The 71,908-nt window shown below is 42.5% G+C and overlaps 6 protein-coding genes, 1 long non-coding RNA gene and 1 pseudogene across 8 annotated transcripts in view; 7 read left to right on the top strand and 1 right to left on the bottom strand.

The window, feature by feature from the left end:
- Window positions 1-61, top strand: part of LOC123418977 — a 1,504-nt gene extending 1,443 nt beyond the window's left edge. Inside the window, exon 3 of the mRNA XM_045107099.1 lies at window positions 1-61. This exon is cut by the window's left edge and continues 469 nt beyond it. The gene's annotated coding sequence lies outside the window, so the exon portion shown is untranslated.
- A 13,077-nt stretch (window positions 62-13,138) lies between these two features.
- Window positions 13,139-14,648, top strand: LOC123418978. Its single transcript, XM_045107100.1, has 3 exons — window positions 13,139-13,202; window positions 13,387-14,031; window positions 14,113-14,648. Exons 1-3 carry the CDS (start codon window positions 13,197-13,199, stop codon window positions 14,368-14,370), a joined length of 909 nt encoding a protein of 302 aa, XP_044963035.1. The 5' UTR covers window positions 13,139-13,196; the 3' UTR covers window positions 14,371-14,648.
- Window positions 14,649-32,825: 18,177 nt separating this feature from the next.
- On the top strand, window positions 32,826-34,312 carry LOC123418982. Its single transcript, XM_045107105.1, has 3 exons — window positions 32,826-32,872; window positions 33,057-33,701; window positions 33,783-34,312. Exons 1-3 carry the CDS (start codon window positions 32,867-32,869, stop codon window positions 34,038-34,040), a joined length of 909 nt encoding a protein of 302 aa, XP_044963040.1. The 5' UTR covers window positions 32,826-32,866; the 3' UTR covers window positions 34,041-34,312.
- A 1,891-nt stretch (window positions 34,313-36,203) lies between these two features.
- On the top strand, window positions 36,204-41,810 carry LOC123418973. Its single transcript, XM_045107097.1, has 2 exons — window positions 36,204-36,415; window positions 39,881-41,810. The coding sequence occupies exons 1-2, from the start codon at window positions 36,204-36,206 to the stop codon at window positions 41,808-41,810; spliced, it is 2,142 nt and encodes a 713-aa protein (XP_044963032.1).
- Window positions 41,811-45,712: 3,902 nt separating this feature from the next.
- Window positions 45,713-47,091, top strand: LOC123418972 (protein trichome birefringence-like 8). The gene is made up of 3 exons (XM_045107096.1): window positions 45,713-46,014; window positions 46,093-46,482; window positions 46,572-47,091. Exons 1-3 carry the CDS (start codon window positions 45,713-45,715, stop codon window positions 47,089-47,091), a joined length of 1,212 nt encoding a protein of 403 aa, XP_044963031.1.
- Window positions 47,092-47,641: 550 nt separating this feature from the next.
- On the bottom strand, window positions 47,642-50,055 carry LOC123418971 (rust resistance kinase Lr10-like). Its single transcript, XM_045107095.1, has 3 exons — window positions 49,248-50,055; window positions 48,941-48,964; window positions 47,642-48,771 (listed from the first exon to the last, which is right to left on the bottom strand). The coding sequence occupies exons 1-3, from the start codon at window positions 50,053-50,055 to the stop codon at window positions 47,699-47,701; spliced, it is 1,905 nt and encodes a 634-aa protein (XP_044963030.1). The 3' UTR covers window positions 47,642-47,698.
- A 666-nt stretch (window positions 50,056-50,721) lies between these two features.
- Window positions 50,722-55,166, top strand: LOC123418970 (annotated as a pseudogene). The gene is made up of 3 exons (XR_006618102.1): window positions 50,722-51,515; window positions 53,531-53,712; window positions 53,850-55,166. The product of XR_006618102.1 is annotated as an LEAF RUST 10 DISEASE-RESISTANCE LOCUS RECEPTOR-LIKE PROTEIN KINASE-like 2.3 (transcript).
- A 7,429-nt stretch (window positions 55,167-62,595) lies between these two features.
- On the top strand, window positions 62,596-63,651 carry LOC123418974. Its single transcript, XR_006618103.1, has 3 exons — window positions 62,596-62,704; window positions 62,813-62,887; window positions 63,597-63,651. It is a non-coding gene; the product is annotated as an uncharacterized LOC123418974 (long non-coding RNA).
- The last annotated feature ends 8,257 nt before the right edge of the window (window positions 63,652-71,908 follow it).

Raw genomic sequence — 71,908 nt, 5'->3', positions numbered from 1 at the left:
TTTGTGTATGTGCATGTAATAATGTGCGCCCATGGCTTGCAATAAAGTTGTACCACCCGTTTCCTTACACACATGTATCTGCTCCGTTGCTTTTACATCCTAAAGTTTTAGCACGGTATCAACATATCAACATTACACTCCCCCACTCCAAGGACCTAAAACTTCCCCGTAACGTTTATGTTATGCACATGGAAAAGAATGTAGGCGAGGCTCTTTTTAGCAACATCATCAACATCCCTCATAAGAAAATGGATAGTGTTAAGACAGATGAAAAGGACGTACACAATAATAATATTGAACCACAGACTGATAGTGATGCCAAGCCTACACCTAAAGTAATTGTTACAAATAATTTGTCACGATAATTTACAAGTAATCTTCTCTGAGCTCCATACACATATGTTTTCAATTGGCTTTTGTAGACTTTACTATATCTGCAATATTATCCCTTGTTATCAATAATAAGAAACGAATTACACCCTCCCATCACACACGGATGTAGCATTCCGTGTGCGTTGTGACATGCACGTCGGTTACACAACAACTTTAAAGCCGTTACCGAATTCTGCAGCCGTGTTCCTTGTATAGAATATCGCACACGATTTTTTTCATGACTAATCGTGTGCGAAATATCGCACACGGTTATTTCAACTTATCCGTCTTCGTAGTTTGACCATATCGTTCACGCCTTCACAATATCATTAACAAGGATCACCTCATGTTCCCGCCATTATATTGTTCTGTCTTCCTGCCTCCTTTTTCCGCCGTTCCGCCACCTTCCCGCTTCTTCTTCCCGCCGTTTCGCTGCTTTCCCGCCTCTCCACTCTTGCCTATTTGTACGAGTGCCGCCGCCAGAGCCGTGCGCTACGTCGCTACAAGTCCAAAAAGTCGATGAGATACCAAATTCTGAGTCCATTCCCTCACCGGCGGAGGCAACGCCCCCACCCCCCCCCCCCCCCCAATAAGATGGTCCAGCATAGGCCAGCAGGATCCCCAACTGCTTACCACATGCTAATGCCAAGCGCGACTCCTCGGTCATTGCCGTCCCCCCGGCTCGTCATCCAATTCGGTCGAGGACACTGATTCGGCCACATCCGATTCATCGTGGACACTGTGTCTTAGTGATTATGAAGCTGACGATCGGAGGCTTGAGGAGACGTACCATTTGGTTCAGAAGTCTTCGGAGACTCCTCCAAGGCTGGAGGAGGAGCGCCGCCGCAAGGTGGGGCACAAGGGTGCCACTGCCCCACCATCCAAGCATCATAAGACCATCACCAAGAAGTGCAGCGCCTACGATGATGTTGCCGAGGCCTCGGGTACGGGCCAACCATACGCCGCCAACAATGCCGACACCCAGTGCCACGACGACGTCATCTCTTCTGATGAGCGGTTGAATTACTTAATTATTAGTCCGTCTGTTCCAAATTATCTGTCGATTTTGGAGTATCTTGTATATATATGTTTCATGCTACTTGACTATAGCTGTTCGTAGGAAAACGGAGACGTCGAACTTCCAAAAACGGTGATTCGTCCATGGACAGGCTAGATGCTATACATTTAATTTGGACTTTCTTTGCGAGGTTTTTGCTGCCAAGAGAACACAATATTTTCACCGTGAAGAGATTTGCTGAAGGAAAAAAAATTATGAGGTGCTGAACATTTTGTAACATGGCACTGGAGGCTTTTACGTTCTTGTAAGAAAAAAAAGTCTTAGTGGCGATCTTGTCTTTCAAATGTTGAAAATCAATCCTTATGACACCTAGGGCTTAATCCACTTACATCAGCGGTGTAAGCTAATATGATCGCGAGGAACTGGTAACAATGATTTTTGAGATTGGTATCTCTATTCCTAATTGGGGAGTTGGTAGCTACCGCTCCCGGCTTATCTTCGTTCTTTTTTTTATCCCACCTCTGACTCCATCCCCCCCCCCCCACAAAACCGATGGAGAAAAAAAGAACAGGATGAAACCTAAGCACGTCCTTCGCCGTCGCACCCCAATCACCACCTCTTTCCTTCCCTGCCTCCCCTTCCTACCGCCGCTCCTCCGCTTCGGCCCGGCCATCCAGGTGCTGCCGCGCCCCCACCAACCCCGTCGCCATGGCCTCACGCATCGCCCCGTCCCGCCCGACGCCGACGCCGACATGTCCTGCATGGCCGAGCGAGATCGAGGCTGGTCGCCGGTCATGTTCTCCTCATGTGCAACCTCCTCAATAAAGCATCCAACACATGGTGGGATGTATTTTTAGCGTTTAAAAAACGTGCACTATCCTTTCTCATGCAACATATTTTCACCGCTGATTTGTGACCTCTCAATGAACATGAGGAGACCATATGCTAGCCAGAACAGAGTATATTTCAAAACAATATTTCTTTATGTACTATCTGATGAAATTTTATTTTCAAAGACGTTCATTCATATTTTTGATGACCTCTTCATTCATGTCAATAGTAGTTACTTTGACAGAACAAATATGGTCTTGAGTACTTTTCAGAAAGGCAATACCCTCTGCCCGGAAGATTTGGGACAATATACAACATGTTCTTTGTCCATATCTGCTTGAAGAAAATATATAACGTGATATGTCACATACTTTCTTGTTAAGTTACAAGAATATTTGCAGGCTGCCATCCAATTTGCTACATATTTTTATTTATTTTGCACTGTTATTTTTGTAGTGTGATATAAAAAAGAAGGAATGTACATTGTAGGGGGTTTGCTACGCGCTACATATATCTTACTCACTAGCAGTTAGTCAGCTTATATTCCTGTAATGCGAAATGGCACAATCATCTCATGCCATTTCAGGGGAGCAGTAGACGTAGCATCTATGCTATGATCTGTAGCAGAACATTTATCAGTTCGATAAATATGCACTTCCAAAGTTCCTCGCAAGAGCATAGTTTTAGTGCCACAAGTATTATCTCCTGACCATACTTGAGAATTTCCTTTGGTCAGATTGAAGGCCTCATTCTTAGCTCAAACATGATGCTCTACTGAAAGTAGAAGAACATGACAAGCTGGGGTCGGCACAATCTCCTGCAAGACCACACCAAGGTTCATTACCTGAAGAAGACCGGCGTAGTAATCGATTGTGTAGATAACCGCAGTGAAGGAGATTCTGAGTCATCAACGTAGTACGGACACGCTGCACATGATGTCATTGTAGTACGGAGCGGCTATGACTGTAAGTGATGGTGGAGGTGTATATGTCAAATGATCTATTATGTAGGCATTTTCTTTAGGTGTGGTGTTTTATTTTAACCAAATGATGCTTGTTGTATAAGTTTCTGTCGGTAATGATTTGCGGTGTTGATCCTGTAGTGCGATTTGTTCCAGATGGCTCGATTGGAGTATTCAATTTTAACGAAGTTGTAGAGCAAATTGCATGAGCAAGCGGTTTTGCTTCATGAGTTAATAAAGGACACGGTAACAATGGCACATGAGACATCTGATCTTCCTTATTGGTTCGCGGGCATCCTAGGCGGTGCAAACCTCGGCCTCTTTGATGCCGGTGGTATATCAACATGAATACTAGGGGTGGTGATTAGGAAGGAGAGCGGGATAGCTAGTGGGGGACTCCTCCTTGGCGATGCATGAGGAATTAGGGTGTGAAGGAAATAGGAAGCCATGACGAAGGTGAGATGGGTGTCATCCGATTTTAAAGAAGAGGGCTCCAATGAGAATTGTCCTGCTATGGAGGGAAACCGAGGGACAAGGGGAGAATTCGGCATGAAAATGGAAGAGCGCGTCATGGGGTGACGTTTTTGAGTCGGGATCGCATGTTTGGAGATAACATTGTGGATAGTCTGGACAACCACATTCTCGCTAACACATGGACTCTATTTGAGGGAGCCCGGAGTTTGTAGACAGTGTGCCTGTTTGATGTCTGAACACGCTCGAACGTATGAGTGAGAAATAAACCTCGACCTTGAAGATGACCTTATTTATTTATTTTTTAATTTATTTACATCCATTGTAGCCCGTAGCAACGCACGTGCGTTCTAATAGTAATCTATAAATGGTCACTTTTACTTGAGAACCAAAAAATAGGTCATATGATTTGGACAGAAGTGGGTCAGTCACAAACGGGTACTCTCTCACCCCACCAAGCTAAGGCTTCCCTAGCGCCGCCGCCCCTGTCCCCCTCTCCTCTCACGTCTGACAGTCTCGTCGGCGACAAGAGGGGTGGCACGGTGACCCCGTACAACCCTGCATGCGTAGTGCACAATTCATTGACATAACACTCATGGAAGTCCTTCTGCATAAATATTACATCCCTCAGAGTAGTACAACAGAAATATTGCGGTCCACTAATATTACAGAACGCTTAATATTACAAGCCAAAAGTGCATAAACTGTTCAACCTCTTCCTCAGACATCTAATAAAGATCAAACGGTACGTACTCAACTTGAGATAGTTGACCTAACACTTGTAAAAGCTAACTGAGAAACATGATAGCCCAACAATTTAGATACTAGAGCTGCTCGACTAGGTTACCTTGTAATACTAGTCTACTCTCACTTTCAGTTACTCCTCTGATTCATCTTCTCTATTGTCATCAGTTCCGTATGCGATGATGTAGTCGACTCCTTCTACTCCTGCGCATAGATCTGGCGCTTTGTACTAGAATTCCTGGGGCCTTCGGTGCTCTGATCGTTGACATCATTGTTGACCTCCTCAAAATCTAAGCAAAGGGTCAATGGATGGGTTGAGTAACGAGGGTCACACAACAAGTTTAGTCAGCCCTCACGGGTTTGAGAATCAGTTAAGGTTCCTTTTCCACCGCGAACATAGTTTCTTTCGGGAACACGGATGTAACTGTCACAATTTGATACACTCTGCAGAGGTGCGCCACCTTTCCCAAAAGTAGCATTACCCCTGATACAAGTTTCACACTCCAGAGTGTGGTTTGTCATGTCTGAGATTCTTGGATACATTCCGAGTATTCTTCAACCCCACACATTCGCCCTTGTCGTGACAGATCAGATCCCTGGCCTACGTGGGCCCCAATCCATCTTTGTCACCCCACCCGAGACATCACTACCTTCGTCGGACCCGTCGGGGAAAGTTCACGGCGTTCCCACGCACGTTGGTTGTATCAATGACCCAACCAGGCAGCGTATCCGGGAATATGTTATAAGGAAGAAGATACTTATGACCCTTCCGGCCCATACCAGAACCTTTGGTTGACGCGTAAATACGGCGCTCTATAAGCCGTGGAACAATTGTTATTAGTCCTAACTTTCCGGTAGGATGTGACCTCCACCACAACAATCAGTCTGTCGTTTCACCAACCAATCAATCAAGCAGAAATAAAATAAAGTTTTTAAAAGTACTGTAGTAAAATACTTTAGTTGATATGCAAGAATGAACTTTCCTTGAGACTGAGATAAAGTGAAGTCTAAATCTTTGAGTGACCCGCGAACTTCGGGTTCTGAAAATCAGCATCATTGTCTGATACGACAATGTTTAATATCCAAATTCATACTATTATGCATATAATGAGATGTCCTTTTTTAATCCCCAAAATTTGAGTTAAAAGTGTTTTTGAGAATTTTTCCTAAGTAAATGTGTATTATTAGGGTTTCATAAACATTTATAATGAGGAATAAACTTGTTATGATTTGAAATTCAAGTAGTTCATATAATTGACCTTTATAAAAAGTTTCCCATATATTTTCCTCAAGAAATTAATTTTAATAAAAATAATTTCAAGTCATTTCCACTTAAGGATCTTTGAATTTTTCATTGAAAGAAAAGTTTTCTTTAAGCACAAAACAAAAGTTATATTAAAATTGCTCATAAATTTAGGAGTGTGTAGCATATTTTTATTTATTTTTGGGTGTGTAGAATTTTGTGAGCAAATCATTGAAGTTTGAACGTTATTTGAATTTAACTAGATTTATCAAATTACCCTTCTGCCCTTCTGACAGTGGGTCCATCCACTTAAGTGGGCTGGTTCGGGTCAACCGACCCTGCCCCATCAGTCAGTCTCTCTCTCTCTCTCTCTATCTATCTATCTCTCTCTCTCTCTCCCTCCCTCCCTCCCCCTCTCTCTCTCATGCGCTCCCTCAGATCAGCCTAGACGAACCGGAGCAGGTTCTGCCAGGACCCCTACTAGCATCCCGTCCTACCAACGACTCTTGGCTTGATAGCAGGAGATGAGTTTGCAAGGCGGCTGAGGCTCTGGTCCTCCATCTGTTGCGCCGACGAGTCTCCTCGCCGACAAGATGCATTGCTCGTCTTCTTCGCCCGTGGGAGCGCCGCCGCTGCAACCCTAGTGCGACAAGTTAGATCCAGCCGGGACGGTCCCCCGCTCCACAGGACCCGTGACCTCGGACGCCGCCGGGCCTCTTGTGATAGCCTCAGACGGGACGGTAAAAAGAACCCATCTAAAAAATTGTCCTCATATAGGAAAAACGGCCAAAACTATCAAAGTCCGCAGGCGAACCGGCGAAACCACCCTACCTATCAAAGGCGTGCCTGGCTGCATGAATGGGCATAGCTAGAAGAGAAGGGATTGGATGGGCTTCTTGGGTGCATGCGTCCAACCATGGGGCGCGCGTGCATGGTGATCGATTGACTAGGTCCAATATGAAGAGACCCAGCCGATTGACTGGTCTGGGTGCAGCGTGCATACACATAAGCGCGAGCAAGGAACAAGGGTTGCTGGCTCGTTGCCGTGCCCGTCTATTTATACGATAATTGATAGGATTTTTTAATATATATGGACACATAAAATATATTATACTTGTACAAACATAACCTTATATTAGTCAATAAATATTGAAATTCACATATATACTAAGATAAAAAAGGAAGGTGAGTTTGGTGCATATGTTCACGTGCCTCTCTACCAACAGGCCACCATGTTCCACAACATAGAAGAATTACGCGAGTTTGGTGCACCTAGACACTTCTTGTATGCAGTGTATCATAGTCACCTAGTTAGGATTTTATAATATATATGGGCACATAAAATATATTATACTTGTACAAATATAACCTTATATTAGTCAATAAATATTGAAAGTCGCATATATACTAAGATAAAAAAAAAGTAAGGTTAACATACACAAATTGGCTTGGAATGACAACATACACATCCATGTATTCAGTAAATAAAACCAATCCATAGTGCCAAGACAAATAATAAGCCATGGCAAAAACGAACATGCAACATGGGATATGAATTGTCATTATAGATTGTATACATGGTGCATTAATGAAATGTTCACGTGCCTCTCTACCAACAGGCCACCATGTTCCGCAACATAGAAGAATTACGCGAGTTTGGTGCACCTAGACACTTCTTGTATGCAGTGTATCATAGTCACGGAGAAGAGTGCTAACAAGGATTTCAATTAATTAGGAAATCAAGTAACTGCTATACTAAATACCATAAATGGGATGCCCTTAGGTAAATTGGGTAGAATAACAAAAATATGATTACATAAGCATAAATGAACATTTTTATTATCAGTGGAACACTTACTGCTGCTTCATTTCGTATTCTCAAATATGATTATTTGTCGGGTTATCCAAGATTACGGACCGCTGCAATCAAGCGAAGCATGTGCAAATGGCACTTGTCCCCGGCTATGCGACGTGAGGTTTGGGTCACACCCCTCTCACTAGTAGGCAGCGCCAGCCGGAGGGAATCTGGCGTCGACCCGAGCGATTCCCTCCCGTGCATCATCGTGGAGATTTAAGAGGACAACCAAATCGTCGTCCATGATTTCTTTTGTTTTTCATATATCTTGCAAGGGTGTATGACATAAATGGCTCGCCACTCGCTTGCTATAGATATTTGTGACGTGCATTGTACGGTCACGCCGCTAGAATTGGTTTTATCAGTGGCGTGCGCAAACGAAAGCACACAACTAATAACTTGTTATCAGTAGCGTGTGATCCCACACACCACCAGTAGCCATTACCTGTCGCATAATCAGTGGCGGTTCTAAATCAGGCCACTAAGGGCCAAATTGCCAGGCCACTGCTAAGATATTTCCTACTAGTGCGGGTGGCCCACTGCAATCATCAGGATAAGAATAAACATGTCATTCAAAGTTGAAACTTAAGAGATAAACATACATGCATTGGCCCCTTCGCAATCTGGTTTTGACACTCGCCTCATGTGCTTGCACCGGAACTTCCGTCGGACAATATATGAAGTTTGCCATCCCTCGAGACACTGCATTCCCAAGCTTATGCTAGTGTCGCTGGTGATCATGTCACTACTAGAAAAACGGCTATAGCTAATATGGACATTAATGGCGCATCATGTATGTGATGCGCCACTGCTATATTGCAGTGGCGCATCACATATAGGTGCACCATTATTTGCCATATTACTAATGACGCACCTGTTGTGCGGTGCTCATTACTAGTTTTTGTCCTCGTCCCACACCCTTCCCAGACTTAGCAGTGGTGAACCAGGGGAAAGTGCGCCGTTACTAGTTTTAACTAGTAATGGCGCACCACACCTACGGTGCGCCACTACTAACAATCTTTGCTCTTATTACATGCAAAATGCCACCGACCCGACCCCAGGCTCCTCCCGCACTCGACCCGGCCCCAGGCTCCTCACGCACTCGACCAGGCTCCTCTCTCTCCTCTGTCGCTCGCTGCTTCTAGGGTTCGCCCCCCACCGCCGTCGCCGCGGCCGCCGAGGCCATCTCAGGCGATCTTTCCCTCGGCCCAAACCCGACTCCTCCTCCCTCTCCACGGGCTCCACCCCTCCCTCGGCCCGATCCCAACGCCTCCTTCCTCCCCACGGGTCCATCCCTCCCTCGCCGCGAGCTCCTGGCCCGGTCCGGCCCCTCCGGCGACCCACTCCGGCGAACGGCGCCCCACCCTCATCCCCCCTCCCCATGGCCCGGCTCTGATTTTTTGGAAGTGGTTTTCTCCTGTGAGCAGCTCCTCTGATTTGCTATGATGTGTTCTATAGATGTATTGATTGTATTGTGATGAAATGGCAGACAAAATTTTCATATAGATGTATTGATAGTATTGTGTTGATATGGCAGAAATAATTTTATTATAGGTGTGTTCATATGGCAGAAATGTAAATATAGTTTGTACTACTAGTTACACACATGGATGGTGGATAGATGGATGTATGCTGACGGTAGGTAGTACTCCGTATATGATTTGCTTGATGGATGGATTAGTGGTGCTAGTTGCTTGCTAGATGGATGGATGAATGGTGCAACTACGTAGAATTATTAGTCTAAGTTACTATCTCTATAGTAGACAGTAATATTTTCACCTAAAGTTTTTCCAAAGGTTATTCAATCCATCTAAAGTAATATATGTGGATAGGAGATAGTAGTAGTGTTTATCAGTAATTTTGGTATGAGGGTCTACCAATGCATCTAGGGGTTAAGAGACTTATAATGTTGCTATATCCGAGTGGCCTATGTTTTGGTATAAGAAATTTTGCCATATGGTTAGGCATGAGATGTTGTTCATAATATTCTCTATTTTACAGCATCTCTTGTACTTGTTCATTGTTGCTATATCCGAGTGGCCTATATTTTGTCAGAATGTTGATTCATTTCCGTTTCGGCAAATTTCAGACGCTCCATATGTCCACTTTTTAGTAAATGTCAATGCCCAAATTTTCTCTATTTTAGGAAATGTCCGACGACGAAGAGGAATTCGTTATGTGCGAATACAACCAAGATAAGCACGGCCTTTGCGACACGCCTTACCTAGTTGATGATAGGCGCTTCAGCATCATGCTGGATGAGGACTTCAAAGTGGATACAGTAAGTCACAATGACAAGTCTTTATTCGTAATTAAGCATGACTTCTTTTGCTTCAACTTATAATTTTTATTTTTTACTATTCTACTAGCGTATCCCCTGCGATGCAAGACATTATGTGTTGGATAAAATTGGTTTCAGTACTGAAATAAATATGGAGGTAAAGATAGTTCACTTGAGGACCGAGCATGGTTATACTTTTGCCGTAAAATTGTACAATGTAGACACCTACTCCTTTTTTGAATGCAAAACTTGGGTAGCACTATGCAAGGCTTATGCATTTGAGCCTAATATGCTTATCACCTTTGATATTCGTCCGGAAGATGAAATTGAAGGTAATATCGTCGATGTGCGTACGCCTCCAGTTCTACCATTATGTGAATTTCTCGAGCACATTTATTAAGTAATTTATATTGTTTATTTAAAAATAGTTGACAACTTATTTCCATTGATATCTTATTTTCATTCTTCAAAAAATGAATGGAAAATGGTAGGCAGAACCTATTACTACAATGATGAAGCAGAATTAACTTGTAAGGTGAAACATCTTCTTGTCGCATTTATCAATAATTTTGAGAATTACAATACCTATCAGCAAACTCCCCAACATTATGGTCAATATGTGCCAGTAGTGCACGTGGTGAACTACGGTAACATGCATGGAGATTGCATGGTAAGATTTTCTACTATTACGACATCCATGCATATTTTGCATAAATTCTTGTAAAACTAAACTACATTGCTAGCTACAAAGCTAATACTATGTTTTTCAACAGAAAATCCCGCAAGATTGTGTGCCTCATCTGATGTTACCAAGAGGTCGCGTTGATGTTATGATGATACGACCAGCACGGCCAGGTCGGCCTATGTATCTGCATCACTCCTGTCCATACCGGATTTCTAAAACCGATGAAGTCATGACAATCAAAGATTGGAAAAAATGTATGGTCAATCGTAGAGAGCTACTCGGAAGCAACATTGTGCATAGGCCAAGAATTGGAGACAAGATCATCTCCATTCTCCATAATGGAGAGTCAGGGTCTATCTTGTTTTATGATATTCTACCTAAGCAGAGGAGTAGGTCCTAGGTACAATGTGTTATTATGTGCTACGATTTGTTAGAGTTGATGATGATGATGAGGAGGAGTTGTGATTATGACTAGTGACCAACTTTTGTTATATGATGTCTCATTGACGAAAATGATATTAAATAGTATTGGCGGTAATGACTATGATGATTATTAGCTATTTCCGAGATGATGTGATGATGTGCTACAATGTGTTAGAGTTGACGATGATGATGAGGAGGAGTTGTGGTTATGACTAGTGACCAACTTTTGTTATATGATGTCTCATTGACTATGATGATTACTTCTACATCACTATGTATCGCTATTTTCGAGATGATGTCATGATATTTTATGAAACTATTGTATAGAATATGTATAACTTACTTCTACATCACTTATATATGTATCACTATGATGAATTGTATTCGGAGACTAATCTTTTATTGTATTCGATAAATCTGTTGTTTATATGTTGTGCTGTTTATATTCTGTGTTGTAATGTATTTTGTAACCTGTGCAAATATCAGAAAAGCAAAAAAAATAATTCCTAATATTCATAGTAGTGGCGCACCATATTGCATTTTAGTGGCCCACATAAATAAATACCTCAGTGGCGCATTATCTAAAAATACGTCATTAGTAACCCACAGCAGTGGCGCACTTGTGGGCCTAGTAATGGCACACCAGGTGATGCGCCACTGTTATGTATATTAACAGAGACGCACCATGCATGCGCCATTACTATTTATTAGTAGTGGCGTGATAATAGTGGCGCACCAATAGTGCGCCATAAGTATCCAAAACATGTGCGCCACTAACAGCCTTTTTTCTAGTAGTGTGTTCTGCGAGGGCTGCGATTCCTCAATATGTGTCCGGCAACCTGGACCAGCATTTCGAAAATGAGAGGCAACGATAACTTCCGCGAACAGTGAGCCCATCTCGCTAACATCAACCAAGCGTAAATCATCATGCTGATGGAGAAACATGATGGCTTCCACCATATCGCTTCGCATGGAGAAGAAGAAACTTGACTGAGAATATGCAAAACCTAAGAACAAGGCCATGGGAATGTATTTGACTCTCTTTTAGACCAGCAATAAATTCGAATAGTAGAGGCACCATGATCAATTAATCCAGCTGTAGCTAGCTTCATAGGCTAAGTAAACGGGAATGCACGTGACTCATTTTGCAACCAACAACTAAGGCCTTCCGTAATGGGAGTATCTTAGCGCGGTATCATAGGCAATTTGCTTATGTGGCACCATAGTTAATGAAGAAAGAGAGTGTAGGTGTATCTTATATAACATACGGCTCTAGCACGAGATCATAGGCAAAAAAAGATGCTAGCCCAATCACAAGCAAGTATTAGCCCCAAAACATTTAATGCAACTTATTTTAGATACAACCTCTAAGAAACAATGCATTAGGATGGTTGTTTCTTAGATCCTAGTCATACCTAGGATAACACGCTAAGATACAATGCATTACGGAAGGCCTAATTGCAGCACGAGAAATCCAACTATAACTTGATAGGTGTCATGGGAATGCATCTGACTCATTTTGTGACCACCAATTAATTGGAACGGTACAATCAGCACGGTTCATCCACCTGTAGCTTGATAGGCGCCATGGGAATGCATCAGACTCAATCCGTGACCACAAATTAGTTGGAATAGTACAATCACCACTGGCCAACAAGCAGTGTGGTCACCCATGCTCCAACTGGATCATGTTGGTGTGTAAAAGAGGAGGACACCGGATCATCAAGCCGCACAAGAATTATGTGCTTCTTTTGTTGGCTGTGATTGATGTGAATACACGATAAAAAACTTGGATTAACCTAGCTAGCTTGTGAATTCGGAAATATTTCTCAACTATAATAACCGCAATGAATTGATTTTTTTTGTGAAGAAGTTCACATATTTCTAGCGTCAATGTTTTTAAATATTTCTATGGTCGCTTTGTCAGAATGGATGGGGTGTAACAATGTGATACTTTTTGTTGCCTCCATATAAATTTGTAAGAAAATCCAAACAATCTATTGAAAAAATGGTCCGGCGCCACAACGCGCGCCATCACGATCTAGTCGGTAGCGGGGTGTCATAGGCTTAGGATTCATTGAACCAACGGACTCTATAAGTCTAAGCTATTAATTAGTGACCTACTCACTCCATGCAATTAATAGCCTATGTGACTAATTGATGCCAACTGTAGCATGCAGATAGTATCATTGTTGGGCGCAAACTCGCTATAAATAGGCGGCCATGCCTGATCATACGATCCATCGCAACACACTCTCACACACACATACATTTCAGAGTTGGACTTGCAGTTGAAGTAGCTCCAGAAAAAGATGGCGGTAAGAAATATGGGTAGTATGTGCATGTAACCTCTTTTTCTTTACCGTAGCTGTTTTATATATACAAACATGGCACGCTTAAATACCAATGAATCAATTAGCTAGAGTTGGATGGATGTATACATGTATAGAGAAATGAAATGCATGTGCAGGATGTTGATTAATGAATTTGTGATGCATTTAGGTTGTGATGAAGGTTGGTGCATGGGGTGCACCAGACGGATCCCCTCAGGATATCAACGCCGAAAGCAGGCCCCAACGCCTAGAGAGCATCACCATCTATAGCGTCGAATCTCCTGGGGTATGCGGCATCAAAGGTTTCTCCTTCAAATACGTGGACCAGCAGGGGAGCAGCGTCAAGAGCGCCATCTGGGGCAGCAACAGCGGGAATCCCAACACCATTGAAATGAGGGAAGGCGAGCAGCTCAAGCTCGTGGGCGGCACCTTCGACAATGAGGGCATCGGATCGCTCACGCTAGAAACGAACACGACCAAGCACAAGACCTACGGGTATCCGGTGCAGGGAGGCGAGTTCAGCTTGCCGCTGCCGCAGGGGAAAGGCGAGTTGGTCGCCTTCTTTGGCCGCTCAGACGTGACCCTCAAGGCGTTGGGCGTCTACGTGAAAGGCTCGCCCGCCAAGGTCGGTAAGTGGGGCGCCAAAAGCGGCGCACCACGGGACATCAGGCCAGATGCCGATCCGTGCAAGCTGGAGAGCTTCACCATCCACAGCAGCGAGCGCATCCATGGCTTCTCCTTCACCTACCTTACCAAGAGTGACCAGGCCATTAGTGTCCCCCTCTGGGGCAAGAAAGCTGGAGAGGAGCATACCGTACGTTAATTAATTTCCTTTCTACTTGTCTACTATACAAGTATACTTAGTTAGTTTTTGCATGCTTGTGATGTGGTGCAGATTTTCATGAACCAAAGCGAGTACGTGAGCAGCATCACCGGCGCTTACGACACCTATGGCATCACCTTCCTCAATTTCGACACCAACCAGGGGGCTTCGCACACGTTCGGGCGCAACCCATCTGCAGGGACTAAGACCTTTAGCGTGCCGCTGCCGGACAACGGTGCACTGGATGATGCGGCCGCGGTCGCCTTCTTCGGCAGCTCCGGGGATAGCCTCGTCGCCATCGGCACCTACGTCGGGGTCGCGCCCGAATGAACCATCCACCTTGCTAGCAGCTCTACTCTATCCCATCGATCCCACACGTACGTACCTGCAGATCCTAGCACGTATGTACGTTCCAATTAAACCCCAGCTGCATGCTATGCTAGCTGGCTATGTGTGTGTTTGTACGTGGTGAATAAGGACGATGGGGTCCCACTTTGCGGGCTGCAGCTCGATCTACCTACTTTCAAGGGTAATGTGTGTGTTTGTGTATGTGCATGTAATAATGTGCGCCCATGGCTTGCAATAAAGTTGTACCACCCGTTTCCTTACACACATGTATCTGCTCCGTTGCTTTTACATCCTAAAGTTTTAGCACGGTATCAACATATCAACATTACACTCCCCCACTCCAAGGACCTAAAACTTCCCCGTAATGTTTATGTTATGCACATGGAAAAGAATGTAGGCGAGGCTCTTTTTAGCAACATCATCAACATCCCTCATAAGAAAATGGATAGTGTTAAGACAGATGAAAAGGACGTACACAATAATAATATTGAACCACAGACTGATAGTGATGCCAAGCCTACACCTAATGTAATTGTTACAAATAATTTGTCACGATAATTTACAAGTAATCTTCCCTGAGCTCCATACACATATGTTTTCAATTGGCTTTTGTAGACTTTACTATATCTGCAATATTATCCCTTGTTATCAATAATAAGAAACGAATTACACCCTCCCATCACACACGGATGTAGCATTCCGTGTGCGTTGTGACATGCACGTCGGTTACACAACAACTTTAAAGCCGTTACCGAATTCTGCAGCCGTGTTCCTTGTATAGAATATCGCACACGATTTTTTTCATGACTAATCGTGTGCGAAATATCGCACACGGTTATTTCAACTTATCCGTCTTCGTAGTTTGACCATATCGTTCACGCCTTCACAATATCATTAACAAGGATCACCTCATGTTCCCGCCATTATATTGTTCTGTCTTCCCGCCTCCTTTTTCCGCCGTTCCGCCACCTTCCCGCTTCTTCTTCCCGCCCTTTCGCTGCTTTCCCGCCTCTCCACTCTTGCCTATTTGTACGAGTGCCGCCGCCAGAGCCGTGCGCTACGTCGCTACAAGTCCAAAAAGTCGAAGAGATACCAAATTCTGAGTCCATTCCCTCACCGGCGGAGGCGACGCCCCCACCCCCCCCCCCCCCAATAAGATGGTCCAGCACAGGCCAGCAGGATCCCCAACTGCTTACCACATGCTAATGCCAAGCGCGACTCCTCGGTCATTGCCGTCCCCCCGGCTCGTCATCCAATTCGGTCGAGGACACTGATTCGGCCACATCCGATTCATCGTGGACACTGTGTCTTAGTGATTATGAAGCTGACGATCGGAGGCTTGAGGAGACGTACCATTTGGTTCAGAAGTCTTCGGAGACTCCTCCAAGGCTGGAGGAGGAGCGCCGCCGCAAGGTGGGGCACAAGGGTGCCACTGCCCCACCATCCAAGCATCATAAGACCATCACCAAGAAGTGCAGCGCCTACGATGATGTTGCCGAGGCCTCGGGTACGGGCCAACCATACGCCGCCAACAATGCCGACACCTAGTGCCACGACGACGTCATCTCCTCTGATGAGCGGTTGAAGTACTTAATTATTAGTTCGTCCATTTCAAATTATCTGTCGATTTTTAAGTATCTTGTATATATATGTTTCATGCTACTTGACTATAGCTGTCCGTAGGAAAACCGAGACGACCAAGTTCCAAAAACGGTGATTCGTCCCTGGACAGGCTAGATGCTATGCATTTAATTTGGACTTTATTTGCGAGGTTTTTGCTGCCACGAGAACACAATATTTTCACCGTGCAGAGATTTGCTGAAGGAAAAAAAATTATGAGATGCTGAACAATGTTAGTGCTTGTTGTTTAAAGCAACAACTCATGCCTGATAGGTGGTAATCTGATTTGGCAAACATTATAAAACATTTTTTCAGTTTACTGAAAGCACCATTGTTTCCAATCCTTGTTTCTGCATGATAGTAGTACTTTTATTTTGTCATCTACCTTGATGGATAGATCAAGCATCATGCATTACGTGATGAAATACTTTTCTTTCATTATCAATGGTAATGGAGTCCGCCTGAGGGTCGTTTCGGAAAAAAGATGAAAGTGAGGATTAGAGCAAGGAAGATGAACCTGTTATCAAATTTAGTTATGTGAGTGAAAAGTCGCCATTCTGAAGAAAACAAATTCAGAGCAAGGAAACATGATGTAGGCATCGATTGGTTGACCACATTCCCAATCCAACTTATTTCCTGTGCACATATATCGTCCTTCTATGTATTCCAAATATTTCTGCAACTAGAGATATTTAGGTAAAACGTTTAGTTGTGAAGGGAAATCATCGGAAGTTGTTTTATGTTAGAAAATTATTTTCAGTTACAGTTCTTACAGTTTTCAGGAATCAATTCATCACTAGCTTATTTAGCTCAATAGCAATGGCTCAATTTGACATAATTGAGTCATGAGTTTTTACAATGCATTGTTATTATTAGTAGAATATCTATTTTAACGGAAAAATATTTGTTTGCAGGTATTGAAAGCTAGGTCGACTAATGGTGCTTTCCCTGAAACAAAAGATATTTTTTATAAGGTTACACAAACTTGGACTTTAGTTGTTCTGATTTATATCAGATGCGCTATCTTTCTGTATCTTGAGGTTGTGTTACTGTTACTAAGTTTAGGTTGGAGGAGTATGAATATTGATAATAGTCGTGATTCTTGTGGAGTAATTTATCAGAGAGTTCCTTTCAGGCTTACGCCATATCATCAATGAACCATATGGATCGATGTTTTCACCATGTTTTAGGTCCATGTACTTATAGTAATAGCTGAGAACATGGTGCATTTTGTTTAACCATTTCCTAATCCACACAACTTTCAGAATGCTAACGCAAGTACTTAGACAAGCGCACATCAGACTTTCATGGTACGACGGTGCGCCCACCAATTGTTCTGTGTTCTAGTCTGCCAATGACATGACCATCAACTTTAGTGTACATCTCACTATCTCAGTCAGGATCAGAGGAAGAACAAAGCTACTTCTTTTATGCCATCAGTAGATGGGTATTAGTTTACCGCTGGACAAGAAATGACATGCATCTCATGTTCACGGTCCTATTTAGAACCAGTAGGGAGAATTTGTTAAATTACTACAATCGTTATTTATTGAAAACAAAAATAACTGTCTAGAATTTAGAATAGCAAAAATAACAGTATGTGTGGTTGTCTACTCCTTATTCATAGCAATCTTCATTCTTTATGTGAAAGCAACCTGGTATTCTATCATTAGCCGACTACATGAGTAACATTGACTATTTAGCTGAATACACAAGTAATTTACTTTTTATCATCTTATGATGCTCGGAGCAATGCTTGGTTAGTACTAGCCTCCAGTTTGATTTATTTGCATTTCAAAGGGCTGGATATTGACCCTCTTCTTGGCATCAACTGTTGTTGGCTTTTCAGTTATTTATCATTTTGTTTTGTTACAGTGTGATGAAGCTTACTGGCGCAACCTATTCACATATGTACTGTAGCTGTTCAAGCAAAAGTTATCTGCACAGGTGTGGAAAAAACCTTCAATTCATAGTAGTAATGCGTGCTTTCCTTCATGACTATTACCAGTACATAAATGAAATAAAACTATACTCCTTATCAATAAATATGCCCTTCATGACTATTACCAGTACATAAATGAAATAAAACTATACTCCTTATCAATAAATATGCCCCTCTGCACTGCCAATAAGGATATATTCTCCCAGCATGCACTTTTGTTTTGTGGTCTTCAGAAGTCGCTTCCTTGGAAGATAGCATTCCTATTAGTTTTTATGTTGCATTTCTCTCCCATGTTTTACATGGCAGATGTCTATCAAATCATTCCACACCTTAATTCAATTAGTGGACCATGCATTCCTCATAATATTGTTTACGTCTGCTCCCAAATTCCTTGTGTCGGGCTGCCGAGTTCCTACTGCTGTCAACTGAATTAGTAGCAAGTATTTTCGTTTGCGTTAGACTCCTAATTCCTTACAGGCCTGGGAATTAACTGGTAGATTTTCTTTCCCTTTTAGAAAAATGATCCGTTATAAAGATACGTATGTAGTAAAACCCATTAAAAAAATTAGTCAACCCATCCTAAAAGAAGTTGATCAATGTCCCCACAAGAAAAAAGTTATGTGTTAAAAGATACATGTAGTAGAGCCCGTGTACTACATGCTGATAATTACATGTAGTAGATACCTCCACCCCCATTGCCGTTCGATCCCACCCAAACGTGGTGTGCTGATTAACGGGTTTGGTTGCAGTAACTTTCTTTCCACCTGATAAATCAACCAGCAATATTGTTCCGACTTTTATGAATGGATACGGTATAACAACGTCCCATCAATAGATAAAGCTAGTTTTCAAGTCTGGCAGCCAGGGACCAGCCGTTCGATCTAAGTTATACTAGATTTGTGTATGTACGTACATGAGCATGCACCTGCACGAGTCCAAGAAGCTAGCTACCACATACGTACACTTTGTTTCTCTATCGTGTATATACGGCAACTTGAGGATATATATACTTTTTCTAAGAAAAATATGTATATGAGAAAAAAAATGCTACTTAGACTGCAAAAATCATACTATTTTGGTATATTCCTAATTTAGACATACTCCATACTTCTTTTTCAGATACCTCATACTGCTTTTCTTTTGCGAAATCCCTTACATACTACGTACATACTAAGTACATCATAATTCTTCATACATATACTCCTTTTATTATGAAAAATAAACATACTACTTTCTTTATAAAATACTATATACTTCAAATTCTTTTATAAATGACCATATACTTTATACCTTTTTAAAAGTAATATACGGCATACAGTATACTTTATTTTTAAGTACAGATAGAACATCAATGAATGATTATGAATATGCATGTCAGACACTCACATTTACTGTTCATTAGCAATTGGATCAAAATGAGTGCATACACACAAGAAGTATCAGGTATACGAACATATACTACATGCGTCCACGTAGCTATACTATAGTGCAAACAAGTAGCGTCACGCCATCGATATATATACACACATACAACAGTAATAATTATACATATTCACACTCACGATTCACAATGATACTATTTTTCAGTAATATGCAACATTATATTTTTTGTTTCATACAATAATACATATTATTTTGCAACATGTATACTAGAATCTATATACTCTAGTCCGAATTATACAAAGTATATGCAGCAGCTGTCACGCTAGCATGTCTCGACTTGTTTGGAATGGAAGAAAGTAGCAGTTTGTTGAAACTAACCCACACCGTACCATTTTTTAGTCAACTAATTAGGTTGTGGGTGGTTGGCTGCTATCCGGTTTTCCCTCACATTCACTAACCCGTTTGGTTGGAGATAATTTGGGACACGTGGAAGGCAAGCACCTAGGTGATAACTACCACTGCTTGTAGGCAAAATTTATCTTGTATATTTTTTTCTACTGTTTTATCATTGGTTATCGTGCGTGCAATTTTACTAGTTTTCTTGGTCTGAAAGCCTTACCATCATGTTCTTCTTGCAGGCGGCAATGGCAAGAGCATATTGTGCAGAGGAAGATGATGAGAAAAACTTGTGGTTCTCATCCAATCTTTGTGGATCTCTCTTTTTGTGCGATTGTGCACTTGTTGAGTCCTTTTTTTGTGCACTTGCACTTGCAGAAGTATTCTATTGTGCACATGTAAAATTATTTTGATGTGCCCTTGTTAGGCGTTGAACCTTAATGCGTGGAGCCAGTAGATGATGTATTGTATTTGATGTGATATGCTACTGAAATGAAATATACATTTTATTTGCAATCTTTTATTCTGTTACTTATTTTTAATGGGCCTATCGTGAGATATGCGTGCTTCTAGCAAAAAAATGACTCAGCCCAAACAAATCAGACATTTTCAATAGTAAAATAGGTATCGGGCCAGGCCCATGTAACTAGATTGGTGGACAGGGATCTAAAATTTATGATGATTCCATTTGGTCACTAGCAATGCCACGTCATCTTGGCCACATCAGATCCTACGTGGCTCACACGAATGGGTAATGAACAAACCAAAATTTTGGTCGATAGAGACCTGCGACCAAAATTTTAGAAAGGTCATGTTTGTTCATTCTTGATGGCCAACTGTTGACGTTGTAAATTTGGTCGAAAAAAGGTCAATAAACGACAGCAATGACGAATCAGTGACCAATATAGGGAGTCATAATTGACCTTATTTCTTGTAGTGCCACCCCCCCCCCCCCAATGAGATGGTCCAGCACAGGCCAAGCGCGACTCCTCGGTCATTGCCGTCCCCCTGGCTCGTCGTCCAATTCGGTCGAGGACACTGATTCGGCCACATCCGATTCATCGTCCACACTGTCTCTTAGTGATTATGAAGCTGACGATCGGAGGCTTGAGGAGACGTACCATTTGGTTCAGAAGTCTCCGGAACATCCTCCAAGGCTAGAGGAGGAGCGCCGCAGCAAGGTGGGGCACAAGGGTGTGACTGCCCCACCATCCAAGCATCATAAGAACATCACCAAGAAGTGCATCGCCTACGATGATGTTGCCGAGGCCTCGGGTACAGGCCAACCATACGCCACCAACAATGCCGACACCCAGTGCCACGACGACGTCATCTCTTCTGATGAGCGGTTGAATTACTTAATTATTAGTCCGTCTGTTCCAAATTATCTGTCGATTTTGGAGTATCTTGTATATATATGTTCCATGCTACTTGACTATAGCTGTCCGTAGGAAAACGGAGACGTCCAACTTCCAAAAACGGTGATTCGTCCATGGACAGGCTAGATGCTATACATTTAATTTGGACTTTCTTTGCGAGGTTTTTGCTGCCAAGAGAACACAATATTTTCACCGTGAAGAGATTTGCTGAAGGAAAAAAAATTATGAGGTGCTGAACATTTTGTAACATGGCACTGGAGGCTTTTACGTTCTTGTAAGAAAAAAAGTCTTAGTGGCGATCTTGTCTTTCAAATGTTGAAAATCAATCCTTATGACACCTAGGGCTTAATCCACTTACATCAGCGGTGTAAGCTAATATGATCCCGAGGAACTGGTAACAATGATTTTTGAGATTGGTATCTCTATTCCTAATTGGGGAGTTGGTAGCTACCGCTCCCGGCTTATCTTCGTTCTTTTTTTTATCCCACCTCTGACTCCATCCCCCCCCCCCCCACAAAACCGATGGAGAAAAAAAGAACAGGATGAAACCTAAGCACGTCCTTCGCCGTCGCACCCCAATCACCACCTCTTTCCTTCCCTGCCTCCCCTTCCTACCGCCGCTCCTCCGCTTCGGCCCGGCCATCCAGGTGCTGCCGCGCCCCCACCAACCCCGTCGCCATGGCCTCACGCATCGCCCCGTCCCGCCCGACGCCGACGCCGACATGTCCTGCATGGCCGAGCGAGATCGAGGCTGGTCGCCGGTCATGTTCTCCTCATGTGCAACCTCCTCAATAAAGCATCCAACACATGGTGGGATGTATTTTTAGCGTTTAAAAAACGTGCACTATCCTTTCTCATGCAACATATTTTCACCGCTGATTTGTGACCTCTCAATGAACATGAGGAGACCATATGCTAGCCAGAACAGAGTATATTTCAAAACAATATTTCTTTATGTACTATCTGATGAAATTTTATTTTCAAAGACGTTCATTCATATTTTTGATGACCTCTTCATTCATGTCAATAGTAGTTACTTTGACAGAACAAATATGGTCTTGAGTACTTTTCAGAAAGGCAATACCCCCTGCCCGGAAGATTTGGGACAATATACAACATGTTCTTTGTCCATATCTGCTTGCAGAAAATATATAACGTGATATGTCACATACTTTCTTGTTAAGTTACAAGAATATTTGCAGGCTGCCATCCAATTTGCTACATATTTTTATTTATTTTGCACTGTTATTTTTGTAGTGTGATATAAAAAAGAAGGAATGTACATTGTAGGGGGTTTGCTACGCGCTACATATATCTTACTCACTAGCAGTTAGTCAGCTTATATTCCTGTAATGCGAAATGGCACAATCATCTCATGCCATTTCAGGGGAGCAGTAGACGTAGCATCTATGCTATGGTCTGTAGCAGAACATTTATCAGTTCGATAAATATGCACTTCCAAAGTTCCTCGCAAGAGCATTGTTTTAGTGCCACAAGTATTATCTCCTGACCATACTTGAGAATTTCCTTTGGTCAGATTAAAGGCCTCATTCTTAGCTCAAACATGATGCTCTACTGAAAGTAGAAGAACATGACAAGCTGGGGTCGGCACAATCTCCTGCAAGACCACACCAAGGTTCATTACCTGAAGAAGACCGGCGTAGTAATCGATTGTGTAGATAACCGCAGTGAAGGAGATTCTGAGTCATCAACGTAGTACGGACACGCTGCACATGATGTCATTGTAGTACGGAGCGGCTATGACTGTAAGTGATGGTGGAGGTGTATATGTCAAATGATCTATTATGTAGGCATTTTCTTTAGGTGTGGTGTTTTATTTTAACCAAATGATGCTTGTTGTATAAGTTTCTGTCGGTAATGATTTGCGGTGTTGATCCTGTAGTGCGATTTGTTGTTCCAGATGGCTCGATTGGAGTATTCAATTTTAACGAAGTTGTAGAGCAAATTGCATGAGCAAGCGGTTTTGCTTCATGAGTTAATAAACGACACGGTAACAATGGCACATGAGACATCGGATCTTCCTTATTGGTTCGCGGGCATCATAGGCGGCGCAAACCTCGGCCTCTTTGATGCCGGTGGTATATCAACATGAATACTAGGGGTGGTGATTAGGAAGGAGAGCGGGATAGCTAGTGGGGGACTCCTCCTTGGCGATGCATGAGGAATTAGGGTGTGAAGGAAATAGGAAGCCATGACGAAGGTGAGATGGGTGTCATCCGATTTTAAAGAAGAGGGCTCCAATGAGAATTGTCCTGCTACGGAGGGAAACCGAGGGACAAGGGGAGAATTCGGCATGAAAATGGAAGAGCGCGTCATGGGGTGACGTTTTTGAGTCGGGATCGCATGTTTGGAGATAACATTGTGGATAGTCTGGACAACCACATTCTCCCTAACACATGGACTCTATTTGAGGGAGCCCGGAGTTTGTAGACAGTGTGCCTGTTTGATGTCTGAACACGCTCGAACGTACGAGTGAGAAATAAACCTCGACCTTGAAGATGACCTTATTTATTTATTTTTTAATTTATTTACATACATTGTAGCCCGTAGCAACGCACGTGCGTTCTAATAGTAATCTATAAATGGTCACTTTTACTTGAGAACCAAAAAATAGGTCATATGATTTGGACGGAAGTGGGTCAGTCACAAACGGGTACTCTCTCACCCCACCAAGCTAAGGCTTCCCTAGCGCCGCCGCCCCTGTCCTCCTCTCCTCTCACGTCTGACAGTCTCGTCGGCGACAAGAGGGGTGGCACGGTGACCCCGTACAACCCTGCATGCGTAGTGCACAATTCATTGACATAACACTCATGGAAGTCCTTCTGCATAAATATTACATCCCTCAGAGTAGTACAACAGAAATATTGCGGTCCACTAATATTACAGAACGCTTAATATTACAAGCCAAAAGTGCATAAACTGTTCAACCTCTTCCTCAGACATCTAATAAAGATCAAACGGTACGTACTCAACTTGAGATAGTTGACCTAACACTTGTAAAAGCTAACTGAGAAACATGATAGCCCAACAATTTAGATACTAGAGCTGCTCGACTAGGTTACCTTCTAATACTAGTCTAGTCTCACTTTCAGTTACTCCTCTGATTCATCTTCTCTATTGTCATCAGTTCCGTATGCGATGATGTAGTCGACTCCTTCTACTCCTGCGCATAGATCTGGCGCTTCGTACTAGAATTCCTGGGGCCTTCGGTGCTCTGATCGTTGACATCATTGTTGACCTCCTCAAAATCTAAGCAAAGGGTCAATGGATGGGTTGAGTACCGAGGGTCACACAACAAGTTTAGTCAGCCCTCACGGGTTTGAGAATCAGTTAAGGTTCCTTTTCCACCGCGAACATAGTTTCTTTCGGGAACACGGATGTAACTGTCACAATTTGATACACTCTGCAGAGGTGCGCCACCTTTCCCAAAAGTAGCATTACCCCTGATACAAGTTTCACACTCCAGAGTGTGGTTTGTCATGTCTGAGATTCTTGGATACATTCCGAGTATTCTTCAACCCCACACATTCGCCCTTGTCGTGACAAATCAGATCCCTGGCCTACGTGGGCCCCAATCCATCTCTGTCACCCCACCCGAGACATCACTACCCTCATCGGACCCGTCGGGGAAAGTTCACGGCGTTCCCACGCACGTTGGTTGTATCAATGACCCAACCAGGCAGCGTATCCGAGAATATGTTATAAGGAAGAAGATACTTATGACCCCTCCGGCCCATACCAGAACCTTTGGTTGACGCGTAAATACGGCGCTCTATAAGCCGTGGAACAATTGTTATTAGTCCTAACTTTCCGGTAGGATGTGACCTCCACCACAACAATCAGTCTGTCGTTTCACCAACCAATCAATCAAGCAGAAATAAAATAAAGTTTTTAAAAGTACTGTAGTAAAATACTTTAGTTGATATGCAAGAATGAACTTTCCTTGAGACTGAGATAAAGTGAAGTCTAAATCTTTGAGTGACCCGCGAACTTCGGGTTCTGAAAATCAGCATCATTGTCTGATATGACAATGTTTAATATCCAAATTCATACTATTATGCATATAATGAGATGCCCTTTTTTAATCCCCAAAATTTGATTTAAAAGTGTTTTTGAGAATTTTTCTTAAGTAAATGTGTATTATTAGGGTTTCATAAACATTTATAATGAGGAATAAACTTGTTATGATTTGAAATTCAAGTAGTTCATATAATTGACCTTTATAAAAAGTTTCCCATATATTTTCCTCAAGAAATTAATTTTAATAAAAATAATTTCAAATCATTTCCACTTAAGGATCTTTGAATTTTTCATTGAAAGAAAAGTTTTCTTTAAGCACAAAACAAAAGTTATATTAAAATTGCTCATAAATTTAGGAGTGTGTAGCATATTTTTATTTATTTTTGGGTGTGTAGAATTTTGTGAGCAAATCATTGAAGTTTGAACGTTATTTGAATTTAACTAGATTTATCAAATTACCCTTCTGCCCTTCTGACAGTGGGTCCATCCACTTAAGTGGGCTGGCTCGGGTCAACCGACCCTGCCCCATCAGTCAGTCTCTCTCTCTCTCTCTCTATCTATCTATCTATCTATCTATCTATCTATCTCTCTCCCTCCCTCCCTCCCCATCTCTCTCTCATGCGCTCCCTCAGATCAGCCTAGACGAACCGGAGCAGGTTCTGCCAGGACCCCTACTAGCATCCCGTCCTACCAACGACTCTTGGCTTGATAGCAGGAGATGAGTTTGCAAGGCGGCTGAGGCTCTGGTCCTCCATCTGTTGCGCCGACGAGTCTCCTCGCCGACAAGATGCATCGCTCGTCTTCTTCGCCCGTGGGAGCGCCGCCGCTGCAACCCTAGTGCGACAAGTTAGATCCAGCCGGGACGGTCCCCTGCTCCACAGGACCCGTGACCTCGGACGCCGCCGGGCCTCTTGTGATAGCCTCAGACGGGACGGTAAAAAGAACCCATCTAAAAAATTGTCCTCATATAGGAAAAACGGCCAAAACTATCAAAGTCCGCAGGCGAACCGGCGAAACCACCCTACCTATCAAAGGCGTGCCTGGCTGCATGAATGGGCATAGCTAGAAGAGAAGGGATTGGATGGGCTTCTTGGGTGCATGCGTCCAACCATGGGGCGCGCGTGCATGGTGATCGATTGACTAGGTCCAATATGAAGAGACCCAGCCGATTGACTGGTCTGGGTGCAGCGTGCATACACATAAGCGCGAGCAAGGAACAAGGGTTGCTGGCTCGTTGCCGTGCCCGTCTATTTATACGATAATTGATAGGATTTTATAATATATATGGACACATAAAATATATTATACTTGTACAAACATAACATTATATTAGTCAATAAATATTGAAAGTCACATATATACTAAGATAAAAAAGGAAGGTGAGTTTGGTGCATATGTTCACGTGCCTCTCTACCAACAGGCCACCATGTTCCACAACATAGAAGAATTACGCGAGTTTGGTGCACCTAGACACTTCTTGTATGCAGTGTATCATAGTCACCTAGTTAGGATTTTATAATATATATGGGCACATAAAATATATTATACTTGTACAAATATAACCTTATATTAGTCAATAAATATTGAAAGTCGCATATATACTAAGATAAAAAAAAGTAAGGTTAACATACACAAATTGGCTTGGAATGACAACATACACATCCATGTATTCAGTAAATAAAAGCAATCCATAGTGCCAAGACAAATAATAAGCCATGGCAAAAACAAACATGCAACATGGGATATGAATTGTCATTATAGATTGTATACATGGTGCATTAATGAAATGTTCACGTGCCTCTCTACCAACAGGCCACCATGTTCCGCAACATAGAAGAATTACGCGAGTTTGGTGCACCTAGACACTTCTTGTATGCAGTGTATCATAGTCACGGAGAAGAGTGCTAACAAGGATTTCAATTAATTAGGAAATCAAGTAACTGCTATACTAAATACCATAAATGGGATGCCCTTAGGTAAATTGGGTAGAATAACAAAAATATGATTACATAAGCATAAATGAACATTTTTATTATCAGTGGAACACTTACTGCTGCTTCATTTCGTATTCTCAAATATGATTATTTGTCGGGTTATCCAAGATTACGGACCGCTGCAATCAAGCGAAGCATGTGCAAATGGCACTTGTCCCCGGCTATGCGACGTGAGGTCTGGGTCACACCCCTCTCACTAGTAGGCAGCGCCAGCCGGAGGGAATCTGGCGTCGACCCGAGCGATTCCCTCCCGTGCATCATCGTGGAGATTTAAGAGGACAACCAAATCGTCGTCCATGATTTTTTTTGTTTTTCATATATCTTGCAAGGGTGTATGACATAAATGGCTCGCCACTCGCTTGCTATAGATATTTGTGACGTGCGTTGTACGGTCACGCTGCTAGAATTGGTTTTATCAGTGGCGTGCGCAAACGAAAGCACACAACTAATAACTTGTTATCAGTAGCGTGTGATCCCACACACCACCAGTAGCCATTACCTGTCGCATAATCAGTGGCGGTTCTAAATCAGGCCACTAAGGGCCAAATTGCCAGGCCACTGCTAAGATATTTCGTACTAGTGCGGGTGGCCCACTGCAATCATCAGGAAACTTAAGAGATAAACATACATGCATTGGCCCCTTCGCAATCTGGTTTTGACACTCGCCTCATGTGCTTGCACCGGAACTTCCGTCGGACAATATATGAAGTTTGCCATCCCTCGAGACACTGCATTCCCAAGCTTATGCTAGTGTCGCTGGTGATCATGTCACTACTAGAAAAACGGATATAGCTAATATGGACATTAATGGCGCATCATGTATGTGATGCGCCACTGCTATATTGCAGTGGCGCATCACATATAGGTGCACCATTATTTGCCATATTACTAATGACGCACCTGTTGTGCCGTGCTCATTACTAGTTTTTGTCCTCGTCCCACACCCTTCCCAGACTTAGCAGTGGTGAACCAGGGGAAAGTGCGCCGTTACTAGTTTTAACTAGTAATGGCGCACAACACCTACGGTGCGCCACTACTAACAATCTTTGCTCTTATTACATGCAAAATGCCACCGACCCGACCCCAGGCTCCTCCCGCACTCGACCCGGGCTCCTCACGCACTCGACCAGGCTCCTCTCTCTCCTCTGTCGCTCGCTGCTTCTAGGGTTCGCCCCCCACCGCCGTCGCCGCGGCCGCCGAGGCCATCTCAGGCGATCTTTCCCTCGGCCCAAACCCGACTCCTCCTCCCTCTCCACGGGCTCCACCCCTCCCTCGGCCCGATCCCAACGCCTCCTTCCTCCCCACGGGTCCATCCCTCCCTCGCCGCGAGCTCCTGGCCCGGTCCGGCCCCTCCGGCGACCCACTCCGGCGAACGGCGCCCCACCCTCATCCCCCCTCCCCATGGCCCGGCTCTGATTTTTTGGAAGTGGTTTTCTCCTGTGAGCAGCTCCTCTGATTTGCTATGATGTGTTCTATAGATGTATTGATTGTATTGTGATGAAATGGCAGACAAAATTTTCATATAGATGTATTGATAGTATTGTGTTGATATGGCAGAAATAATTTTATTATAGGTGTGTTCATATGGCAGAAATGTAAATATAGTTTGTACTACTAGTTACACACATGATTGGTGGATAGATGGATGTATGCTGACGGTAGGTAGTACTCCGTATATGATTTGCTTGATGGATGGATTAGTGGTGCTAGTTGCTTGCTAGATGGATGGATGAATGGTGCAACTACGTAGAATTATTAGTCTAAGTTACTATCTCTATAGTAGACAGTAATATTTTCACCTAAAGTTTTTCCAAAGGTTATTCAATCCATCTAAAGTAATATATGTGGATAGGAGATAGTAGTAGTGTTTATCAGTAATTTTGGTATGAGGGTCTACCAATGCATCTAGGGGTTAAGAGACTTATAATGTTGCTATATCCGAGTGGCCTATGTTTTGGTATAAGAAATTTTGCCATATGGTTAGGCATGAGATGTTGTTCATAATATTCTCTATTTTACAGCATCTCTTGTACTTGTTCATTGTTGCTATATCCGAGTGGCCTATGTTTTGTCAGAATGTTGATTCATTTCCGTTTCGGCAAATTTCAGACGCTCCATATGTCCACTTTTTAGTAAATGTCAATGCCCAAATTTTCTCTATTTTAGGAAATGTCCGACGACGAAGAGGAATTCGTTATGTGCGAATACAACCAAGATAAGCACGGCCTTTGCGACACGCCTTACCTAGTTGATGATAGGCGCTTCAGCATCATGCTGGATGAGGACTTCAAAGTGGATACAGTAAGTCACAATGACAAGTCTTTATTCGTAATTAAGCATGACTTCTTTTGCTTCAACTTATAATTTTTATTTTTTTACTATTCTACTAGCGTATCCCCTGCGATGCAAGACATTATGTGTTGGATAAAATTGGTTTCAGTACTGAAATAAATATGGAGGTAAAGATAGTTCACTTGAGGACCGAGCATGGTTATACTTTTGCCGTAAAATTGTACAATGTAGACACCTACTCCTTTTTTGAATGCAAAACTTGGGTAGCACTATGCAAGGCTTATGCATTTGAGCCTAATATGCTTATCACCTTTGATATTCGTCCGGAAGATGAAATTGAAGGTAATATCGTCGATGTGCGTACGCCTCCAGTTCTACCATTATGTGAGTTTCTCGACCACATTTATTAAGTAATTTATATTGTTTATTTAAAAATAGTTGACAACTTATTTCCATTGATATCTTATTTTCATTCTTCAAAAAATGAACGGAAAATGGTAGGCAGAACCTATTACTACAATGATGAAGCAGAATTAACTTGTAAGGTGAAACATCTTCTTGTCGCATTTATCAATAATTTTGAGAATTACAATACCTATCAGCAAACTCCCCAACATTATGGTCAATATGTGCCACTAGTGCACGTGGTGAACTACGGTAACATGCATGGAGATTGCATGGTAAGATTTTCTACTATTACGACATCCATGCATATTTTGCATAAATTCTTGTAAAACTAAACTACATTGCTAGCTACAAAGCTAATACTATGTTTTTCAACAGAAAATCCCGCAAGATTGTGTGCCTCATCTGATGTTACCAAGAGGTCGCGTTGATGTTATGATGATACGACCAGCACGGCCAGGTCAGCCTATGTATCTGCATCACTCCTGTCCATACCGGATTTCTAAAACCGATGAAGTCATGACAATCAAAGATTGGAAAAAATGTATGGTCAATCGTAGAGAGCTACTCGGAAGCAACATTGTGCATAGGCCAAGAATTGGAGACAAGATCATCTCCATTCTCCATAATGGAGAGTCAGGGTCTATCTTGTTTTATGATATTCTACCTAAGCAGAGGAGTAGGTCCTAGGTACAATGTGTTATTATGTGCTACGATGTGTTAGAGTTGATGATGATGATGATGAGGAGTTGTGATTATGACTAGTGACCAACTTTTGTTATATGATGTCTCATTGACGAAAATGATATTAAATAGTATTGGCGGTAATGACTATGATGATTATTAGCTATTTCCGAGATGATGTGATGATGTGCTACAATGTGTTAGAGTTGACGATGATGATGAGGAGGAGTTGTGGTTATGACTAGTGACCAACTTTTGTTATATGATGTCTCATTGACTATGATGATTACTTCTACATCACTATGTATCGCTATTTTCGAGATGATGTCATGATATTTTATGAAACTATTGTATAGAATATGTATAACTTACTTCTACATCACTTATATATGTATCACTATGATGAATTGTATTCGGAGACTAATCTTTTATTGTATTCGATAAATCTGTTGTTTATATGTTGTGCTGTTTATATTCTGTGTTGTAATGTATTTTGTATCCTGTGCAAATATCAGAAAAGCAAAAAAAATAATTCCTAATATTCATAGTAGTGGCGCACCATATTGCATTTTAGTGGCCCACATAAATAAACACCTCAGTGGCGCATTATCTAAAAATACGCCATTAGTAACCCACAGCAGTGGCGCACTTGTGGGCCTAGTAATGGCACATCAGGTGATGCGCCACTGTTATGTATATTAACAGAGACGCACCATGCGTGCGCCATTACTATTTATTAGTAGTGGCGTGATAATAGTGGCGCACCTATAGTGCGCCATAAGTATCCAAAACATGTGCGCCACTAACAGCCTTTTTTCTAGTAGTGTGTTCTGCGAGGGCTGCGATTCCTCAATATGTGTCCGGCAACCTAGACCCGGCATTTCGAAAATGAGAGGCAACGATAACTTCCGCGAACAGTGAGCCCATCTCGCTAACATCAACCAAGCGTAAATCATCATGCTGATGGAGAAACATGATGGCTTCCACCATATCGCTTCGCACGGAGAAGAAGAAACTTGACTGAGAATATGCAAAACCTAAGAACAAGGCCATGGGAATGTATTTGACTCTCTTTTAGACCAGCAATAAATTCGAATAGTAGAGGCACCATGATCAATTAATCCAGCTGTAGCTAGCTTCATAGGCTAAGTAAACGGGAATGCACGTGACTCATTTTGCAACCAACAACTAAGGCCTTCCGTAATGGGAGTATCTTAGCGCGGTATCATAGGCAATTTGCTTATGTGGCACCATAGTTAATGAAGAAAGAGAGTGTAGTTGTATCTTATATAACATACGGCTCTAGCACGAGATCATAGGCAAAAAAAGATGCTAGCCCAATCACAAGCAAGTATTAGCCCCAAAACATTTAATGCAACTTATTTTAGATACAACCTCTAAGAAACAATGCATTAGGATGGTTGTTTCTTAGATCCTAGTCATACCTAGGATAACACGCTAAGATACAATGCATTACGGAAGGCCTAATTGCAGCACGAGAAATCCAACTATAACTTGATAGGTGTCATGGGAATGCATCTGACTCATTTTGTGACCACCAATTAATTGGAACGGTACAATCAGCACGGTTCATCCACCTGTAGCTTGATAGGCGCCATGGGAATGCATCAGACTCAATCCGTCACCACAAATTAGTTGGAATAGTACAATCACCACTGGCCAACAAGCAGTGTGGTCACCCATGCTCCAACTGGATCATGTTGGTGTGTAAAAGAGGAGGACACCGGATCATCAAGCCGCACAAGAATTATGTGCTTCTTTTGTTGGCTGTGATTGATGTGAATACACGATAAAAAACTTGGATTAACCTAGCTAGCTTGTGAATTCGGAAATATTTCTCAACTATAATAACCGCAATGAATTGATTTTTTTTGTGAAGAAGTTCACATATTTCTAGCGTCAATGTTTTTAAATATTTCTATGGTCGCTTTGTCAGAATGGATGGGGTGTAACAATGTGATACTTTTTGTTGCCTCCATATAAATTTGTAAGAAAATCCAAACAATCTATTGAAAAAATGGTCCGGCGCCACAACGCGCGCCATCACGATCTAGTCGGTAGCGGGGTGTCATAGGCTTAGGATTCATTGAACCAACGGACTCTATAAGTCTAAGCTATTAATTAGTGACCTACTCACTCCATGCAATTAATAGCCTATGTGACTAATTGATGCCAACTGTAGCATGCAGATAGTATCATTGTTGGGCGCAAACTCGCTATAAATAGGCGGCCATGCCTGATCATACGATCCATCGCAACACACTCTCACACACACATATATTTCAGAGTTGGACTTGCAGTTGAAGTAGCTCCAGAAAAAGATGGCGGTAAGAAATATGGGTAGTATGTGCATGTAACCTCTTTTTCTTTACCGTAGCTGTTTTATATATACAAACATGGCACGCTTAAATACCAATGAATCAATTAGCTAGAGTTGGATGGATGTATACATGTATAGAGAAATGAAATGCATGTGCAGGATGTTGATTAATGAATTTGTGATGCATTTAGGTTGTGATGAAGGTTGGTGCATGGGGTGCACCAGACGGATCCCCTCAGGATATCAACGCCGAAAGCAGGCCCCAACGCCTAGAGAGCATCACCATCTATAGCGTCGAATCTCCTGGGGTATGCGGCATCAAAGGTTTCTCCTTCAAATACGTGGACCAGCAGGGGAGCAGCGTCAAGAGCGCCATCTGGGGCAGCAACAGCGGGAATCCCAACACCATTGAAATGAGGGAAGGCGAGCAGCTCAAGCTCGTGGGCGGCACCTTCGACAATGAGGGCATCGGATCGCTCACGCTAGAAACGAACACGACCAAGCACAAGACCTACGGGTATCCGGTGCAGGGAGGCGAGTTCAGCTTGCCGCTGCCGCAGGGGAAAGGCGAGTTGGTCGCCTTCTTTGGCCGCTCAGACGTGACCCTCAAGGCGTTGGGCGTCTACGTGAAAGGCTCGCCCGCCAAGGTCGGTAAGTGGGGCGCCAAAAGCGGCGCACCACGGGACATCAGGCCAGATGCCGATCCGTGCAAGCTGGAGAGCTTCACCATCCACAGCAGCGAGCGCATCCATGGCTTCTCCTTCACCTACCTTACCAAGAGTGACCAGGCCATTAGTGTCCCCCTCTGGGGCAAGAAAGCTGGAGAGGAGCATACCGTACGTTAATTAATTTCCTTTCTACTTGTCTACTATACAAGTATACTTAGTTAGTTTTTGCATGCTTGTGATGTGGTGCAGATTTTCATGAACCAAAGCGAGTACGTGAGCAGCATCACCGGCGCTTACGACACCTATGGCATCACCTTCCTCAATTTCGACACCAACCAGGGGGCTTCGCACACGTTCGGGCGCAACCCATCTGCAGGGACTAAGACCTTTAGCGTGCCGCTGCCGGACAACGGTGCACTGGATGATGCGGCCGCGGTCGCCTTCTTCGGCAGCTCCGGGGATAGCCTCGTCGCCATCGGCGCCTACGTCGGGGTCGCGCCCGAATGAACCATCCACCTTGCTAGCAGCTCTACTCTATCCCATCGATCCCACACGTACGTACCTGCAGATCCTAGCACGTATGTACGTTCCAATTAAACCCCAGCTGCATGCTATGCTAGCTGGCTATGTGTGTGTTTGTACGTGGTGAATAAGGACGATGGGGTCCCACTTTGCGGGCTGCAGCTCGATCTACCTACTTTCAAGGGTAATGTGTGTGTTTGTGTATGTGCATGTAATAATGTGCGCCCATGGCTTGCAATAAAGTTGTACCACCCGTTTCCTTACACACATGTATCTGCTCCGTTGCTTTTACATCCTAAAGTTTTAGCACGGTATCAACATATCAACATTACACTCCCCCACTCCAAGGACCTAAAACTTCCCCGTAATGTTTATGTTATGCACATGGAAAAGAATGTAGGCGAGGCTCTTTTTAGCAACATCATCAACATCCCTCATAAGAAAATGGATAGTGTTAAGACAGATGAAAAGGACGTACACAATAATAATATTGAACCACAGACTGATAGTGATGCCAAGCCTACACCTAATGTAATTGTTACAAATAATTTGTCACGATAATTTACAAGTAATCTTCCCTGAGCTCCATACACATATGTTTTCAATTGGCTTTTGTAGACTTTACTATATCTGCAATATTATCCCTTGTTATCAATAATAAGAAACGAATTACACCCTCCCATCACACACGGATGTAGCATTCCGTGTGCGTTGTGACATGCACGTCGGTTACACAACAACTTTAAAGCCGTTACCGAATTCTGCAGCCGTGTTCCTTGTATAGAATATCGCACACGATTTTTTTCATGACTAATCGTGTGCGAAATATCGCACACGGTTATTTCAACTTATCCGTCTTCGTAGTTTGACCATATCGTTCACGCCTTCACAATATCATTAACAAGGATCACCTCATGTTCCCGCCATTATATTGTTCTGTCTTCCCGCCTCCTTTTTCCGCCGTTCCGCCACCTTCCCGCTTCTTCTTCCCGCCCTTTCGCTGCTTTCCCGCCTCTCCACTCTTGCCTATTTGTACGAGTGCCGCCGCCAGAGCCGTGCGCTACGTCGCTACAAGTCCAAAAAGTCGAAGAGATACCAAATTCTGAGTCCATTCCCTCACCGGCGGAGGCGACGCCCCCACCCCCCCCCCCCCCAATAAGATGGTCCAGCACAGGCCAGCAGGATCCCCAACTGCTTACCACATGCTAATGCCAAGCGCGACTCCTCGGTCATTGCCGTCCCCCCGGCTCGTCATCCAATTCGGTCGAGGACACTGATTCGGCCACATCCGATTCATCGTGGACACTGTGTCTTAGTGATTATGAAGCTGACGATCGGAGGCTTGAGGAGACGTACCATTTGGTTCAGAAGTCTTCGGAGACTCCTCCAAGGCTGGAGGAGGAGCGCCGCCGCAAGGTGGGGCACAAGGGTGCCACTGCCCCACCATCCAAGCATCATAAGACCATCACCAAGAAGTGCAGCGCCTACGATGATGTTGCCGAGGCCTCGGGTACGGGCCAACCATACGCCGCCAACAATGCCGACACCTAGTGCCACGACGACGTCATCTCCTCTGATGAGCGGTTGAAGTACTTAATTATTAGTTCGTCCATTTCAAATTATCTGTCGATTTTTAAGTATCTTGTATATATATGTTTCATGCTACTTGACTATAGCTGTCCGTAGGAAAACCGAGACGACCAAGTTCCAAAAACGGTGATTCGTCCCTGGACAGGCTAGATGCTATGCATTTAATTTGGACTTTATTTGCGAGGTTTTTGCTGCCACGAGAACACAATATTTTCACCGTGCAGAGATTTGCTGAAGGAAGAAAAATTATGAGATGCTGAACAATTTGTAACATGGCACTGGAGGCTTTTACGTTCTTGTAAGAAAAAAAGACTTAGCGGCGATCTTGTCTTTGAAATGTTGAAAATCAATCCTTATGACACCTAGGGCTTAATCCACTTACATCAGTGTAAGGTAGTATGATCGTGAGGAACTGGTAACAATGATTTTTGAGATTGGTATCTCTACTCCTAATTTGGGAGTTGGTAGCTACCGCTCCCGGCTTATTTTCGTCCTTTTTTTATCCCACCTCTGACTCCATCCCCCCCACATAAAACCGATGGTGAAAAAAAGAACACGATGAAACCTAAGCACGTCCTTCGCCCCCGCACCCCAATCACCACATCTTTCCTTCCCAGCCTCCCCTTCCTACCGCCGCTCCTCCGCTTCGGCCCGGCCATCCAGGTGCCGCCGCGCCCCCACCAACCCCGTCGCCATGGCCTCACACATCGCCCCGTCCCGCCCGACGCCGACGCCGACACCGACGCCACGCCTCGCTCGCCTTCGTCGAGGTCACCTTGAGATCTCGCTCGGCCACGACTGCAATAACTCATGAAGCGCTTGGGGGCATGGGCTGCTGCCGAACTGCGGCAGCGTCGTAGGGGCCCATGTGGAAGCCGGGACGAGGACTGACACATCCAGATCATGGTCCGACTACCTACTAATCTTGATTCGTGTGGCCGTGGCATTTGAAAATTCAGCATTGGCCGGATGTATCCAGATCAGGTGCGAGCTGGCCGTGGCCCATGTTCTTCTCTTGATTCGGGTTGCCATGGTGAAGTACATGTCTATTCTCTTGTCATTACTCTGCTCTGACATGTCCTGCATGGCCGAGCGAGATCGAGGCTGGTCGCCGGTCATGTTCTCCTCATGTGCAGCCTCCTCACTAAAGCATCCAACACATGGTGGGATGTATTTTTAGCGTTTAAAAAACGTGCACTATCCTTTCTCATGCAACATATTTTCACCGCTGATTTGTGACCTCTCAATGAACATGAGGAGACCACATGCTAGCCAGAACAGAGTATATTTCAAAACAATATTTCTTTATGTACTCTCTCATGAAATTTTATTTTCAAAGACGTTCATTCATATTTTTTATGACCTCTTCATTCATGTCAATAGTAGTTACTTTGACAGAACAAATATGGTCTTGAGTACTTTTCAGAAAGGCAATACCCTCTGACCGGAAGATTTGGGACAATATACAACATGTTCTTTGTCCATATCTGCTTGAAGAAAATATATAAGCGTGATATGTCACATACTTTCTTGTTAAGTTACAAGAATATTTGCAGGCTGCCATCCAATTTGCTACATATTTTTATTTATTTTGCACTGTTATTTTTGTAGTGTGATATGAAAAAGAAGGAATGTACATTGTAGGGGGTTTGCTACGCGCTACATATATCTTACTCACTAGCAGTTAGTCAGCTTATATTCCTGTAATGCGAAATGGCACAATCATCTCATGCCATTTCAGGGGAGCAGTAGACGTAGCATCTATGCTATGGTCTGTAGCAGAACATTTATCAGTTCGATAAATATGCACTTCCAAAGTTCCTCGCAAGAGCATAGTTTTAGTGCCACAAGTATTATCTCCTGACCATACTTGAGAATTTCCTTTGGTCAGATTGAAGGCCTCATTCTTAGCTCAAACATGATGCTCTACTGAAAGTAGAAGAACATGACAAGCTGGGGTCGGCACAATCTCCTGCAAGACCACACCAAGGTTCATTACCTGAAGAAGACCGGCGTAGTAATCGATTGTGTAGATAACCGCAGTGAAGGAGATTCTGAGTCATCAGCGTAGTACGGACACGCTGCACATGATGTCATTGTAGTACGGAGCGGCTATGACTGTAAGTGATGGTGGAGGAGCGGCTATTATCTTCAACTAGCAGTGTGCACTAGCAGTGTTCTCTTTATGTATAACAAATGCGACTCTCATTTCTATTCCACTCTTGTCACATTCTTTCCTTATGGTCCAAAAAATCATTCATATTTGCACATCTAATAGCTATATGTGCATGCATGAATCAATTTTGATAATTTCCTTTTTTTTTCTTATTTTGCAATCATATATTAACAGAATTTCATCGACCACCTAACTTTGCATCATATATTAACAAAATTTTATGCATCAACCACCTAATAAGGTATATCTAGCTATTACAAATCCAGCTATTATGGATTGCGCATGGTGTTTGTACAAAACCAATTTGTTTTTCTTCCGTTCCAATTTCCATATGAAATTATGTTTGTAGTTTCTAAACCAGAAAGTAATTTTCATAAAATTATATTCTAAAATACAGTTGCTTAGGGGGTCTATACATAAAATTGCCACATATATAAAGGGAGTTTTATTTAATATCTCCCAAATAAGAATTTTTGTAACTTCATAGTTTAACTATTAAGGTTTCCGTACAAATTTGTATGCAAAACAAATTTCTATATTTTTATTACTTGTAATATATGTGTATAATTATATTATTTATCCACTTATAATAGTTTTCATATATTTATTGGTATGGATTTACTTATTATAGATGTCTGATGGAGTTCGTATGAAAATCAGATCTATTTCATATTTTTATTATTCCGTATGTAATATTGTATAAAACAGAGTCGCATTTGTTATGCACCTAAGAAAGAGTTTTTTATAAATTAATCTGTTTATGAATGTAATGCTGATTTCGTACCAAGACATGTTTTATTCTACATATTGATTTTCGGAAAACTGACATAAAAAAGAATCTCATAGTGATAATCGAAGAACATATGAGTAGAGCTTATCAAATGACAATTTCGAATTTATTATGATGTCTTCTAGCTCAGTGGAGAATTCTAAACAGTGAAGATCCTTTTTAGTTGTAACCAAAAATCCGATGAACTGGGGTTGCAACCAAACGTATATGCAGCTTTTTAGTGAACAAATGTAGCAAATAGAAAACACTTGTAATAAATTTAAAAGCTAGTTGCAGCAAATTTAGACGGGAAAAAAGATGCATGCCTAATCAGCTACACGCGCTGGTCGCGCGCGACCGGCCGAACGTTTCGGCCGGCGCGCCGCCTGCCACAAGCGTTTCCCTTTAACTATTAAGGTTTTCATACAAATTTGTATACAAAACAAATTTCTACAATTTTTATTACTTGTAATCTATGTGTATAATTATATTATTTATCCACTTATACTAGTTTTCATATATTTATTGGTATGGATTTACTTACTATAGATGTCTGATGGAGTTCGTATGAAAATCAGGTCTATTTCTTATTTTTATTATTCCGTATGTAATATTCTATAAAACAGAGTCGCATTTGTTATGCACCTAAGAAAGAGTTTTTTCTAAATTAATCTGTTTATGAATGTAATGCTGATTTCGTACCAAGACATGTTTTATTCTACATATTGATTTTCGGAGAACTGCCATAAAAAAGAATCTCATAGTGATAATCGAAGAACATATGAGTAGAGCTTATCAAATGACAATTTCGAATTTATTATGATGTCTTCTAGCTCAGTGGAGAATTCTAAACAGTGAAGATCCTTTTTAGTTGTAACTGAGATATAACTTTTGCCTTTCTTTAACAACTTGCCTTGAGCATGTGTATAGAAGTTTAGGCCTTGGCCTGATATGGCATCATCCATTTTAGTTACGCTGTTTCTGATGGCAATACACACAATCTGTTCTCCAGTTTTTAAAAGCAGACCTGAATTAAACACGAGCTGCTCCCCCCGGCTGACGTAGATAGTTGTTCCGTTATTCAATCTTAACACTTAACAGTTAGATCCCACTAGGATCAAACGGACATTATATATTTTCTGCCGACGAATATAGTCGCTTTGTCACCCTTTGTTTTAATAATAATATAATAGATTATCTAAAATAGTTAGAGCAAAAACAAATAGTTCAGTATGTTAGAGCAACCGATGATACTTTGGAGTGAACTAAAATATTTCAGCTTATTGGCAGACTGACAGTAGCGAGCATCCAGCAGCTATGGAACGAGTGGGAGATCCAGTGCCTGGTGTTTGCGAGCTTCTCCCTACAAGTGTTTCTCCTCTTCTTTGCGGGGTTCCGGAAGCGCTACCGCTCCCGCTTGCTCAGCGTGCTGCTGTGGCTTGCCTACCTGTCGGCGGACACCGTGGCGGTCTTCGTTCTCGGGCACCTCACATGTGTTGTGCGTGATGACCCGCGGCACCATATGGTGCTCTTCTGGGCACCGTTTATGTTGCTCCACCTCGGAGGGCAGGACACCATCACAGCCTTCTCCATGGAGGATTGTGCACTGTGGAAGAGGCACCTGCTGAACCTCACCACCCAGGTTGCACTGGCCATCTATGTCGTGGGCAAGCAATGGCAAGGGGACAAGCAGCTTGTGGCTCCCATGGTGCTAATCTTCATCTCTGGGATAGCCAAATATATGGAGAGAATATGGATACTTGGGAGAGCCGGTTCATGGGGACCTATAAGCAGGCCTTGGGGTCCTTTGCTTGGGCAGAAAAGAACCCCGAAGGAACAAAGAGCTATCCGGTCATTTATGTCTTCTGACAAAAAATCCAGGTTGCAGATAGAGGTAGTTCATGACATATTTTATAGAAGCATGGGATATTTCATGAACAGGTTCTATGAAGTGTACTCCGGTGTTGATTTGAGACGGAAGGAACCATGTCGTGTGCTGCCAGACGACACAGTTAACTTGGCACACAAGTTAACTGAGATCCAACTCTCATTGATCTATGACTACTTGTACACCAAGTTTGGAAGCCTCGATGGTGTGTTGCACCGGCTCACCATCCTTGTCATAAACTCTACAGCTCTTGCTCTGTTTGTTGTTCATCATAAGGGAGGGAAGGGGCGATCAGAAGCTGTCAAGTACTATGGTGTAGCTGATGTTGCCATCTCTTACATATTGCTTGTTGGTGCAGTGGCATTGGAGATATCCTCTATATTGATGTGGCTCATGACATCATATTGGCCATACAAGGTATGCCCAGGAGGAGGCCATAGTCCAAGAATTGTGCTTAGTATCCTCAAGGGCCTCCGCCCAGGCTCGGAAAACGACAGATTGGAGTGGTCAGGTAAGCTGCAGCAGTATAACATGATTGATGAAATAATCCAAGAGAAGGCGAGAAAGCAATATGGATGGCTGAAATGGATGATGTGGCGTATGGGCATCAAGCAATATCACCACACAACCAAACATGTTGCCATCTCCCCAGAGGTAAAGGAGCTGTTCCTTGATAAACTGCACGACAATAACTGGAGGTTGATGTTGACCAGCTTCCGTGCCGAGTGGGCAACTCATATTCTTTCTTCCTCTGGGTTTAGTGAAGCCCAACAGAAAGTCAGCGACACCTTTGGAGGTGTTACAGATCTTGTCTTTAGTGCCTTGTTTTGGCATCTTGTGACAGACATATGCCTAATGCGGGATGAGACGCCCTCCAAGTTTAGAACCTGCAGCCAACACTTGTCCAATTACATCATGCACCTGGTCTACAAGTGCAACTTGATGGTTGACTCTGACGGGCATTTACTATTCAAAGAATATATGCAGTTTATTGGAACATTTTGGAAAGATGGCAACTATGATAAGAGTGACTTCCTCCAGAGATTCTGCAGTCAAAGAGCAGATCTCTTTCAGCATATACGTACAAACAGTCTAGCTCGTATATATGATGGCCTGAACTGTTTGGACTGTGTGCTCGACAGCAAAGTTGGGGCAGCTAAACGGTGGGAGATGGTCGCAACGGTATGGGTGGAAATGCTCTGCTACATCGCACGCAACTGTGATCATGGGTTCCACGCTAAGCAGCTGAGCGCTGGAGGGGAGTTCCTCACTCACGTCAAGATGCTCGTGTTTGTTGTACTGAACCTTACTCGTCGAGATATGTATATGTAATATAAAAATGCAACTTTATTATTGGGTTCATCTCCAAAGTTTATTTTCTTATGGTTGTGATTTCCTAACCATTAGCAAGAGTTGTACACCTAATTTATGGCCAAACCTTTTCCAAGTGACATTTGTGATCATATATACTGGAGGTTGCATACGGTAGTTGATACCTCGTGTGTGGTCGAGGGCTTGGGGATTATCATCTTGGTGGGAACTGGAAGGTGTTCTGCTGTGACATCCCCGATTTAGTAACTGATAATTATAAGGGTTGTAATGTGCAGCATGATCATTTGCATATCATCATTTGTTTAGTTGTGAAAATGAGGATAATTTAAAACCTTGAAAAATGCTATAAAGTGCACCTAGAAAATCAATGCATGCACTAGTATATGTCTTCGACAGATCATGAAATATTTATCACAACTTCATGTATATGAGAAGCTCTCATGTATACACACTAGTATATGTTCTATATGCACAGAGACCTGCCATGCCCTGCTCCCCTCAACGCAGCGGGTATGTAAATGAAAGTATAAACAAAACTGTTAGTATACAGATTACTTGTTAATGTTTTTATTGTTACATTGAACCATTATTTTGTGCCTCGCCGCGGCTGAGTGCACAGCTTCTGTTTGGATGAAGCTTTACTTTTCGCATGTACTGAACAACTGTTCTGTTATTTCGGTAATGCATCCTGGGGCCATGGGGTTACAGGGATAAAAAAGATATGCACATTTCTTGAATTATATGCATGTGCCATACACTTGGATCCACATACTTGCCCCTAGCTCTCGCTTTCTCAATTTTATTTACCCACGCTACTAATTGTTTTGTCAGAGTGGCGACCATATTTACCTATTCCCTCTGTAAACTAATATAAAAGCATTTAGAACACTAAAGTAATGATCTAAATGTTCTTATATTAGTTTAAGGAGGGAGTATGATTTAGAGTTTTGTGTGTGGAACCGTCTATCTAATGCTGCTTCTGCAGGATGACTTGTGCGGACCATGATCTGCTCTTCCTTCACGGTGGTCGCCCCTTCTCCACCCGTGCGGCTTATCACCTGCCATGGCTCAAGATGATTTGGAATTTTGGACACACAAAGGCTACGGCTATTTGGACATCCAGAGTCCCTAACCATGTGAAGATCCTATCATGACTTCTCTTCAGAAATAAGCTCAACACCTTCACCACAAGCACATCTAGAGCGACACCGTCTGTCCATTGCTCTCCGTCTTCCCTGGTGCGGACACTACACACATATATATATATATAGTGCCCGCACGCTGACATGGTATGGCAGTATCTTGGCATCATCCCACCTCGCTGCATCGACGAGCTTTGGGCGTGCAGGATGCACCCCGGCTTGGACCTCTCCATCTTGTCCTCGGTGCTACTCATTATTCCATGGAAGATTTGTGTCTCCAGGAATGCCATGGATTTCAACAAGATCGTTTAGCATAGCTCTACAACTTCATCGCACGCCTTATTAGTTATTATTGATGAATTGGCTATGTGATATCTATCATAGGCTTAAGTAGCAGGCTCACAAGGTCGCTGCCTCTGCATGGCGGTCATACCTTTTCCTTCACTTAAACGGTGGTTACAACCTTCGAGCAATATATTTAGATGGGGGATTCCCCCACTTGTTGAAGATCTTTGATCTATTTTTGACTTCTCTCGCAATCCATTTCACCAGCATCGCGCTTATTATGTGCATTAGATTGGTTACAGCTGACCCTTGTCAGGTGGGTTCAATAACACGCGAAGAGGTTCATATGCACACCTCACAATGGCTCAATAACAGGCGAAGAGGATCATATGCACACCTCACAATCTTTGCTTTCCTGTTTCTATTTTATTTAGTTATACTTAATGGTGCCCAATATTCTTTGTCTCATTCAAATTAAGCCTTAGTTCTTCATACATGAGGACGAATGTTCCTAAGGTTCGCAATTGAATATTATGTAAATCAAGAAGATGAAATATATCATTTTCATCCGTAAAAACAATGTAAGTAGACACATTAGGTTTAAATTGGACAGCCAATCGTTTCAAACAACTCATCTACACTTTGGATGGGAAAAAGGGCACATAACATATTTACCAAGCTAAAAAAGAGTGCTTGCACAGAAAGAGTCACACCAAGATGATGATTGACCTAACTAACCTATTAATTAATTAATGAAGACTCTAACCGGAGGTTTGCATGTGCTTTTGGCATGGCATTAGAGCATCTCTAGTAGAACCCTCAAACCCTTAAATCTAAAATCAGTTTTAAGGGTTGATAATTGGTCATTTTTGACACTTTTAAAGGTTGAAAAACAGAGGCAAAGACTAGAACCCTCAAACCCAACCCTTATAACGGAATATTCCGTTATAAGGGTTGGGTTTGAGGGTTCTAGTCTTTGCCCCAACCCCAACCCTTAAAACTCTGATAGGAAACATATTCAGAAATGAAGATGTATACCATTCTACTTCACATCAGTTCTATTCATGCCAAGCATATCAGCCTTATTTTATCTTGCAAACTCAGTATACTATTATCTAGTCCAAGCTTCATTAGATATATGATTACAGAATGTTCTTCAGATAAAATTCAATAGATACTTTGGTTGTTGCCTGTTAGACTCCAAAAATATGGAACTCTAGAGACAGAAAAACTAAGCTTCTCTTCCACATTATAGGTCTATTATACATTCATAAATTCAGAGATCAACAAGAGAATACATTCATAAATTCAGAGATCAATCAGAGTCCAGATCCCAACCCCAAATCCCACCACTAATGCACTTACAAAACTGAATACTGGACCGGCGCCTGCAGCGTCTATTCATGACAGAGCACCAACACAAATCCATGACAGAGCAATACTAGTGCAGAAAATTTCTACAGCACTCCCTAAGAACAAGAGACATAATCTATCACTACAAACCGCTAGATCCACACAAATCAAAAGAAAAAAACACAAATCAAAATTAGGATTCGAAAGAGAATGAACATGATAGAATAAGACAGATATAACTTAACACCAAATAATGATAGAATTAACAATGTCGCATGCTCACAGAAAAAGGAACACAACAATCTCTGAACAATGACTGGAATTTAACATAACTTTCGAACCTTCTGGGCAGCGGAGGGGAGGCCGGGGCTGCGGAGGACCGGCCGGCGGACAGGGCGGCGGGGCGGTGGGCGCGGGGCCGACCGGGGCGGGCGCGGGGCCGGCAGGGGCGAGGGCGCGGGCCGGCGGGGGCGCGGCGGCGCTGCGGACGGGGCGGCACGGGGCGGGGCGGCGCTGCGGATGGGGCGGCGCGGCGGTGGGCGCGGGGCCGGCCGGGGCGGGCGCGGGGCCGGCAGGGGCGAGGGCGCGGGCAGCCGGGGCGTGCGCGGTGGCCGGCGGGGGCGCGGCGGCGCTGCGGACGGGGCGGCGCGACGGTGGGCGCGGGGCCGGCCGGGGCGGGCGCGGGGCCGGCAGGGGCGAGGGCGGGGGCAGCCGGGGCGTGCGCGGCGGCCGGCGAGGAGGCGGCGGCGGCGGGGCCCTCCATGGCGGCGAGGCGGGCGCGAGGAGGCGGCGGTTGGAGACGGAAGCGGGATGAAAATCCCTCCCGCGCTGGAGCTGAGGTGGAGTGCGGGTTGGGAGGAGTTTCTCCTCCCAACCCTCACTTCTACAGGCTCAAAACTAGTTTGAGGGTTGGACCTCTAAAAATATTTACGGGTTTAAGGGTTTAAGGGTTCTAGTCTACGCCGTTTTTCGGACGAAAACTGTAAAAAAGCGGTTATTTTTAAGGGTTTGGGGGTTTGAGGGTTCTACTAGAGATGCTCTTAGCGCCACTCGCTCGCTCACTCTCCTCCTTCTCCTCTCAAGCCTTCAATCACCACCCAGGTATAGCCACAGACCAACCTCATGCATGTTAGACATGCTACAATCTTCTCCGTCTTGCTCGTCCTCTTCGTGCTCTCCGTCATCGTCACACAGAAGCCCCTCTTCCCGACTCGGTCACCGCCGCGTCTCATCAACCACGTCAACGGTGGGTGCGATTACTCCGACGGGAAATGGGTGAGGGACATCACCGCCACCACCACGACCTATGGGGAGGACTGCCCGTTCCTCGACCCCGGCTTCCGTTGCATGCAGAACGGCCGAAACGACTCGTCCTTTCGTCAGTGGCGCTGGCAACCTCGCCATGGCAGCTGCCACCTCCCTAAGTATGTTTGTATTCATCGTCATCGTTATCGTCATTGACATCTCAAATGAAATAGAACTTACATGTTTAAATTTGATAGGTTTAACGCGTCCGATATGCTGGAGAGGAGCCGGAACGGCCGGATCGTGTTCGTCGGCGACTCCATCGGTCGCAACCAATGGGAGTCCATGTTGTGCATGCTCGCCGCCGCCGTGCCGGCCGGTTCGAGGATAAAAGAGAAGTTCGGGAAGCCCCTGAGCCGGCACAAGGGCTACCTCTCCATGGTCTTTGCGGATTACAACCTCTCCATGGAGTACTACCGCGCGCCCATGCTCGTCAAGGTCGACCGTCTCCCGCCGACGAGCGATGGCGCAATCAAGAGGGCCATCCGGCTTGACGTGGTGCCGTGGCATGCCGCCCGCTGGGCCAGCGCCGATGTGCTCGTCCTCAACACGGGTCACTGGTGGAACCTGCATAAGACCATCAAATCGTATGTAATTAGCTAGCTGCCACATGAAATTTTTACATTGTTATCACAATGGTTAGTTATTTGACTGGAGCTGCAATCAATGCTTGCAGAGGAAACTATTTCACCCTGGGCGATCGGTTCAACGTGACAACAAACATCAAGGAAGCATTCCGACGGTCTTTGCAGACGGTGAAAGATTGGGCACTGACCAATCCCCGACTCTCCAAGAGGGGCCACCTCTTCTTCAGGAGCTATTCCCCATCACACTACCGCAATCGGACATGGGACACGGGTGGCTCCTGCACGGACCAATGGGATCCGCTCACGACGATCACGAGTGAGAGGGACCAGCAGGAGCACTCGTGGATCAACACAATGATCTCGAGTGTGGCACGGAGCATGAGGAGACGGCATGGGATGAACAAGGATGCGGTGTTCTTGAACATAACATACACGACGGGCTTGAGGAGGGATGGGCATCCGTCGCGGTACCGGGAGCCCGAGACGCCATCGGATGCGCCCGAGGATTGTAGCCACTGGTGCCTGCCGGGTGTGCCGGACGTGTGGAACCAGATGATGTACGGGCACCTCGTGTCCATGGGATTCGACATGGGGTCGATTAATAGATAGGTAGATGCATAATATATATGTGGTTGTGTGTGCATGTATATTGTTTGGAAGGCAAGATCGGACCAGTCCTAGTGCGCTTCGATTCCTCTCATATTCCAGTAATATCAAGAGGTACATCACTCCTCTCCCTCCCACGGTTTCTGATTTACTAGTCTGTTATTATATGTGGAATTTCGATTCATTGGTGGCATTTTATCTGATGTGCAAGTGAAAATGTGTGAATGTGGATCACATCCACTTTGTGCTCCATCAGATATCCTGAGATTCACGAACTGTCGGATGTGGGCGGACTGCAATGCAGAGGAAATACGAGAGTGGACACAGAATAATTAAGGTAATCAACAGAGTGTTGAATTTTACAAGAGCTGTTCACAACTTATGCAGCGATAAATATAGGAGTAGCTGTTAAAATACAAGCCCAATTGCGAACCGTGTATCTTGCATTGTAGACTACTATTATTACAATGGTACTGACCACTGACCAGTGATTATTCATACGTATCCAGACCTAGTACGGACTGAAAGCACCGTACGCAGTGTCGGTAGAGTATATATATATGCCAGTCCCTGAATGTTGACAGAGTATGGTAGTCCCTCTTCTGATTTATTACATCATAGGTTCGTTTTCATATGAGACGAACGGCTTTGGTGGCATCTGCAGGCTCTGCAGCCTCCCTGTTAGCATGTTAACAACCTTCGTCATCGACGGCCGGTTTCTCGGGTTCCACTGGATGCACCACAGTGCCACCATCGCCAGCTGCCTCACCTTCTCTTTCTCTTCTTGAGTCGCTTCCAGAGTAAGCGCCAACTCCTCCCCATTGATCACTTTCTCGTAGATCCACTCCGGGAGGTAAACATCGTTCCGACTCTCAGTACTTGGATCTGAGTTCCTCCTTCCGCTCACCATCTCTAGCACCAGCATGCCGAAACTGAACACGTCTGACTTGTACGATACTCCCCCAAAGTTCCGGGAGTATACCTCTGGTGCAATGTAACCCATTGTGCCTCTTGCTGCAGTTAATGTGACGATGCTTTGGTCCCTTCTGCACAGCTTTGCAAGGCCAAAGTCTGAGATCTTTGGATTGAAGTTGTAGTCGAGCAGGATATTGTGAGGCTTGATGTCAAAGTGGAGGATGCGCTGGTTGCACCCTTGATGTAGGTACTCCATTCCTCTGGCGATGCCTAAAGCAATATCCAGCAGCTTGTCTGGTACCAGAAGGTTCTGAAAAATGTTAGGGTCATCAGAGAATATGTATTTCTCCAGTGACTCTTTAGGCATGAATTCGTAAATAAGAGCCCGTCTCATTCCTTCAGAGCAGAATCCCAGGAGGCGGACAATATTGGCATGGTGGATTAGTCCGATGGTTGCAACTTCGTTGATGAATACTTCTCCCTCTCCTGTAGAGTTCTCTAGCATCTTGACTGCCACAGGCACTCCATTTGGTAGCTTGCCTTTGTAGACACTTCCAAATCCTCCCTGCCCTACTTTTTCCTTAAACCGTCTTGCCATCTTCTTAACTTGAGAGAAAGTGTACCTCGTGGGTTTCGATGTTCCATATGTCTTGAGAAACATTTCGACCTTCAAATGTATCTCCGCGTTATATCTTGTCTTGAGTGAAAGATAAAGCACAGTGGCCACCGTTAACAAAAGAACAACAAATGCGGCCACCGATGACGTAGCTGAATAAACAAACAATATGACATCAGCATATTGCATTGGGAATTAAAAGCCATTACTTAGTTTTATGTGGATAATCGGATAAGAGGACGTCAAGATTCAGAGTAGCCAACAATAGGGATTTGCATAATATGGATTTTGTAATTGAAATGACTGCAGTCAGAGTAGTACCTGCGATGACTTTGACATGGGAACCTGCAAATACCAAAAAAGAGGATGAGACTCCGACCATGGTTTAGTAAACATAAATGAATTATACTTGTCGATTTTTTTTAAACTGTCAAATGGCTTTCATTTAAAAGGCTACTAAAATAACTTGTGGTGCTATTTTAAAAGGAAAATAATTGACAGAAAGGCTCGTGGAGATTCAAACACCTGAAATTATAAAGTGAAATTTTAATAGACTTCAAAACTTCATTACAAATAAAATAGGATGATGCAATTGAACATGGTTCTAGAGAGTTAGAGTTGATCATACCGCCAGGCATACAGAATGGTAGATTCCGTTGTGAGCTGAACGCGCAGCGTTGCCCACTTAGCTCACATTGTCTGCATATGTATTCATTCAAACACACCGTGGTCTCAGCAGAACTGAGGAATGTTTCTGCATCTTCCTTGAAGGACTGTGGGTAGTCTATTGGGTCGCAACTCTGATACATGGGTGTCAGACTGACACCGACACCATCTGATACAGGGATGACCTTGCAGTCCAACGGAAGAATAGAAGTTTCTACATAACCATCCACCAAATAAAAGTAGTGGGTTGTGTTGCTAAGGCAGGAGACTGGGCCAGCAATCCCATCGGCAGCACCAGGTGCAAACTCTCTTGAACAGTGCACCAGGACTATAGTAGAACTCCGGAAGAAAAATCGGTCAAGACTTGGCATCTTATCGTTGAAAACATCAACTTGTGGAGATGATGAGTTTCTGGAGATGACGAGCTTCTGCTTGAGCACCAAACATGGGTCTACAAGCGGGAAAATCTTCATTGAAGAACGCCTGTAATCTATGGCACTGACACTGTATGGGCCAAGAACTGGGTGAAAAAGGATGGTGTCTTGACCAGAGCATGCTAACTTCCTGATTGATCTGCCGGGACATCCACATGATGATGTATTGCTGGATTCAAGGCAGAAAGGATACCTGATCTCTGGGCCGTGTTCGCTGCACTGGGACGGTGGGCAGTATTTGAAGAAATCTTTATCGTCCCATGCCGTTGCCAGGTAGATTCCGTGGTTGATCAGAGGCAGCAGCAGCAGCAGGGCTATGGAAAGTAATTTACGCATCTTTCCGTACAATTGTAACTGAGATGGAGAGGAAGAAGAAGAAGAAGTGGAGTGGAAAATGCAAAAAGAAACAGCACTTATTCCCCGCTCTACTCATAGTTAGGCTTGAGGTTGAGGAGAGCAGACTTGGTTAAGTACTCTTTGCTGTCTGGGTCGTCTTCTGTTCCTGGCTACACAATTGAGAGAATATCTTCCTCTTTCCTGCGTCGTGTATATACCAATGAAGTCATAATCAGTATCCCAACCACACTATTAATTGGTATATGCAGTCAGAGTCACAGTCAGAGTCAGACACTATTAACTGGGATAGTCCATGCCATGCTCTTGTGGATTTAGTGTGATTGCAGACTTGGTTCAGCCTCTGGAAAATCTAGTCCACAGTGTGGAAAATCTCTGGGAACATTGATGGTACAGAAGACTCCAAGTCTTGGCAGCTGTCACAGTGTGGAAAATCTAGTCCATAGTGTGGAAAACTCTGGAAACATTGATGGTACAGAAGACTCCAAGTCTTGGCAGCTGTCACAGTGTGGAAAATCTCTGGAAACATTGATGATACAGAAGACTCCAAGTCTTGGGTCGTCTTCTAGTCCTAGCTACACAATCGAGAGAAATTCTTCCCCCTTAGCACTCTTAGCAAGTCCCTAGTGCATCTGTGAGAAAGCTTTCATGGGGAACCCCGGTGCATTTCATCATTCCATTACCCTGCAATCCTTAACTATCTTTTCCCTCGTTGCAGTTCTTGCAGCAGATCATGTCCAGGGACGAGACGATGGCTGCACACCTTTCTCCTGTGGGCATCTGCAAGACATACGACCTCCCTTCCGTCGGCGAGGTGATCCTCTTGAATGTGGTGTTGAAGCATACGAGCTGGGTTGCACCAGTAGCAAGGCTACAATTCACATCAACAAAGGAACATACTATGTGACTGCCATCAACTACACCAGTTCCTACTTCTGGGTCATGGATCCTAACTTCGATACCATCAGCAGCTGCCCTCTTCCATTGTGGAATCACCTTCCTTACTTTCGATACTTTCATTACTTTGAATACTCTTATACCTTGGGCGGAATTGATTCAGTTTCACCACCTGGCTTTCGTTATTTGGTCACTCAAAGCTACTACAGCGCATGTTTTGCTAATTGTTCACGAGCAGTAGCGAAGAATAGTGCATACAAGCCCGTTGCTTGCCTGAGTGCCAAAAATTCACATGTTTATGTCTGGGTGTCTTATTACGGGTGTATGGTTGAAGATCTTGAGCCTTATTGTGGATACCTGGCCAATATTCCATTTGGTAACGAGTATTATTCTGATTGGCTACAGCTACAGAATGCAAGTTATGCAGATATCATACAAGTCATAAGTAAGGGGTTTACTGTCCAATTTCCTGTGGACACCACGGGGCCTTCTGCTTCTATGAAGTTAAGAAAAAACATCAATTTATGCCTCAACAATTCAATCAGGTGATCACCCTGTGGTTCAGTTTCCTCCCTAATTTAGTTTCTCTACTCTCTACTTTTATCAAGAATTAATGTCGGGCTGTTAAGCCCATAGAGCACATACACACTCGTCATTAATTCATCTTGTACTTATACACACTTAATGCTAATTGGTAGCTGTTAGGAAGTATTAGTATTAGTCTAGGAGTCCTTATTAGTCTATATTTACTTTCCTTATTAGGCATTTAATACAGACAAGTTGCTTTCCTAACATGGTATTAGAGCTTAGCTTATTTTTTTCGGGCGCCGCAACTCGCCCTCCCGATCCAATCTCGCGCGTCGCCGCTGCTTTTCTTGCGTGGTCGTCGCTGCTTTCTCAGGTTTGCAGCCATCTGGTCAACCGCTACAGCCCGGTCGCCGTCGCCTCCAGCCGCCGCCGCCTCCAGCCGCCGCCGCCTCATCCCGCTTGATCTCGCGCTGCCTCGTCTCCCGTCGCTGGTCCAGGACCCGCCGCTGCAGGTCGCGCCGGTCTCCTGCCTCGGATCCAGCCGCCGCCGCCTCCTCATCAGATCCGGTCGCGCCGCCTCACGCCTTGGATCCTGTCGCCGCCCCAGTCCGCCCAGATCGAGACGGCCCAAGATCGGGGATGCTTTTCTTGCTGGCTGCTGCTGTTGTTCCGGCTACTGCTTCCCCTGGCTCTCCTGCCGGCTTCCGTCATCTGGCGCGCATGGCTTCCGCAGCTCCGCCATCCCGCTTGCGGCTCCTGTCAACGCCCGCAGGATCCCATCCGCCTACAAGAGCTGAAACCGCCGTCCAATTAGATCTCTCGTGCCCTGCAGATCAACGCTCCTGCCGGCTGATTGATCCAATGCTTCCGCCCGTCCGTTCCATCTGCGTGCTGCTGCTAATTTCATGCTCTATTCCCGCTGCCCTTTGCTGCACTGCTCAACTGCTGCGTTCCTGCTAGCCTGCTTGCTAGTTGCTGCGTTCGCTCATGCATGCTAGCTGCTGCCTTTCTGTCACGTACGTGGCTGGGGGCGTGCTAGCTTTTGCTCCGTTCCCATTTTGATTTCAACAACAATAATTAAAAAAAAGTACAATGTCTTCTGCATACACGATGGATTTTGCATCTTTGTGTCGTGTATGCTTGCTAGCTTTTAGCTTCCTTGTTTTCCGCTGCGTCCACCAAATCCGTTGATATTTTGTGTTTTCTCATGCATGAGAGTCCACCATACCGTAGTCCGTCAGCCTTTCTCCGGTCCTGATCCTTTTTATACAACTTTTTGTGGCTTATTTGCCCTTGTTGTTTTTTATAGGATTTTCTGGACTTCTTTTGCATTGTCAATCTATGTTCATCGTGCCTTAACCACCGAGCTTCTTTCGCCGTCGGTTGTCGTGGACTATGATTTTCTGCACAATGTTTTATTCTCTTGATGTGCTATCTTCTTTTGATAACCCATCTTCTCTTGATACTTATCTTGTATCTTCAAGTGATGCGGTGTCTACCTCTGATGTGCCATCTCTTCGTTATCTCCTTCGGCGACTCACAAGTTTTGAAGACTCTTCATGCTACGACGACACTCCCAAGACGCGGATTTGGATTATCATTTTTTTAGTATTACACTTCTTCAAATGCAATGCTATTGCATACGCTTTGCATTTGAGGGGGGGAGTGTGTTAGGAAGTATTAGTATTAGTTTAGGAGTTCTTATTAGTCTATGTTTACTTTTTTTGCACCTCAAGTCATGTGTAATATATATATGCCCCTTGGGCCTTCAATACAGACAAATTACTTTTCTAACAGTAGCAAAGGTCTGTTAATCAATTGCACTATTCCATCCATGTCGGGCATAGGTCAGATTATGTCAAATTTTAAAACAACAGTCCAAATACAACGTATAGTTGAATTACATGGTAGCGAAATCGAACACTGTTGTTGTGCGCAAATGGGATTGAATTAGTTCACAAATGGAATTTACCCTATCTATAGAACCATGCTCCCTTCTAAATACATTTCTTTAAAATGGTATAATTTGCAGCTACTTCAAGGAGCAATCATCTGGTGCGGGCATTGTGAATTGGGCTCATGTTTTTTTCTGGAGTGAAGTGCACTTCTTAGAATGTGTGACTCAATTGTCCGACGATCACTACTTCACAACACAGTTTGTTTTGGTCGTTGTGACCATAGTATCTGCGATTGCTATTCCCAAGTTCTTGTTCGGTACGTGACAATTATATGCCTTTTACTTCCAAAATTGAATTTACATATTTTTAATCGTCATGGCCACAATCTAGGACATACACATATGACGACACGTTCATCTATCTTACATCTGTATGTGTCGCCTTGTTGGGCAGTACTATGTAGGTTCTTGTTGGCACCCCTGGCTGTATGGATATTCCTAGCCTACAAGTACTGGAAAACAAGGATCATAATTGATGCAGTTGAGAAGTTCCTCAGGATTCAACAAATAATTGGCCCTACGAGGTATGCCTACACAGACATCATTTCAGTCACAAGCCATTTCAGAGATAAATTGGGCCAAGGGGGCTACGGCTCCGTGTACAAGGGCGTGCTACTCCCAGGCGGTGTCCATGTTGCCGTGAAGATGCTGGAGGGCAACTCAAACTGCAATGGAGAAGATTTCATCAGCGAGGTCTCCACCATCGGCAGGATCCACCACGTCAACGTTGTGCGTCTCATGGGGTTCTGCTCGGAGGAAATGCGAAGGGCCTGAGTCTACGAGTACATGCCCAATGGTTCTCTGGACAAGTACATCTTCTCTGCTGAGAAGAGCTTCTCATGGGACAAGCTCAACGAGATCACTCTGGGCATTGCCAGGGGGATCAACTACTTACACCAAGGGTGCGACATGCAGATTCTACACTTTGACATCAAGCCGCACAACATCCTTCTCGACAGCAATTTCGTCCCAAAGGTCGCAGATTTCGGGCTTGCCAAGCTGTACCCGAGGGGCGACAGTTTCGTTCCTTTGAGCGCCATGCGGGGAACCGTTGGCTACATAGCCCCCGAGATGATATCCCGGAGCTTCGGCGTCATATCCAGCAAGTCCGACGTGTACAGCTTCGGGATGCTGCTGCTGGAGATGGCTGGCGGTAGAAGGAACGCTGATCCAAACATGGGGTCCTCAAGTCAGGCGTACTATCCGTCATGGGTGTACGACCAGCTGACTCGGGAAGAAGCGGGTGAGATATCTCCAGTTGTTGCCGACATGCACGAGCTGGAGAAGAAGCTGTGTGTTGTCGGATTATGGTGTATTCAGATGAGGTCTCGTGATCGGCCAACGATGAGCGAGGTCATTGAGATTCTGGAGGCTGGGGTTGATGACCTACAGATGCCTTCAAGGCCGTTTTTTTGTGACGAAGGACACATCCATGTGGAGGACTCTTACCATTTCACCTCCGAGCTGACGGCGGTCTCGGAGGAGGGATTGAGTGTGGTGTCAGAGGAAGACGATGTGTGAGGTATAGATACAATATGTGGTATTAACTTATTATGTATGTATGTATGTATGTGTATATGTATGTATCCTGGAGTGATGCACTTATCTGTAAAAGTTATTGTTGTAACAATACCAACCCAGTATAGATGCTTTGTACAAACTGCCTTGCTTGCTGTGCGGAGCAACTTCATCAAATAAGTATGAAATCTTACATCCATCTATTTGTTTGTTCATTACTCTTGATAAATTATGATGAAAAATATTACTTGAATAGTAAATTCTTGATACAAATAAGTCTATGAGAGGTGACAAAAGGCTGCCTTTTTCTTGTTGAGAAACATTTTCACAGAACATACAGTTAGTGGATGAAGATTGCCACTGAGAAGCTAGCTTGCATGCATTTTCTTTTCTTTTGCATATGAAAGACCCATAAAACCATTGGTCTCCAATTTCATCACAAATTCATTGAGATGCGGTTTTAGTTTACAGCAACATCATTCCAGGTTGCGTTTCCAGCTGCATAATTCGCATTGTTGAAGTTTCGCATATTCTAACCTTCAGGATTGTGCACGAAGACATAGATAGATAGTTTTTTCCCCCTCTTTGCCACTAAGAAATCGTCGCGGTCATGGAATTAAATAACACATTCAAGAACAGAGCCACATGCCACAGCTGATCTTCTAACACGTCGTCTTCGATCGTAGGCAGGAAAAATAATAATTCCAACTCTGATTTAATTGAACTCCCTGCCGTGTTGTATTGGATGCATAGACTTGGCGCAATCCAGTCCTGTCAAACGGTACTTGTGTGTGTGTGCGACAAGGGGTGCCGTCACAGTGTGGAAATTCTAGTAACAGTGACAGTTGCAATTTCTGAAGAATGGGTGGATACTGTGAGTTACCCAGTAGATGGGGCAGAAAAATCTTGTGGTCCTGTGATATGTTACCCTAAGACTGAAGCTACTAGCAAGCCGCAGCCCCTGTCACAAACTGCCTTCCTAGTCCTGCACTTGTTATTGCAGAAACAACAGAGTAATTTCAGTTAAATTCAACATATATGATTTTTTTTGTTTACTCTTATATACAAATTTCGGTCGATATACATGTCAGAACCACTCGTCTGGTTCCTCGGAAGGATGGATTCCCCCCCTGTGATGGGACAGATGAGAAAAAGAGCACCTCTATTCCTTATTGTAGAAACAAATATTTGTTTAGATAACTTTGTGTTCCTTTTCTCAGAAAAACAGATGAACTTTGCATTATTGGATGAACATTCAATCAACATTACTTGGAAGCTAACTTACATACATTCCATTTCCAGTGCAACAAATAAGACCCCCCAAGAAATAACATTCAATCGCAAATTCATTGACGGAGGTCTTTAATTTACAACAACATAAATCAAGATTGGGTTTCCAGAAGCATATGACCATGCTCTCATGATAATAATTCAACATATTTCCAAGTCTTATTTGATGGAACCCCATGCCGTGTTCTAGTGACTGCATAGTCGACTCTTGTCCTGTCAAATGTCACTCGTGTGGAAATTTCAATAACACTGACATTGCCATGTCTCGAACTGGAAGATGTGTGGACACTGTCAGTTACCCAATAGATGGGGCAGAAGAGTCTTGTGTTCCAACACCAGGAATATAATGCTGATATGGTCCTGAAGCTGATATCCTTGCTGTCCACTGCTTTGTACCGCAACACGCAAGTGGTAGCCCCTGTCACAATCTGCCTTCCTAGCAGTGCACATCTTATATCTTCTATCTTATCTTATATGTTATATTTACTAATTGGATGCATCATACGAGCCTCCATGTTAATCCACATTATCAAGACTAATTAAGCTGTCGGATCTGGAATTTACGGTTAGGACTAAATAAGGAAAGAACTTTGATAGGATCTTACACAAAATTGTACGTACAAAAGAAACGTTAACGTGCAGAGTCCCGAAGAAAAAAGAAGGCAAAAAGATGTTACAACAAATACGTTCAGGCTAAAAGAAACCACGGACATGAAAAGTTCTGAATAATTAAAAAAGCAATAGGAAACGATTGCGACGTGGACTTGCTGTTCAAATACTATACATCTGGATATCAGCCGGAATTAAATATAGTTTTCTATAGGTTGTACCTAGCCATAACGACCAATTAAGTTTTCATCTTTGTGTGCACATGAAAATCCCAAAGGTCAGGCGATGATGCGCATGCATGTACAAGTTCTTTGGCCAGGTGAACTATCATGCTGGCGTTCTATGCACCTATCTGCACGAACACAGACAGAGACATGGCAGACATGGCTGTTGTTTGAGGTAAGTTATACTCCCTTCGTCTCAAATTTTTTGTCTTAAATTTATGTAGATATGAATGTATCTAGTCATATTTTAGTATTTAGATACATCCATTTTTAGATAAACCTAAGACAAACCAGAGACTGCGTAATCCCTCTTCCTCCGGTTGGCATCCTGCAGCTGGGCTTCGATTTCTTGGAGCTTTGCTGCCAGACGCGGCCAGGTCTTGATATGCTTCATCCTCTTCTTCATCTTGCCAGCGAACCCTCCATGCTTGGAGTCCTCCAGCTTATCTCGCCGACAAAGATGGATGTGGCCTCGTCGGTGTCCTTGAACCGCTCTGCCTCCCGCAGGTACGCTTGCATGCTCTCCAGCTCCGCCTTGGACCGACGGATCTTGCCGAAGAGACCCCTCAAGGCCGCAGCTTCCTTGCACAACAGTGCTCCACCATAGTCCATAGGTGGCCGCCTCTTTTGCGAGCGCTGCCCCGAGCGTCATCACCAGCTGCCCGACAACAGCCTCTGCCATGGTTTTCGAGGTTTTCTTATTTTCCAGATGATGGTTGCTGAAGGCAACTCCAACCAAGTGACCAAATCTCACTCACCAAATTCTCATTCTAGTACCAACATCCCCTTATTTCTTTGTGCAGTCCAACCCAATTAACAGATCTCACACACCTACATTTTATTTTATTGATTCCATAGAACCATCAAACATCCCTCTGTCTCTGTCCATATAGGTCGATGGCTCATTTGGCTGTGACGAAGAACCTGTAAAATAAGTAGAAACAAGAGCATCAGGGACAATAACATGAGCACCGAAACAAGTAGAGCAGCAGTGCAGCATCGATCTATCCTCATTATCTATCTCTCCCACTCTGCAGCAGCATCAAGCAGCAGTCTAGTCTAGTCTCAGCCAAAATTCACGTCACCCTCTCTGCTCTCTCACCCTCATGACAAGACAAGCACACACATCACCTGGAAAAAGGGGAGAACCAACCTGTACAGTAGATCCTTCCGGCAGCGACGACGCGCCTGGTTTGATTTGCACGCGACACAAAGCAGAGACCAAGTTAATTAAGCAGGTTGGTCCTGCTTGCTCAATCTCCCAGGTACTGAAAATTCATGTGCCTGAAAAACAACCGCACATATCATAACTCCAAGATGATATATCCTGACCTGGACGTTGCATAAGAAAAAGGAAATGTAACCACCTTTTTTTTTCTTAGCTTATGAGAGAAGACAGTTATAGTAGTAGCATTCAGGTTTCATCAGTGTGGAGTCAAACAAAACAGTCACAAGCACATGACGACCCTACATCATATTTCCATCATTTTCTAAAGTAGTGATCTAAACACTCTTATAATTTTTTTACAGAGGGAGTATATCACAACATTTTCCAAGAAAAAAATTAGCATATCACGACATAAACCTTTGAGTAAAAGCGACTGAAATGAAACATCCAAGCCTGCAGGAACCAAGCACAGGTGGAAAGCTTCAGGTTGCAGTTTGAAATCCATCCATCCGGTGGAAAGCATCAGGTTGCAGCTTGAAATCCATCCATCCGGTGGAAAGCATCAGGTTGCAGCTTGAAATCCATCCATCCGGTGGAAAGCATCAGGTTGCAGCTTGAAATCCATCCATCCGGTGGAAAGCATCATGTTGCAGCTCTAAGGGAGTAAAAGAATGGATTGGAACTAGAGTCTAGACTAACCATCGGCGTCGCCGTCTTCCTGGATTCGCTGATCTGCAAGCTGCTTGTGCTCTGCTTCTCACCGGCGGCGGGTGGTGGCTGGATCGACCCAGGATGAGGAGGAGAAAGGCGCTTCAATAATAGAGCTGGGAGTGAGTGAGAGCTCTCAATAATTGAGAGAGAGAGAGAGGGCGTGTTCTGCTGCTGCCTCCTCTGCTCTGCATTCTGTTCACATGTGATGTGGAGCCTCCAGTCCTCCTTCCAGCCAATTTTTTCCTCCACACATAAGTTTGTCCAGAGATTATTGATCCATTAATAATTAGCCTAAACCAAGCCGAGATTGTCACCCACTGGGAATGAAAGACTATGGAGTTGTACACTGATTAAGGAGGAAGTTCAAGAGACAGATGTTATGTTATATGTACACAAACCAATTAACCAATTAGAAGAGACAATGGTGATTATCTATTACTACTACCTTGTCAAACTCTCCAAGAGAAGTACTAGCACTCTACTCCCCTCAGCAATTCAGCAATACATCTACATCCTGGACAGATATTTCACCTGTGAGGCCCTGTTCAAATCATGACTGCCCTCTCTCTCTCTCTCTCTGCATCACCACAATTACTACTCATCAACTACTCACTGCAGGGCATTCAATGCCATGTGATCCACACAAGCAGAGGGACCTGCAAAATGTGCCCCCAACATGAGACCTACTTACTAGATTAATCACTAGGCGATGCAGATTGCAGATCAAGAAGGAAACCCTACAACATTTTTGAAGACAATTATTTATAGTGGTAAGTAACAACCAGGGTCTTTCGCTCATGTGTAAATATATTGCACAACGAACCAAATTCAGATTTTTTTGCTTAAGAACTAGTTCAGAGTGCCTTTGGCTAGAATGTGTAGACGCTCAAGAAGTAACTACTCCCTGTGTTCCTAAATATTTGTTGTTGGGGAAAAATACAACAAATATTATGGTACAGAGGGAGTAGTTGGGTTTGGGTATTAATATCCTGCCTGCCTGCTGGTGGTGGGTAGGAGCATAACAGTGAAGAGCATCCCCTAGTTGAAACCCAGAAAATAATCACCTCAATTAAGATGCAGTTTTACTCGGCTGAACTCAACTCAAGCCTGAAGGTACAACACGGAGAGAAGTGGACTCCCTGCGTTGGGCCGGACTGAGATTGATGCGCGAGATTGGGTGGGTGAGTGGACAGCGCACGCCATGCCGCCAAGGAGATGCAAGGATCCTCCGTTTGGATGCCTGGGACAACAGATGGGTGTTGCGAATCCCCATGGAACGCCGGCGGGCGGCGGCGCCGTCGCCGTGCTCGGAGGAGAGGGGGATTGGGGGGCAGGCTGACTGAGAGTGGCGTCAATGCCCGTGGGTGTCGTTTCCCTCTTTGAAAATGTCGCTCAGGTATGATGATATCTCTTCTTCTCGCAGAAACACATTACATTCACAAATGTTCGTATACATGCGCATATTCATCCCTATGAACGAATACACGCTTCAACATTTTTCAACGTACACCAACATTGTTGTAAATTGCATTTAAAAAAACATGAACCTTTATTATTTTTTCTATTTTTTATATGTGTAAATATTTTTTATGACAGAAAATATTCTTACTTATTTTAGTAGCTTTGATTATAATTTTTTAAACAGAATTCTAAATAATAAATAAATAAATAATGTATCAATTTGAATGGGCCGCACTTACCTTACCTATTTAAGTCATGTGTGGTCGATTGTTTGCTTCCAATCACTATAAGTGGAGGGAGCTCCTATTGCACGCGGGGAACACAACCGGCGCCTACAGCCGCGTCTAGATGGGCTGGCCGAAGAACATGCGCGGCCACGGATGAAAATCAATTGTGTAATCTATACTACTATTAAACAATCGAACAAGAATTACACTACAGACACCCCATCAAACGCCCCACCAAAAAAATAACCAATCAACACCCCACGATTAATCCCACAGATCTTAATCTAACAGCCCTCGTTAATCCACCGTCTGCTGGGTGTACTTAGCAATTACAATTGGCTGAACATACTCCACCAACGAAACTTCCAATCACGCAAGAAAAAAAAAGAGGAGAACATGCCCAGCAACGTCCCCTGTAATCACACGACCATCCAGCCATTAGGATCATGGGCGACGTTGACATTGGAGATTGGCATGCCCCTCCCCCTCCTCTTCCCCGCCGCCCCCCCCCTTCCCGTCCTCCGCGCGGAGTCCTGACCCGAGGCGGCGCGATGACGGCGACGGCCGGGGCGGTCGCGGAGATCGTGCGGGAGATCGCGGCCGTGGGCGCCGCCGCGGAGCCGCTGCGGGCCGACTGCCTCCGCCTCGCGCGCAAGGTGTCCCTGCTCACGCACCTCGTCGCCGAGGTCGCCGAGGCGGCAGGGGAGGACGACGCGGCCGAGCCCGAGGCGACGGCCTATGTGGCCGACCTGCTCCGGGCGCCGCTGCGGGTCGAGATGGGCACTCGCCGCCCCCTTGTCCTCCAGATGGTCCACGACCCCACCGCCCTCGATCCCCGCTGCCGCTTCCAGGTGCGTGACGCGCTTCACCTCTTCTAGGGTTTCCCCCCCCCCTTCGTTCCCCTCACAGATCGAGTCTGGTGCTCCTGGTAAACGCGTGCGAGCGGCTGATTAGCGTGGGTATTGCGAACATATTACTTGCCCATGCTGGAAGAGGTGGAAACAGTGGGATGACTGAGGCAGTTGCTGAGATAGCACGCGCGGCTGCACGATCATGGCTTGCTCCTCTTACTGAAACTGCATGTGATCGGCTTGCATTTGTCCTGCAAAGCTTATTTGACCTTGCAATGGAGCGCAGCCACTCTGATGATTCAAGATGTAAGACTTGGCATTTTTATTTTGCTGGGGTTCATCTTGCTTCTAGCCTTATTTAGTAGTCCAATTATTATTGTGTAGTACTTTTTCTATCGCAGGCTAGGATGACTTGGCTGCCGCGCGTGCTTGAATCAATTCCCTTTGAATCAATTCTTCTGTTGTTTGTTTATATTCAGAATCAATTGTACAGTATTATTGTTGATACAATTTATTCCAGCAACTTTTTGTTAGTAGATGGGATAATAGTTTTATAGACTTCATGTGATTTCTTCCATGGTTTGTCCTGAATAATTTGCCAACACGATGCAGGTTTATGTGATTAGCACCTGCTGGCAAAATCAAGTGCCACACAAAGTGCTGAACTATTTTCAAATAATTGAGATTTTGGCACCTAGGCTAATCATCAGTATGTGTTCAAGGATAAAGAAAGGTATGAGCCTGAGCTTCTTATATTTCCATATACGTTTGACATTTAAGTTTAACCAGTTAGAAGATTTTTCAAAATCATTTGTAATAGATTTATTTTCTTGTTATATCTGTAGGCAATATTTTCAAGTTGTTAGCCATGCAAAAGGGTAAGCTAGCTGATTGGTTGTGTGCAGTGGCGAATCTTGACAGAAAATAAAGGGAGGTCTCAATGTTAACAATGTGAAGAAAAAAACATTAACTATCAGTTTTTTAGTTTAGATAATGTTTTTTTATGATTAATACTAGCAATTTTTTGTTTTCTAATTTTTGGAGGGGCAGCTTAAGCCTGTTGAAGCACCCCCCCCTTGGATTCGCCACTGGTTGTGTGCAGTACTCTGGTTTTCAGGTTTCTTCTTACATGGATTCTTTGTTGTATTTCAATAAGGATCCAGATCAATGATTTTGCAATGAACACATGTGTGAGTATGACTTTGACCCAACCTGCATCAGCCTTGGTGTGCCACCGGCATCTCTGTAGCACGTGTCTGATAATGTGATGCTAACTTCGAATATTGTTTTTATTACAGGTGGTGGAAGGGGCCTTGAGATTTCCATGTTGGGGAAGAAGTGGTCTTTTGCTGCAGGGAAGGGAAGGGCACCAGGTGATTCGTTTTTCTCTATCAATTTGTGATTGATTTTATATATTTTTTGAGGAGTCGGTCACTTGTATGGAGAACTGGGTACATGCTGATCGGTAGGATGGAAAGAGATTGCACTGAGTATGCTCTATAGTTCATTGGCTACCATTGAGGAAGTGAGCTGAAGTGTTTAAAGTTTTTCTGAACCTTTTCCTAGAGTACAATCCTCTGGTGTCCTCAACAAACACTGCCAATTCACACTTCATCCTAGCTGGCACTGAATGTTTGCGCGCAAGAGTTAATCTACCATAGTACTTCAAAATCTATATTATTTGCTACTGGCCAAGCTAGAGTTGTGAAAGATAAATATGTTCATCAATCCATTTAATTGCAAATTACAAGTGTCTTCCTTATGATTTTAGGATTTGGTTGTATAAGCACTGAATATTTGTAAGCATAGCCTTGTTTTAGCATAGACATGTGAGGGACAATCAAAATGCTGCTGGAAAAGGAACAAAAGTATACTTGTATATATACTGCAATCTTGAGACACATGCCTATTTTACTTGGACTATCAAAGCAAAAGATTATTTGCGAACCCAATTAATGATACTCTTCTAGGTTTCAGATTACCAACCATCAGTGCCTTATTTTAAAGAGGATTATACAATCTTCATATTGGAGATGGCCAGTTACAGTTTCATCTAAACAATGGGGTTTGAAACTTTTGCAGGGCCTAGATTTGAGAATGCTGGAGTGTGTAGACATTCCCATACCATCATATTGGGGATCTGTAGTCCGGTCTTATATTTCTTACCCTGAGCATTATGTACTATCTCACATGTTCACTTAAATGGTACCATCTTATTTGTTGTCTGATTTTTGTTTGTTTATAATAATACAGGGAGAGATAAGGAAGTACTAATTTGTTATGGCTTTATTTATGCCGCTCTGGTGGTACACTCGCTTTGCCTATCCACTGAGAAAGGAGGATGGTGGATTCAAAATTTCATAATTTATTGCGTATCTGAGTTCTCAATTTTATGTAAATGTTGTATAGTATTTGTGTTGATGCGTTTGTTCTTATAGATGCATTCTCACACATATGATCCTTTATATTCACATTTATTGACACTTATTTTGATGTGTTATTATTTTCTCTCATTACTTTTGTGTTGCTTCCTAGACTTTCTTGAAGAACAAATATTAAATTCTGAATTCATTTGAGACCTTGCCATCTTTATAATGAATAATCTATAAGAGAGTGTTCATACCATGTGTCTCTTCACACTTACTTTGTGGGGTTTAGCCTGTTTTAGGTCAATGAAGTGGTTATGATATGTTTGAGAACACAATTTAAATCTGAAATTTTGATAACACAATTTTTAGAACTGTGGCATTACAAAATACGAGTAGTTGTTTCGATTGAGGATTAAAGTAGAGGCATTGCTAAAATTTTAATATAAAAAGCAATTTATAAATTATTCGGTTAGTCGTGCGTTGCACGTGCATGCTAACTACTCCCTCCGTTCCTAAATATAAGTCTTTTAAGCGATTTCACTAAGGGTCTACATACGGAGCAAAATGATTGAATATATACTCTAAAGTATGTCTATATACATCCGTATGTAGTCCACTAGTGAAATCTCTACAAAGACTTATATTTAGGAACGGAGGGAGGGAGTAGTTTGTAAAAGAGTTCATCAAACTACAAAAAGTTCAGTCAATTCTAAAAATTGTGCACTGATTTTAGAAAACGTTCATAATTTCAGAAAATAAGCTCATCGATTTTGGAAAAATCTTCATTCATTTTTAAAAATAGTTAATAATAAAAAAGTTCGGCGATTTTTAAAAAAGTTCATCGATCTTGGAAAAAAGATCCTCGATCCGAAAAAAGTTCATTGATGTTGGAAAAAAGATCAACGATCCAAAAAAAGTTCATCGATTTTTTGTTTTTAAATGTTCATCGATCTTGGAAAAAAGATCATCGATCCGAAAAAAGTTAATCGATGTTGGAAAAAAGATCAACGATCCAAAAAAAGTTCATCGATTCTTTGTTTTTAAATGTTCATCTTTGTTGGAAAAAAGATCATCGATCCGAAAAAAGTTCATCGATGTTGGAAAAAAGATCAACGATCCATAAAAAGTTCATCGATTTTTTGTTTTTAAATGTTCATCTTTGTTGGAAAAAAGATCATCGATCCGAAAAAAGTTCATCGATGTTGGAAAAAAGATCAACGATCCAAAAAAAGTTCATCGATTTTTTGTTTTTAAATGTTCATCTTTGTTGGAAAAAAGATCATCGATCCGAAAAAAGTTCATCGATGTTGGAAAAAAGATCAACGATCCAAAAAAAGTTCATCGATTTTTTGTTTTTAAATGTTCATCTTTGTTGGAAAAAAGATCATCGATCCGAAAAAAGTTCATCGATGTTGGAAAAAAGATCAACGATCCAAAAAAAGTTCATCGATTTTTTGTTTTTAAATGTTCATCTTTGTTGGAAAAAAGATCATCGATCCGTCAAAAGTTCATCGATGTTGGAAAAAAGATCAACGATCCAAAAAAAGTTCATCGATTTTTTGTTTTTAAATGTTCATCTTTGTTGGAAAAAAGATCATCGACCCGAAAAAAGTTCATCGATGTTGGAAAAAAAGATCAACGATCCAAAAAAAGTTCATCGATTTTTTGTTTTTAAATGTTCATCTTTGTTGTGTGAGATATATAATGCATCGATAACTACTCTTGAAGATTGAAATGAAGGAAAGGCGAGTGGAATATGTCGAGATGCTATGTAAATATGTTTTCATTTTCACATGAAGTGAAAATCTAGAGTGATGACTCGAGAGGGTACGAAAATGGTGCTAAAGATGTATGATTCCTATATAAGAGGAGCTACATACTGCTGCAGAGACTAATCCCGAAGCATGAAATAAAGGAAAGGTTGTTGTAATATAACTTCTATCCTGTTTTAAAAATGTTTCAGTTTATAGGATATGGAAATTTACAGTAATGAATAAAAAGGTTATCTAAACGTGCTAAAATTGTATTATTTGTACAAATAAATTTTTGGAGGAGCTAGATACTGCTGCAGAGACAACTTTGACATCAACAAATGAAGCAGGACTGATAGCATATGTAAATTTTGATATTTAAGCAACTTTTCAGTTTCACACAAGAGAAAATATACCATGATGGATTGAAATGGCCCAAAACATATTACGAATTGTCTGATTTCTACATGTAATTTGTTGTTTGAAGTACATCATGCAACAAAAACTATCATGTAATATAGAATTGGTTGAAAGGCTACTGTTATCTGTCGACGATGTCATATAATATAATTTTCAGTTTTAGACGAACGGAAATCTAAATTGACTGATTAAGATGATGCGAAAATGATTCTAATGATGTATAATTCCTACATAAGGCTGAGCCACATACTGCTGCACAAAGTAGTGGCAAACTATGAAATGAAGAAAATGATGTTGTAATATGGCGACTACCCTATTTGAAAAATATTCCACTTCCCCGGGAAGAGAAAATCTATATGTAATGAAGAAAACGGTTACGAGAAAAGTGTTAAATGATATCATTTCATATATAAGTTGTTGGAGGAGCTACATCTTGCTGTAGAGACATATTCGGAAGCAAGAAATGAAACGTGATTACTAGCATATGTCGATTTGTCTATTTAAAAAAATATACTTTCAGATAAGATAAAATATACCATGTTGGACCGAAACAATACGAATAATATTACAAGTTGTCCGATTTTCACATGTAAGTCGTTGTGTGAGGTATATAATGCAACGGTAACTGCTCTTGAAGATTGAAATGATGGAAATGTGAGTTGAATATGTGGAGATGCTATACGAATATGTTTTCATTTTCACATGAAGTGAAAATCTAGAGTGATGAATAAAGAGGTTACGAAAATGGTGCTAAAGATGTATGATTCCTATATAAAAGGAGCCACATACTGCTGCAAAGACTAATCCCGAAGTATGAAATGAAGGAAAGGTTGTTGTAATATGACTTCTATCCTGTTTGAAAAATGTTTCAGTTTACACGGTAGGGAAATATACAGTAATGAATGAAAAGATTAAGAAAATGTGCTAAAATTATATCATTTGTACAAATAAGTGTTTGCAGGAGCTACATACTGCTGCAGAGACAACTTTGACAACAACAAATGAAGCAGGACTGATAGCATATGTCGATTTCACCATTTAAACAACTTTTCAGTTTCACATAAGATAAAAATATACCATGATGGTACGAAATTGTACAAAACATATTACAAGTTGTCCAATTTCCACATTTAATTCGTTGTGTGAGGTATAAAATGCATCGATAACTACTCTTGAAGATTGAAATGAAGGAAAGGCGAGTGGAATATGTCGAGATGCTATGTAAATATGTTTTCATTTTCACATGAAGTGAAAATCTAGAGTGTTGAATCGAGAGGGTACGAAAATGGTGATACAGATGTATGATTCCTATATAAGAGGAGCTACATACTGCTGCAGAGACTAATCCCGAAGCATGAAATAAAGGAAAGGTTGTTGTAATATGACTTCTATCCTGTTTTAAAAATGTTTCAGTTTATAGGATATGGAAATTTACAGTAATGAATAAAAAGGTTATCTAAACGTGCTAAAATTGTATCATTTGTACGAATAAATTTTTGGAGGAGCTACATACTGCTGCAGAGACAACTTTGACATCAACAAATGAAGCAGGACTGATAGCATATGTAAATTTTGCTATTTAAGCATCTTTTCAGTTTCACACAAGAGAAAATATAACATGATGGATTGAAATGGTACAAAACGTATTACGAATTGTCTGATTTCTACATGTAACTTGTTGTTTGAGGTACATCATGCAACAAAAACTATCATGTAATATAGAATAGATCGAAAGGCTACTTTTATCTGTCGACGATGCCATATAATATAATTTTCAGTTTTAGATGAACGGAAATCTAAATTGACTGATTAAGATGATGCGAAAATGATTCTAATGATGTATAATTCCTACATAAGGCTGAGCCACATACTGCTGCACAAAGTAGTGGCAAACTATGAAATGAAGAAAATGATGTTGTAATATGGTGACTACCCTATTTGAAAAATATTCCACTTCCCCGGGAAGAGAAAATCTATATGTAATGAAGAAAACAGTTACGAGAAAAGTGTTAAATGATATCATTTCATATATAAGTTGTTGGAGGAGCTACATCTTGCTGTAGAGACATATTCGGAAGCAAGAAATGAAGCGTGATTACTAGCATATGTCGATTTGTCTATTTAAAAAAATATATTTTCAGATAAGATAAAATATACCATGTTGGACCGAAACAATACGAATAATATTACAAGTTGTCCGATTTTCACATGTAAGTCGTTGTGTGAGGTATATAATGCAATGGTAACTGCTCTTGAAGATTGAAATGATGGAAATGTGAGTTGAATATGTGGAGATGCTATACAAATATGTTTTCATTTTCACATGAAGTGAAAATCTAGAGTGATGAATAAAGAGGTTACGAAAATGGTGCTAAAGATGTATGATTCCTATATAAAAGGAGCCACATACTGCTGCAAAGACTAATCCCGAAGTATGAAATGAAGGAAAGGTTGTTGTAATATGACTTATATCCTGTTTGAAAAATGTTTCAGTTTACACGGTAGAGAAATATACAGTAATGAATGAAAAGATTAAGAAAATGTGCTAAAATTATATCATTTGTACAAATAAGTTTTTGGAGGAGCTACATACTGCTGCAGAGACAACTTTGACAGCAACAAATGAAGCAGGACTGATAGCATATGTCGATTTCACCATTTAAGCAACTTTTCAGTTTCACATAAGAGAAAAAATATACCATGATGGTACGAAATTGTACAGAACATATTACAAGTTGTCCGATTTTCACATTTAAGTCGTTGTGTGAGGTATATAATGCATCGATAACTACTCTTGAAGATTGAAATGAAGGAAAGGCAAGTGGAATATGTCGAGATGCTATATATGTAAATATGTTTTCATTTTCACATGAAGTGAAAATCTAGAGTGTTGAATCGAGAGGGTACGAAAATGGTGCTACAGATGTATGATTCCTATATAAGAGGAGCTACATACTGCTGCAGAGACTAGTCCCGAAGCATGAAATAAAGGAAAGGTTGTTGTAATATGACTTCTATCATGTTTTAAAAATGTTTCAGTTTATAGGATATGGAAATTTACAGTAATGAATAAAAAGGTTACAAAACATATTACGAATTGTCTGATTTCTACATGTAAGTTTTTGTTTGAGGTACATCATGCAACAAAAACTATCATATAATATAGAATTGGTCGAAAGGCTACTGTTATCTGTCGACGATGCCATATAATATAATTTTCAGGTTTAGACGAACGGAAATCAAAATTGACTGATTAAGATGATGCGAAAATGATTCTAATGATGTATAATTCGTACATAAGGCTGAGCCACATACTGCTGCACAAAGTAGTGGCAAACTATGAAATGAAGAAAATGATGTTGTAATATGGCGACTACCCTATTTGAAAAATATTCCACTTCCCCGGGAAGAGAATATCTATATGTAATGAAGAAAACGGTTACGAGAAAAGTGTTAAATGATATCATTTCATATATAAGTTGTTGGAGGAGCTACATCTTGCTGTAGAGACATATTCGGAAGCAAGAAATGAAGCGTGATTACTAGCATATGTCGATTTGTCTATTTAAAAAATATATTTTCAGATAAGATAAAATATACCATGTTGGACCGAAACAATACGAATAATATTACAAGTTGTCCGATTTTCACATGTAAGTCGTTGTGTGAGGTATATAATGCAACGGTAACTGCTCTTGAAGATTGAAATGATGGAAATGTGAGTTGAATATGTGGAGATGCTATACAAATATGTTTTCATTTTCACATGAAGTGAAAATCTAGAGTGATGAATAAATAGGTTACGAAAATGGTGCTAAAGATGTATGATTCCTATATAAAAGGAGCCACATACTGCTGCAAAGACTAATCCTGAAGTATGAAATGAAGGAAAGGTTGTTGTAATATGACTTCTATCCTGTTTGAAAAATGTTTCAGTTTACACGGTAGGGAAATATACAGTAATGAATGAAAAGATTAAGAAAATGTGCTAAAATTATATCATTTGTACAAATAAGTTTTTGGAGGAGCTACATACTGCTGCAGAGACAACTTTGACAGCAACAAATGAAGCCGGACTGATAGCATATGTTGATTTCACCATTTAAACAACTTTTCAGTTTCACATAAGAGAAAAATATACCATGATGGTACGAAATTGTACAAAACATATTACAAGTTGTCCGATTTCCACATTTAAGTCGTTGTGTGAGGTATATAATGCATTGATAACTACTCTCGAAGATTGAAATGAAGGAAAGGCGAGTGGAATATGTCGAGATGCTTTGTAAATATGTTTTCATTTTCACATGAAGTGAAAATCTAGAGTGTTGAATCGAGAGGGTACGAAAATGGTGTTACAGATGTATGGTTCCTATATAAGAGGAGCTACATACTGCTGCAGAGACTAATCCCGAAGGATGAAATAAAGGAAAGTTTGTTGTAATATGACTTCTATCCTTTTTTTAAAATGTTTCAGTTTATAGGATATGGAAATTTAGAGTAATGAATAAAAAGGTTATCTAAACGTGCTAAAATTGTATCATTTGTACAAATAAATTTTTGGAGGAGCTACATACTGCTGCAGAGACAACTTTGACATCAACAAATGAAGCAAGACTGATAGCATATGTAAATTTTTCTATTTAAGCAACTTTTCAATTTCACACAACAGAAAATATATCATGATGGATTGAAATGGTACAAAACATATTACGAATTGTCTGATTTCTACATTCAACTTGTTGTTTGAGGTACATCATGCAACAAAAACTATCATCTATTATAGAATTGGTCGAAAGGCTGCTGTTATCTGTCGACGATGCCATATAATATAATTTTCAGTTTTAGACGAACGGAAATCTAAATTGACTGATTAAGATGATGCGAAAATGATTCTAATGATGTATAATTCCTACATAAGGCTGAGCCACATACTGCTGCACAAAAGTAGTGGCAAAGTATGAAATGAAGAAAATGATGTTGTAGTATGGCGACTACCCTATTTGAAAAATATTCCACTTCCCCGGCAAGAGAAAATCTACATGTAATGAAGAAAACGGTTACGAGAAAAGTGTTAAATGATATCAGTTCATATATAAGTTGTTGGAGGAGCTACATCTTGCTGTAGAGACATATTCGGAAGCAAGAAATGAAGCGTGATTACTAGCATATGTCGATTTGTCTATTTAAAAAATATATTTTCAGATAAGATAAAATATACCATGTTGGACCGAAACAATACGAATAATATTACAAGTTGTCCGATTTTCACATGTAAGTCGTTGTGTGAGGTATATAATGCAACGGTAACTGCTCTTGAAGATTGAAATGATGGAAAGGTGAGTTGAATATGTGGAGACGCTATACAAATATGTTTTCATTTTCACATGAAGTGAAAATCTAGAGTGATGAATAAAGAGGTTACGAAAATGGTGCTAAAGATATATGATTCCTATATAAAAGGAGCCACATACTGCTGCAAAGACTAATCCCGAAGTATGAAATGAAGGAAAGGCCGTTGTAATATGACTTTTATCATGTTTGAAAAATGTTTCAGTTTACACGGTATGAAATATACAGTAATGAATGAAAAGATTAAGAAAATGTGCTAAAATTATATCATTTGTAAAAATAAGTTTTTGGAGGAGCTACATACTGCTGCAGAGACAACTTTGACAGCAACAAATGAAGCAGGATTGGTAGCATATGTCGATTTCACTATTTAAACAACTTTTCAGTTTCACATAAGAGAAAAATATACCATGATGGTACGAAATTGTACAAAACATATTACAAGTTGTCTGATTTCCACATTTAAGTCGTTGTGTGAGGTATATAATGCATCGATAACTAC

The sequence above is a fragment of the Hordeum vulgare genome, unplaced genomic scaffold (assembly GCF_904849725.1).
Source record: "Hordeum vulgare subsp. vulgare unplaced genomic scaffold, MorexV3_pseudomolecules_assembly, whole genome shotgun sequence".
Taxonomy (NCBI): Eukaryota; Viridiplantae; Streptophyta; class Magnoliopsida; order Poales; family Poaceae; genus Hordeum; species Hordeum vulgare.
This window is presented reverse-complemented; position numbering and strand designations above follow the sequence as displayed.

What these genes read in the sequence shown, in the direction of transcription:
- LOC123418978 (XM_045107100.1), top strand. An exon ending in AAGCTGGAGAGGAGCATACC is followed by an intron (nt 14,032 to 14,112) that starts GTACGTTAATTA and finishes GATGTGGTGCAG; the next exon opens with ATTTTCATGAACCAAAGCGA.
- LOC123418973 (XM_045107097.1), top strand. Translation starts at nt 36,204, where the DNA reads ATGAAACCTAAGCACGTCCTTCGCCCCCGCACCCCAATCACCACATCT. An exon ending in CCTCGCTCGCCTTCGTCGAG is followed by an intron (nt 36,416 to 39,880) that starts GTCACCTTGAGA and finishes GCTTATTGGCAG; the next exon opens with ACTGACAGTAGCGAGCATCC.
- LOC123418982 (XM_045107105.1), top strand. An exon ending in AAGCTGGAGAGGAGCATACC is followed by an intron (nt 33,702 to 33,782) that starts GTACGTTAATTA and finishes GATGTGGTGCAG; the next exon opens with ATTTTCATGAACCAAAGCGA.
- LOC123418972 (XM_045107096.1), top strand. Translation starts at nt 45,713, where the DNA reads ATGCATGTTAGACATGCTACAATCTTCTCCGTCTTGCTCGTCCTCTTC. An exon ending in GGCAGCTGCCACCTCCCTAA is followed by an intron (nt 46,015 to 46,092) that starts GTATGTTTGTAT and finishes TAAATTTGATAG; the next exon opens with GTTTAACGCGTCCGATATGC. An exon ending in CTGCATAAGACCATCAAATC is followed by an intron (nt 46,483 to 46,571) that starts GTATGTAATTAG and finishes CAATGCTTGCAG; the next exon opens with AGGAAACTATTTCACCCTGG.
- LOC123418971 (XM_045107095.1), bottom strand. Translation starts at nt 50,055, where the DNA reads ATGCGTAAATTACTTTCCATAGCCCTGCTGCTGCTGCTGCCTCTGATC. An exon ending in ACCATTCTGTATGCCTGGCG is followed by an intron (nt 48,965 to 49,247) that starts GTATGATCAACT and finishes TGGTATTTGCAG; the next exon opens with GTTCCCATGTCAAAGTCATC. An exon ending in CCATGTCAAAGTCATCGCAG is followed by an intron (nt 48,772 to 48,940) that starts GTACTACTCTGA and finishes TTGTTTATTCAG; the next exon opens with CTACGTCATCGGTGGCCGCA.